Here is a 72089-nt window from a genome sequence, read left to right as displayed (position 1 = left end):
TAAAATTCATTCATGGGATGTGGGCGACGCTGGCCAGGCCAACATTTATTGCCCATCCCTAATTGCCCTTGAGAAGGTGGTGGTGAGCTGCCTTCTTGAACCGCTGCAGTCCATGCGGGGTAGGTACACTCACAGTGCTGTTAGGAAGGGAGTTTCAGGATTTTGACCCAGTGACAGCGAAGGAACGGCGATATAGTTCCAAGTCAGGATGGTGTGTGACTTGGAGGGGAACTTGCAGATGGTGGTGTTCCCATGTATGTGCTGCCCTCGTCCTTCTAGTTGGTAGAGGTCACGGGTTTCGAAGGTGCTGTCTAAGGAGCCTTGCTGCATTGCTGCAGTGCATCTTGTAGATGGTACACACTGCTGAAACTGTGCGGCGGTGATGGAAGGAGTGAATGTTTGTAGATGGGGTGCCAATCAAGCGGGCTGCTTTGTACTGGATGGTGTCGAGCTTCTTGAATGGCACAGCCAGTTGCACAACATACAGAGTCAAAAACTCAGCAATATAGAGTCTGGAATCTATAGTCAGACAAATAGAGGTATAGAGTCAGACACACCATAACACACAGCCAAATACAGAGATTTGTGGACTCGGTCACACAAAGATACAGAAACTGGCAAAAGTATGGAAGAGACAAGCAGAGATACAGAGTCATATACACGTGTACATAGTTATACACGTGGGTATATAGTCAGACATACAGGGTTAGAAACGCATGTAAAGTGTCAGAAAAATTGGGACACGGTTAGACACAGGGATACAGATTCAGGCACACACGGGTACATAGTCAGATGCACTGGGATACAGAGTCAGAGGACATCGATACAGAGTCAAGAATACATTGGTACAATTAGTCAGACATACAGTTACCCAGAGTCAGACACATGGGTATGCAGAGATAGATACACACACAGACAGAGTCAGACAGTCAGGCACATAGAGAGACCCACAAGAACACAATCAGATACATGGGGTATATAGTTGAACACATAAGATGCCAGGTCACACACAGAGGGGTCCAGAGTCATACATGCTGATACCGTCTCACACATAGAGACACAGGGTCAGATACACAATACCTGAATGGTCAAGGGCGTATTGGATGACATCCTCAGAGGTCACCTCTTCATCCCAAATTTCCGTATCAAAATTAGCTTTGATATTGTTTGACAATTCACTAAAGAGCATTTTCTTAAGGTCTCCCTCTTCTAATTCGGGGTGAATTCTTTGAAATGTTGTTCACAGCTGTTTCACAGCGATTGGGCTGTCTCCGTCCTAAGTGGACACCAATTCTCCAGCTAAGCACTCTGCATCCGAATGAGTCAGAGGTCTTGACTCCGTCATGGTGTTTCCTCCGAGCGAGCCCTCGTCTTGCCTTTTCACAACCATTGTCAATGCAACAGCCTGTGACGCCTGAAAGTTACTTGTTCCTCTTTCCTCAATCTGATACCACTCCCTTCCCCAGTCTTCCCTGATGTTCCAAATCTTATTTTTTAAACATTCATTCTCCTCCTTCTGTTGTTTCAACTGACTTTTATTTTATTGAGGTCAATCACGGCAGTGTCAGCGTTCAGGTTGCGTTCAGATTTGCCGCTGCTGTAATAGAGCGGTCGAACACTTGTCGCACAGCGGAAAATCTCGAACCCGCTGGTTCAGTCGCTCAACCTCTTTATCTTTCTGAGTAGCGGTCTCCTGCATCCACTTCTTCTGGCCTATCTTATCTTGAATGAACTCTATAACTTCCTTGCATTTTTGCTCGAAGATCCATTGAATATCTTTAGACAGCAGGACTTTATTTATATAAAAGCGAAATACTGCAGATGCTGGAAATCTGAAATAAAATCAGAAAGTGCTAGAAATACACAGCAGGTATGGTGGCATCTGTGGAGAGAGGAGCAGAGTTAGCGCTTCTGGTCTGTCACTCTTCATCAGAACTGGCAAAGGTTAGAAAAGAATTAGGTTTTAAGCATGTGAGGTAGGGGGCGGGAGCTGGTGGGAAAGAGAACAAAGGGGAAGGTGTGTGATAAGGCAGAGGGGAGGAGAGATTAAATAAGAAAGCTGTCATGGAACAAAGGCAAAGAGCGAGTTAATGATTGTGTTGAAATACAAAGCATTAGTCCAGAGATAGTGTTAACAACAGAATAATGAACAACTCTGTCTACATGAAATACAGGCACATGGTTAAAAAATAAAATGAAATATATACAAAAAAGGCCAGCCGTACCCTAAAATTATTGAACACAATGCTCAGTCCACAAGGCTGTAGAGTGCCTAATCTAAAGATCAGGTGCTGCTCTTCGAGTTTGTGTTGATGTTCACTGGAACACTGGAGCAGTCCAAGGACAGAAATGTGGGCATGAGAGCAGGGCATGTGTGTTGAAATGACAAGCAACCGGAAGCTTGGGGTCATGCTTGGCATTTCAACATCTTTGTTCGCAACATACGTGGAAAGTGTTAGAATTCAACAGTTCAGAGAAGGGTAGATTTAGGGATGAGTTGATCATCTCTGACAGGATGATGAAGGAAATATATTGTGTTCCAGCTGAGTTTGTCCCAAATAAATAGGTTCAAGCGGACGCTGGGTCAGAATTTGAAATTGTACAAGGCCAGGCCTAGGTTCGATGTCAGGAGATGTCAGGAGATGGTTCATCTCACCGAGAATATTGGACCTTTGCACCAGGCTGCTTTCTCATGCGGCGGATAGTGATTTACTGAATTCTCTCAAGTGAGAGTTGAACCTGCTTCTGGTTGAGACAGATATCACCTCTGACAAAAGGAAAGTGAACAGGGGATAACATGTGGAAGGTGGGGGTCTGCAAGCAATATTTTAATCCTGTCCCATTTCAAAGTTTATTTGTTGAAATCATTTTTTTGTCTTTTCCCTTCACAAAGATGGCGGTCTCTGAGGGGCGACGATGCTGGCCATGGCCACCATTGTTGACGAGGAGGATTTGAGAGGGCACAAGAGTGAACCTAATCTATCCATCTATTCAATAGCGCCATCGGGAGCTTGTGGTCATCAAGCAGCAACCATCAGATTGCTTTGTTTGATTAAAATATATATTGAACAAAATATGTTACTTTTCTTACAGGCAATTTCTTCCTTAGCTTCCCTCATTCAAGTGCCCAATCATACTCTGTGAAAGCAGACAGGGAGTTTTGACAGACTATGCGGCCAAGGAAGGCTGCAGAACTAGGCCAGGTCCTGGAACTCCCTCAATAACCAACAACTGTGGGAGCTCCTTCGCCAGAAGGAGCAGCAGCTGGTTTAAGAGAGAACACCATCTCCTCAAGGGGCATGTAAGGATGGTCAATTATTGCCGGCATTGCAAGGAATGCCCACATCCCGCAAATCAAACTATACAGTGAAAGAAATGCTTCCACAGACGAATATTATTTATTTAATGTTTTTCACAGACCCTGCTGAGTGGAGAATTATTCTGCAGTATGTAATCAAGGTCTGTGAGTCTGTACATACGGTTAAGGAATGGATTCATGTGTGGTCTAAATATCACAGTGCCACTCAGTGTTTGCTGGTGGGTGAATATTGCCCGTCACCTCCTTTGCCTCAGCTCACTTGCTGCTGAAATCCTCATCTCTGCCTTTGTTACCTCCAAACTTGTCAAATCCAACGTTCTCCTGATGGGCCCCCCATTTTCCACCTTTCTGCTTCCCCCATGTCCTACCTCACAGCAGCTCATGTTCACCCATCTCCCCGCCTTCACTAACCAACATTCACGCCTGGTCCAGCAACATCTCAATTTTAAAATATTCATCCTTGTTTTCAAATCGCTCTGAGGCCTCGCCCACCTTACCCCCACCCCCATGCTTTTAACCTCTTCAAGCCCTACAATATCCTCCAGTCGATATATTAGTCCCTATCTGTGTGACCTCCCCCAGACCCTGCATTTCGCCCTATCTCTGTAACCTCCTCCAACCTATCCAACGTGCACTTTTTCTGTAACCATCTCCAGCCACTACCACCTTGCCTATCTTTTTAACCTTCCCCATTCATATCTCTGTAACCTTCTCCAGACCAGATAATCCTCCATGTCTCAGTAACCTCTTCCAGCCCCACAATCCTCCTTATCTCTGACCTCTTCCAGCCCCACAACCCTCCTGGATCTCTGCACTCCTCTATTTCTTGCACCTTGTGAATCCCCCAAGCCCTCCCACACACACCACTGTTTGACTTGTGGAAAGAGATAGAGTGTGACGGCATTGTCTAGCTTGGAGGAATGAAAGGTCTCAATAAAGAGTCCCCTAAAATAAAGTAATTAATAATAATCAACTGACACGAGAGAATTTCCAGCCTCTGCAGCATTTTATTTTTGTAAGAAAAGATTTTGTTTCCTCAGCAGAAGTGAGGAACTGAGAATGGAATCATGCAGGTGAAGGAGAGTCTGTGTCTGTTGTTGCCCCTGCTGCACTGTAGAGGGCGCGCTGACTCACTTACGACCCCTTTCTGGCCGCTCCTCCAATGGCCAACTCTTGCCTCCTGCCCTACTGCTCTTTGGCATGTGTGACCACCGCACTCCCCGCCCCCCTTCCCCCGCAACACCAATTCCACCCCCCCCCCCACCCCCACCCACATCTGCCCATACCCTCCACCCTCAAGTGTATCCCAGGTCATCCAGCTGTCAGTCACGTGTTGTCTGCAGCCCTGCTCCCCTTTGCCCTTTGTGACGTCCCCCCTCACCCACCCCCACCTCCGCCAGTATATTTTGAGCTGTGGGTCACCTCTTTCCCTCTTCACTGCTGCTCTTTTCCGTGTGTGACGCACCCGGACAATGTATTTAGGATCATCCAGCTGTCAGTCACCACTTGCCCATTGAGGATAAATGTTATATTCATGGACTGGAAACACTGGGATCTGTTTCTGGGTTGCTCTCAGTTATATTGTTTATTCATTCATTGAATAATTGATGTCAGTGGATATTTCACCGCGCTCTGAACCCTCAGCCCCTTACGGATTCGACTGGTCACTAAAATGTGTCTGACTGTCAGAGCGTTCAGGAACACAATTAAAGCGAATGGTAGCAAAGGGGTTATAACTGTAGTAAACCAGTCAAATCCCACCCATCCGGGCTCAGTAAAAAGGCTAGACTTTGCAGTACAGCCCCATGGTACACTTTCTACTATGTCTCCAGGTTCATATGTAAAGTAGAATGGGACATTTTTTAAAGAGAACAGAATGCAGTATGTTGATAGAATCACAGCCGCAGTTTTCTTGGTGCAATAATTTGTTTTCAGCTTCTGGCAACAAATGGCCACATGTCAATCAAAGATGAAAGTAACAGTGAACCAGACAGGGTGGCACAGTGGCGCAGTGGTTAGCACCTCAGCCTCACAGCTCCAGCGACCCGGGTTCAATTCTGGGTACTGCCTGTGTGGAGTTTGCAAGTTCTCCCTGTGTCTGCGTGGGTTTCCTTTGGGTGTTCCGGTTTCCTCCCACATGCCAAAGACTTGCAGGTTGATAGGTTAATTGGCCATTATAAATTGCCACGAGTATAGGTAGGTGGTAGGGAAAATATAGGGGCAGGTGGGGATGTGGTAGGGATATGGGATTAGTGTAGCATTAGTGGAAATGGGTGGTTGATGGTCGGCACAGACTCGGTGGGCCGAAGGGCCTGTTTCAGTGCTGTATCTCTAAACCAAACCAAACAAAGAAGAGTCTGTGGCTGCACGGAGCAGGACAATGATAACAGTACACACAGGGGTGATGCCCAGGAAAGATCCCGGGAAGTAATAAAAACTGATCCTGTACAATATGACCTGAGTGATAATGACCAGTAGATCCGCCGTTGCCATGGCCACCAGGTAGAGAGTGGGACAGGTGGAGAGTCCACATTTTCCCCGGGACAGGATCACAATCGCCAGTAGATTCACTGTCAGAGAGAGAAGGGAGAAAAGACTGGAAATTACTGATCAAATATTCTCCGTGTCAGACCCAAAGCAGGACTTTAGCACCAAAAACAGGTGGGTTGGAGGCGGTTCAGAGGTTGAAATTTAAAAATCTCAAGCTCAGCTCCAATCCACTTCCCACCCGCCCACAACTGGGCTTAACGGAGTTGGGAGAGGGCATGGGCAGACAACCACTACCAGAATGCTTATTGGCACTTTCACCACTTCAATGAGGCTGGAGGTATCTGATTTTAACTGTTTTCCAGGTTTTACTATGACTGGCCATGTTTCCCTGTTATACCCCATTCCACACAAAGGTATTGGCAATCGGAACCATTCCACACCTGGGCCCGACACTCCCCCGGGAGCAACACATCAGATCCCACTACCCACTACCAGGATTGGACCACCCCAGGATTGGACCCTCCTACATCAGATGCCCCCAAAGGATTGGATCACCTTATGGCATTTAAACACCCCCGGGATCAGATCACCACCCCCCCAAAATCGGTCACCCAAAGGATCAAGACTACACATCGAGTCTTGGATCAGACAGTCCCACCACCCCCTCCACCTCCCCGGACTCAGACCACACTCCAGGATTGGAGAACCCTCCCCAAGGTTGTGGATCAAACACTCCCCATTACCCTTCCTGTCTCCAGGCTCAGATCACTCTCCAAGATAGGCTAACCCTCCTGGCGTTGGCAGCTCAACGATTGGAGATGTCTCCACTCTCTTCCCATTGCACTTAGTGATTGGACACCAGCCACACCCTCCCCAATATTAGGCAGATCCCCCATACCCCGGGGTGAGTATTTGGACGGCCCTGGTCCTGGGTCCTGTTCCACTGTCCTCTCTGCCCGGCTGGAAGCCAAGCCTGTCACTCAGGCTCACTTCAGGCGGGGAATTGTCAAGGGTAAAAGAGGCAGTCTGTGGAGTTCAAACTCTGTTCCGACCGATGTCACTCACTCCTGTTAATATCCAGGCCTAAGCATTGGAGAAAAAAATATAAATACTGAAAACCTGATAAAATAGGAGAATGTTGGAAACTCTCAGCATGTCAGGTAGATTCTGTGGAGAGAGAGAAACAGAGTCAACGTTTCAGGCAGATATGCTTTTATCAGCACTGAAAGATATAAGAGATTAACAGTTTTAAAGTTATCACAGAGCCAGGGAAAAGTGAGATAAAGGGGGAGGGAAAATGACAGGTCTGTGATTGGGTGGAGGGCAGGAGTGATTTAATGACAAAAGGGATGATGGTGCAAAGCGTATGGGAAATTTAAAAACAGGATGGATCCAGAGGAGGTGTAAATGGTTCCATCAGAAAAACAGGGCGGGAGGGGGGGGGGCGGAAAATCTGGCAAAGTGGAGAAGGTTCCAGTGTTCCTGAAAAGTGGCAATGTTGCATAGACCAGCCTGGCAGATGTGTACCAACAGGGGATCCTCACCCCAAGCACCAGCCCACAATCCTTCCACTCCCAGTGGCTCTGGTTCAGGCATCTTCCATTGCCAGCACCAGCCATCCAAGAAAGTGAGAGCAATAGTTATAATATGAAGCTTTTAATCTCAGTATTGTGTTCGACAGGCTATAAAATGTGTAATTGAAAGATCCACTGCTGTTCCTCATTGTGTTTCAGTGGAAGAGTGTACGAGGTCGAGGGTAGAGCGGGATATAGAATTAAAGTGAAAAGTCACCGGAACCTCAGGGTTATGCTTGCAGACTGAACAGAAGAGTCAAGCAAAGCAATCACTAATTCTGTATTTCCTCCTCTCCCAATGCCCAGGAGATACCATCGTGACCAGTGAATGCTGCTGCTAAATTGCAGGAAGTAGAAGCAAGTCCCTTTATCACCGAGAAGAATTGTTTGGGGCTTTGGTGAGTGGGAATGGAGGAGGTGAAAGGTCAGGTGTTACATCTCCTGCTCTTGAATGGAAAGCTGCTCTACAACAGGGAGCAGATGTTCTGGATGATTGAGGGGTAGACCAGCGTTTCACAAAGAGCTTGGGGACCGGAGGGAAGCAGTATATATGTTTGGTGATTAACTTAGCTGGTCGTGGCATAAATGTTGTAGGACATTGCATAGCATATGAAAGCTAGAAATCATAGAAAGGCACAGAAAGAGGCCACTTAGTCCATCGTGTCTGTGCCGGCCGAAAAACGATCCACCTATTCTAATCTCACCTTCCAGTAATTGATCCATAGCCCTGCAAATTACAGTATTTGAGCTGCGTATCCTGACTCCTTCTGAATGAATTAAGGGTCGCTGCCTCAACTGCCCTTTCAGGCAGTGAGTTTCGGACCCCTCTGGGTGAAAATGTTCTTCCTCATGTCCCCTCTAATTTTTCTACCAATCACTTTAAATGTACCCCGCCGCTGCACCACTGATGTTAGACTTACCGGACTGTAATTACCTGGTCTGTCCCTGCTACACTTCTTGAATAATGGTACCATATTCACTGTCCTCCAATCCTCTGGCACCTCTCCGATGGTCAGAGAGGATCTGAAAATTTGTGTTCGAGCCCCTGTTATCACCTCCTTTGCCTCACATAACAGCCTGGGATACATCTCATCTGGGCCTGGGGATTTATCCACTTTTAAGCCCGCTAAAACATCTAATACTTCCTCCCTTTCAATGTTAATATGGTCAGGTATATCACAATCCCCCTTCCTGATCTCTCCACCTACATCATCCTTATCCAACGTGATATACTAATTGCTAGGGAAATCTTTACGATTTAGTTCAGTAACTTTACCCTTTGGTACTTTGCTACTCAATTGCTCGCTAACTCTGTTTCCATGTTTTAATGTCTATAAATCACCTCTGTTCCCAGCTTTAACTTTAGTTTGTGATTTGTAAGAGTTCAATTTGGTCAGTGCATGACGTCAGGTTTACATTCTTCCTTGCCGATTTGTAAGAAATAGTTAACTGACTCACTCAGCAGCTTGAGGATAACCAAATCGATGGTTGATAAATGAAATTCATTTTGATCCGAACTGGGTTAAATGCAAACCAAGTCAGACATCAAACATCCCTATATCTGCACTGGGATGTAAGCACCACGCCTCCCTCACCCCACCCCAGGTAATTGCTTAGTCAGGAGATAAAGGAGGGAATGAAAGATTTGTCCGATTTCACAGCCTTTATCTTTCAGGACAACAAAAAACACCTTTCTTGCAACAGAATCTCCATGTTTTAGGAGAATACTTGGATTTAGTGCACAGGAAATTCCGTGTTCCTGATACTATGTATGGATTCTATGCAACAACAAAAACTAATTTTTCTGCTTGTATTTCAATAAGGTGCAGATATCTGGGTTGACAGGTTTTGATTTGTTAAAGTAGGAACAGGTGCTGCAAACTATCCCACTCACAACTGTCAAGATAAATGTGTAACTTTCTACAACAATGTTAAATACCGGCTTTTCCTTGTTAAATAGCATCAGAATCTGGGAAAGTCTGTTCCTGCCATGGCTGAAGGTTCAAGCAGAGGGCAAGATTCAAAGTGAACAGGACAGAGGATGAGTAGAAAGAGGGACTTAGTGACCGCCTATAGGGGTATTGCAGTCACAGGTGGAGGGAGTCCTTGAGTACTGGAACTGTCTGATAGATACCTGGCATTTGGGACTGAAAGCTGGATAGAGATGGATCTTCCTGAGCGACAGCGTAGCACCATGGGTCAAGGGACCATTTCGAGTGGCGTGGGGTGAGAAGCGAAGCAAAAGGGACACAAGAATAGCAGAGCAATAGAGCTGGTAAATTCTCTCCCGGGGGGATAGAGAAACAGATTTGCAGACAGCAGCAGGACCTGAATGGAAAACGGTCTCACTGGTGCCAGAGGAAAGAATATCCTGGAACGGGTGGCATCATCTGTTTGATGAAAATGAGAGCAGACTCTTGTTATGGTCAGAACCAATAATACAGATAGAAATACATTTATAAGGGGAATATTAGGGCCTGAGCTGTAAACTAAAACAAGACATCATGGTGGTGATTTCGAGATTGTTTCCCACTGCGCTGTCTATGGTTGGAAATATAAGGCAGGTGTGGTAGCAGTGCTGGTGCAGGAGGAAAGGCACGTTGTTCAGGCACGAAAGTGAGTTGAGGGGGAAGGGAAGGGAAGGGATGGCTGCGATCTGAACTGATCACCAAAAATGGTTTTACAGGAAAAGTACATGAAGCCATTGAAGGACCATCAGCCTTTATGACTGGATGGGAGAGCGGGAATATCCGGATCCGAGACTAGAGAGCGGAATTAATAGTATTGTTGGAACAGAAACATAAAAAAATATAAAATGGTGAAAATGTATTAGCAGGAGTAAGGAATGTGGCTTTGAAATTGTGAGAGGGAAATGCTGGGTACTTTTAAAATTAAAAAGTCAAAATGACTGAAAATTGGAGTGATTGTTGAATGTTTTGTCTGTGAATGTCCAAATCATTCAAACATATTTGGAAAGCCAGAAGTATGAGAGATGTTATCTACTATCTATTCGATAGAGCCTGGGTTTTTTCAGGATTCAGAGAGAAATGTTTCTGTTTTCCAGCACATTTTGAGGGGATAGAAAAAAAATGTGGCCCTGTCAGAACTTTCCATTGCTCCTTCTTTGGCCTCTACAGCATCTCCCACTTCTTCCTGCCGCTATTGGCAGCTATTCCTTCAGTGTTTTAGGCCCAAACCTCGCTGCCTCTTTCGCATACTTTAAGACGCTCCTTAAAGCCTATCTCATTGACCAATCTGTTGGTCATCTGTCCTCATATCCCCATAAGTGGAATGAAGGCAGTTTCCTCTGAACAATGTTTACAAGAAGTTCTGCACTAAACTCTCAACATCAAGATTGGCTGGATGGAAGCTCTCAATTTCTTCAAAGAGGCCCACTTTCTCCGGATCAAACCGCTCTCCCTGAAAATTGTGGTGAATTCAGGAGAAATCTCCCAGCTAATCCCATATCTCCATCAGTCTGAGAGATCAACCTCTACACTGAATATCACTTTGATGTCACTATCAGCAAAAGAAAAGTCGTTATCTCAAATATTTTGTCTGAAAAATCTGGTCACAGCTGATTCAGTCGGAACTTTCAAAAGGGAACAGGATATATACTTCTAGCGGAAAACATTGCAGCAATGTCGGGGAAGAGCAGGAGAGAGGGACTCATTGGCAGTGAGTCAAAACCTCCTTAAAAAGTGTTCAAAGCCACAGGTTGCCAGAAAGGGAGTCAACGTTTTAAGAACTATATAACAACAAATTAACTTATAGAAATAAGACCTCCATGAATCTGTAGCCCAGTCTGCGGTGCACAAAGGAGAGAAATAGAGAAAACAAATTGTGTACAAGTTACATGACCAGATGCCATGCACGGACCACAAAGTTTGCTCTACATCACAGATCATTTTTTGAAAGAGTCAGCACAGACAGTGATGGGTGGAATGCTGTTCTGATTGATTCTCTGGCCCCTATTTTGCAGTCAGCAGTGAAGTTACTGTGCTTGCCGCTGACCTCGACCAAAAATGTCAACTTCCCGAACTTTATGATCCAGGTGAAAATTTTAATGGGATTCCCAGATGATTTCCTCAGGATGTGGGTCCCACCAGATCTCTCCAGCATAGTTCAATGTAATTGTAAATGTTAGAGCACGTACAGGAGTGAAGAGGAGACAGGCTCACGGAATCAGCCAAAACTAACAGCAGCATAAGGCATGTCCCAAAAGTTACCTGGAGCTTACAGGAAGGTCAGTAGTGTTTACCTAACCTATTAAGTCCTTTTTCCCCTAAAACTGGTGAGTAAAACTTTTATAAACGTTGATTTTTTTAAATTTTCCAAAACATTTTAAAAACGTTTAAATAAATGGCAAAGTGTATTGGACTGTTTGTAAAAAAAACATTGAGCTAACATAAATAACAGTTTTTCGAGGTGTGCGAAATAATTAACAGTCATTCAAAGACATGGACGGAAACAAGAAATAGAGGGAACCAGAAAAAGTAATATGTTGACTTGGAAGGAGGTGGCATGGAGAGTCGACGAATGGCAGAGGAGTTTGATTCATGAAACATGATCTATTAGAGCCGAGGAGCGCCAGGAGCCAGAGAGCAGCAATGGCCGAGGAGTGGCGGAGCCAGGAAACATCGAGGGCTGGGGAGTAGCTGGAGCCAGCAAGCAGCGATACCCGAGGAGCAGTGGAAGCAAGGGTGTGGCGATGACAGAGGAGTGGAAAGGGCTGGTGAGTGGCAGGAGCTGGGACAGGGCCCAGGACCGGAGTTGAATGTTGAGGCGGGCTTTACTGGGAGGGTCCGATGTTAAGGCTGGGTTTCACTGAGGGAATTTGATGTTGAGGTGACTTTTTATTTCTCAGCGGGTTGAATGTTGAGGTGGGCAGTACTGGAGGTGTTAATGTTGAGGTACTCTCAAACCCAGACAAGAAGTTTTGAACAGCGAAAAATGGAATGTGAGGACACCCGACCAGAGTGGTAAAATAGACATCTGCATGAAAGAGTTGTTTAGACTCAACATCAATAATTTAGAAGAAGGGTCAGTGACCCGAACGTTAACTCTGCTTCTCTTTCCACAGATGCTGCCAGACCTGCTGAGTGGTTCCAGCATTTCTTGTTTTTATTTCAGATTTCCAGCATCCGCAGTATTTTGCTTTTCGATTTTCTGATGATCAGTGAAAGAAACAAGAACAACATCAAGAAAGCCTTCACTTGCCCAAGTACAGCCATTAATTCAGATCATTGCCTGCTTGTAATGACGATGAAGAGGGACAGAAGCTGCAGTGAGACAAGAACACCAGGAGATGGAGATGGTGAGAGGGGGCAGTAACTGCAGTGAGACAAGGACACCAGGAGATGGAGATGGTGAGAGGGGGCAGTAACTGCAGTGAGACGGGTACACCAGCAGATGGAGATGGTGAGAGGGGGCAGTAACTGCAGTGAGACAAGGACACCAGTAGATGGAGATGGTGAGAGGGGGCAGTAACTGCAGTGAGACAAGGACACTGGGAGATGGAGATGGTGAGAGGGGGCAGTAACTGCAGTGAGACAAGGACACCGGGAGATGGAGATGGTGAGAGGGGGCAGTAACTGCAGTGAGACGGGGACACCGGGAGATGGAGATGGTGAGAGGGAGCAGTAACTGCAGTGAGACGGGGACACCCGCAGATGGAAATGGTGAGAGGGGGCAGTAACTGCAGTGAGACGGGGACACCAGCAGATGGAGATGGTGAGAGGGAGCAGTAACTGCAGTGAGACGGGGACACCAGCAGATGGAGATGGTGAGAGGGGGCAGTAACTGCAGTGAGACAGGGACACCAGCAGATGGAGATGGTGAGAGGGGGCAGTAACTGCAGTGAGATGGGGACACCAGCAGATGGAGATGGTGAGAGGGGGCAGTAACTGCAGTGAGATGGGGACACCAGCAGATGGAGATGGTGAGAGGGGGCAGTAACTGCAGTGAGATGGGGACACCAGCAGATGGAGATGGTGAGAGGGGGCAGTAACTGCAGTGAGATGGGGACACCAGCAGATGGAGATGGTGAGAGGGGGCAGTAACTGCAGTGAGATGGGGACACCAGCAGATGGAGATGGTGAGAGGGGGCAGTAACTGCAGTGAGGCAGGGACACCAGCAGATGGAGATGGTGAGAGGGGGCAGTAACTGCAGTGAGATGGGGACACCAGCAGATGGAGATGGTGAGAGGGGGCAGTAACTGCAGTGAGACGGGGACACCAGCAGATGGAGATGGTGAGAGGGGGCAGTAACTGCAGTGAGATGGGGACACCAGCAGATGGAGATGGTGAGAGGGGGCAGTAACTGCAGTGAGATGGGGACACCAGCAGATGGAGATGGTGAGAGGGGGCAGTAACTGCAGTGAGACGGGGACACCAGCAGATGGAGATGGTGAGAGGGGGCAGTAACTGCAGTGAGATGGGGACACCAGCAGATGGAGATGGTGAGAGGGGGCAGTAACTGCAGTGAGATGGGGACACCAGCAGATGGAGATGGTGAGAGGGGGCAGTAACTGCAGTGAGATGGGGACACCAGCAGATGGAGATGGTGAGAGGGGGCAGTAACTGCAGTGAGATGGGGACACCAGCAGATGGAGATGGTGAGAGGGGGCAGTAACTGCAGTGAGACAGGGACACCAGCAGATGGAGATGGTGAGAGGGGGCAGTAACTGCAGTGAGATGGGGACACCAGCAGATGGAGATGGTGAGAGGGGGCAGTAACTGCAGTGAGACGGGGACACCAGCAGATGGAAATGGTGAGAGGGGGCAGTAACTGCAGTGAGATGGGGACACCAGCAGATGGAGATGGTGAGAGGGGGCAGTAACTGCAGTGAGATGGGGACACCAGCAGATGGAGATGGTGAGAGGGGGCAGTAACTGCAGTGAGACGGGGACACCAGCAGATGGAGATGGTGAGAGGGGGCAGTAACTGCAGTGAGATGGGGACACCAGCAGATGGAGATGGTGAGAGGGGGCAGTAACTGCAGTGAGATGGGGTCACCATTCCCACTGACCGAGAGAGAGAGAGAAACCCACACAGAGACACATATATTCACATTGACCAACTTAGACAGGTAAACACAAACACTTCCCTCTGTGTAAATAATGTTTTTACAAACATCAAAATCTCTCTTTTTATCCTTTCATATTTCACTCTTGGGGTTTAAATTTGTTGTCAATCTGATTTCACAGGGACCAGAAGTTTTGCTTTCCTTTTCCTTGGGGTTAGGGGGTTATGGGTCAATGCCAGTGTCTGTGCAGTCTGTGACCCCTGACCCAGTGTTGTGACCCCGAGGGGGAACAGGGAGAGGGTTAGTCCCAACCTCTTAAAGGGACCCCGCACCGCCAGAACTGCTCCTCAGATTTAAACCTTCGAGTGAGTCAGTAGGAATTTGAACAAGGATGGGAACAAAGTGACATTGAATGTTCAAATATTTATTTATTCAGTGATGTTAATAAACAGCAAATTATCTGTCAAGCCCAAATTTACACATGTAAAATTGTGAATTCGGATTAATAATTTTAAAGGAGAAACTATTGTTAGTTAATTCCATTTAATTTGCTAAAAATGATCATCACTACCTTGTTTAGTTCAGTATGTAATACTAATAAAGCCCTTAGGAAGAGAGGAGGAGGCCATTTGGCCCCTCGAGCCCGTCCTATCTCTTTGAGATATTTTATTCCTCACCCTCTCCCTTACTGTGTGTGTCTCTCTCTGTCCCTCAAACAGTCTCTCTCTCTCCTCCTTACCTGTCTCTCTCCCTCCCTCACCCTGTCTCTGTCTGTCTCTCTCTCACCCCGTCTCTCTCTCTGTCACCCCATCTCTGTATCTTTCTTTCTCTCTCTCTCCCAAACCCATCTCTCTCTCTGTCTCTCCCTCACCCCATCTCTCTCTCTCTCTCTCTCTTACCCTATCTCATTTTCTCTCTCTCTCAGAACAGGACCATCGAATCATAGAGTACTATAGCACATTAGGAGGTGATAGGATCAGTAATCTTAAAGGAGAAACTATTGTCAATTAATTCCATTTTATTTATTCAAAATTATCATCGCAACCTTGTATATTAGTAAAGCCCTGAGGAAGATAGGAGGAGGCCGTTCGGCCCCTCAAACTTGTTCCATCCCTTTGGGATATTTTATTCTTCACCCTCTCCTTCACCCGGTCTCTCTCTCTGTCCCTCAGCCAGTCTCTCTCTCTCTCTCTCTCCCCCACCCCCACCCCCCTCAGTCCGTCTCTCTCTCTCTCTCTCCACCAGTCTCCCTCTCCCCGTTTCTCTCTCCCTCCCTCCCACTCTCTCACTTGCCCTCCCTCTCTCCCTCCCACTCGCTCTCTCTTTCTCCCCCTCCCGCCCCCTCTCTATCTCTATCTCTCTCTCTCTGTCCCTCTTTCTCTCTCTCTCTGTCTTTATTTCAGTTCTTTCAGATATATGGATAGATTGGAGAGCTTGGGTTGTTCTCCATAGGCCCTTCCTATCCACTGTATCTAGGCTCTTCACAATTTTATACACCTCCATTAAATCTCCCCTCAGCCTCCTCTGTTCCAAAAAAAATAACTCCAGCCTGTCCAATCTTTCCTCACAGCTAAAATTCTTAATTCCTGACAACATCCTCTATAAATCTCCTCTGTATCCTCTCTCCTACAATCACATCCTTCCTGTAATGTGCTGACCAGAACTGTATGCAGTACTCTAGCTGTGGTCTAACTAGTGTTTTATGCAGTTCCAGCATAACCTCCCTGCTCTTATATTCTATACATCGGCCAATAAAGGAAAATACAATCGAAAATCCTGTGAGTAAAACAATCTTTATTGTTAAAAAAAAACTGCTAACAATTGTCACAGTGCAACACAAGTGTGAGTTATTAAACTTTAACACAACAGAGTTTGTTACTCAGTCGTGTAAAATGCATTGCACTGTTACTGACCTTTACTCCAGTCCCTCAATCCCACTTCATCTCTGGGAGATTGTTATAAGATTCACCCCATCCTTTCAAACATAAATATTACCCACATCAAACCAGAGCAATTAGAAATTGTATACAGCGGCTGATAGCTAGTAACAAGACTGAAGATATTCTAACAACCAGAAATGATTACATCTCCAACCGAGACAAATATATATCTTTATTTATATTAATATCCATCCATCCATCTGAATGGAGTCAAATGGAGGCCAGGCCTCTCCCATAACAACATTGTTTAACCATTTCACTTTTTATGACAGACTGAAAGCTTTCACCGATCTGGTCTCTATTTTACTCCAATTCTCTGTCTGATATTAATGAGTTGTTTATTTCTGTAGGATCTGCGATGACCTCTCCCATGACAGAGAATCCTGTGACAAGAACATCAGGTGAAACCTTTCTCTCCTGAAATCCCTGTTTCCTGTTTGTTTCTTGCTGTCTTGTTGCCAATTCCGTCTGGAGGGAGCTGAGTGAAAAGGCTGAGGGGATTTACGGGGAAGGAGGTTTTTTTAAATCTCAAACTGTACCGGAGCAAGTGGAACTCTCTTCCATAAACAGCAATTGATGCTGAGCCACTTGTTAATGTTTAAATCTGAGTTTGATAAGATTATTGTTAACCAAAAGTATTAAGTGATAAGGGACCAAGACTGGTATATGGTCTTAGATCACAGATCAGCCATGAGCTTGTTTAATGACAGAACAGGGTTGAAGGGCTAAATGGCCTCCTTCTCTTCCTATGTTTTTTTTAGAATTAGAATATTACAGCGCAGTACAGGCCCTTCGGCCCTCGATGTTGCGCCGAGCTGTGAAACCATCTGACCTACACTATTCCATTTTCATCCATGTGTCTATCCAATGTCCACTTAAATGCCCTTAAAGTTGGCGAATCTACTACTGCTGCAGGCAGGGCATTCCACGCCCTTACTACTCTCTGAGTAAAGAAACTACCTCTCACATCTGTCCTATATCTATCACCCCTCAACTTGAAGCTATGTCCCCTCGTGTTTGCCATCACCATCCGAGGAAAAAGACGCTCACTATCCACCCGATCTAACCCTCTGATTATCTTATATGTCTCTATTAAGTCACCTCTCCTCCTCCTTCTCTCCAACGAAAACAACCTCAAGTCCCTCAGCCTTTCCTCGTAAGACCTTCCCTCCATACCAGGCAACATCCTAGTAAATCTCCTCTGCACCCTTTCCATAGCTTCCACATCCTTTCTATAATGCGGTGACCAGAACTGCACGCAATACTCCAGGTGCGGTCTCACCAGAGTCTTGTACAGCTGCAGCATGACCTCGTGGCTCCGAAACTCGACCCCCCTACTAATAAAAGCTAACACACCATATGCCTTCTTGACAGCCCTATTAACCTGGTTAGCAACCTTCAGGGATTTATGCACCTGGACACCAAGATCTCTCTGCTCATCTACACTAACAAGAATCTTCCCATTAGCCCAGTACTCTGCATTCCTGTTACTCCTTCCAAAGTGAATCACCTCACACTTTTCCGCATTAAACTCCATTTGCCATCTCTCAGCCCAGCTCTGCAGCCTATCTATGTCTCTCTGTACCCTACAACATCCTTCGGCACTATCCACAACTCCACCGACCTTAGTGTCATCTGCAAATTTACTAACCCACCCTTCTACACCCTCTTCCAGGTCATTTATAAAAATGACAAACAGCAATGGCCCCAAAACAGATCCTTGCGGTACACCACTAGTAACTAAACTCCAGGATGAACATTTGCCATCAACCACCACCCTCTGTCTTCTTTCAGCTAGCCAATTTCTGATCCAAAGCTCTAAATCACCTTCAACCCCATACTTCCGTATTTTCTGCAATAGCCTACCGTGGGGAACCTTGTCAAACGCCTTACTGAAATCCATATACACCACATCCACTGCTTTACCCTCATCCACCTGTTTGGTCACCTTCTCCAAAAACTCAATAAGGTTTGTGAGGCACGACCTACCCATCACAAAACCGTGCTGACTATCTCTAATGTACTTATTCTTTTCAAGATGATTATAAATCCTGTCTCTTATAACCTTTTCCAACATTTTACCCACAACCGAAGTGAGGCTCACAGGTCAATAATTACCAGGGCTGTCTCTACTCCCCTTCTTGAACAAGGGGACAACATTTGCAATCCTCCAGTCTTCCGGCACTATTCCTGTCGACAATGACGACATAAAGATCAAGGACAAAGGCTCTGCAATCTCCTCCCTAGCTTCCCAGAGAATCCTAGGATAAATCCCATCTGGCCCAGGGGACTTATCTATTTTCACACTTTCCAAAATTGCTAACACCTCCTCCTTGTGAACCTCAATCCCATCTAGCCTCGTAGCCTGAATCTCAGTATTCTCAACAACATTTTCTTTCTCTACTGTAAATACTGACGCAAAATATTCATTTAACACTTCCCCTATCTCCTCTGATTCCACACACAACTTCCCACTACTATCCTTGATTGGCCCTAATCTAACTCTCTCTGTTCTGTGACAAAATTACTGCTATCACTCTCTGTGTGTCACTCACCCTCTCGGTCTGTGTTTTCTCTCTATCTGCCTGTCTGACTCTCTCTCCTCTCTCAGAACGTAAAGACCAGACATCAGTCAGACATTTTAGGTTTGTTCTGTGTTCTCTGTTCTGAGGGGTCCAGACAGGTTAAAAGTTTGGGACAGTTCTGGCAGTGCAGGGTCCCTTTATCTGAGGCAAAATTTTGTGGATGCTGGAAATCTGGAAACCATCTCTCTGTCTCTCTCCCTCCCTTTCGCTTTCTCTCTCTCTCCCTCCCTCTCTCTGTTTCTGTCACTCTCTCACTCCATGCCTCTGTCTGCCCTCTCTTACTCTCTCTGTCTCCCTTGCTCTGTCTCTGCCTCTCTCTCTGTCTCGCTCTCTTCTCCCTCTCTGCCTTTCTTTCACTCCCCTCCCTCTATTTCTCTCTCTCTCTCTCCCTACATGTCTCTCCCTCCCTCTCTTTCTTGCTCCCTCTCTCTGTATGTCTGTCTCTCTACCCCTCCCTCACTTCATCTCCCATTCCCTCCCTCTCTGTCTCTCTCTCTCCCTCCCTCCCACTCTATGTCTCTCTCTCACCCTCCCTCTCTCTGTCTCTCTATGCCTCCCTCACTTCGTCTCCCGCTCTCTGTCTCTCTGTTTATCTCTCCCTCCCTCTCTCTGTCTCGATGTCTCCTTCTCTTTGTCTCTCCCTCCATCCCTCCCTCTTTCTCTCTCTCCCTCCCTCTCTGTCTCTCTCTCCATCTCACTCTGTCTCCTTATCTCCGTCTCTCTCTCTCTCTTTCCCTCCCTCTCTCTGTTTCTGTCACTCTCTCACTCCATGCCTGCCTGTCTCCCTGCTCTGTCTCTCTCTCTCCCTGTTCTGTCTCTCTCTCCCTCTCTTTTCCCTCTCGCTCGCCCTCTATCTCGCTCTCCCTCTCTCTGTTTCTGTCACTCTCTCACTCCATGCCTGTCTGTCCCTCTTGCTCTGTCTCTCTCTCCCTCTCTTCCTCTCTCACATCCTCTTTCTGTCTCTCTCTCTCTCTCTCCCTCTCCCTCTGTCTATCTCGCTCTCCCTCTCTCTGTTTCTGTCACTCTATCACTCCATGCTTCTGTCTCGCTCCCTCTCTACCTCTATCTGTCTCCCTTGCTGTGTCTCTCTCTCACTCTGTCTCACTCTCTTTGATGTCTCACCTCTCTCTCTATCCCACCCTCTCTCTGTCTCTCTATACCTCCCTCTCTCTCTATCTCTCCCTCCCTCGCTCTCTCTAGCTCTCCCTCCCTCGCTCTCTCTAGCTCTCCCTCCCTTGCTCTCTCTTTCTCTCCCTCCCTCTCTCTGTATCTCTCCCACCCTCTCTCTGTCAATCTATGCCTCCCTCTCTCTATCTCTCCCACGACTTGCTCTTTCTCTCTTCTCTCCCTCCCTCTCTCTGTCTCTCTCCCATCCTCTCTCTCACTCTCTCTGCCTCCCTCTCTGTTTCTCTCCCTCCCTCTCTCTGTCTCTATGTCTCTCCCCCACCCTCTCTCTGTCTCTCTCTATGCCTCCCTCACTTCTGTATCTAACATTGACCAAGAGACAGAACACAGAGAGTAGTGGTGAACGGTTGTTTCAGACTGGAGGGAGGTATAGAGTGATGTCCCCCAGAGGTTTGTATGGAACCACTGCTCTTGCTGATGTATATTAATGACCTGACTTGGGTTCACAGGGCAGAACATCAAAGGAGTGTGAGCTGTGAGGAGGATGCAGAGAAACTCCAGTGTGATTTGGACAGGTTGAGTGAGTGGGCAAATACATGGCAGATGTGGATAAATGTGAGGTTATCCACTTTGGTGGCAAAAACAGAAAGGCAGATTATTATCTGAACAGCGATAAATTGGGAAAGGGGGAGGTGCAGCGAGACCTGTGTGTCCTTGTGCACCATCGCTGAAAGTAAGCATGCAGGTGCAGCAGGCAGTTAAGAAGGCAAATGGTCTGTTGGCCTTCATAGTGAGAGAATTCGAGTACAGGAGCGAGGATGTCTTGCTGCAATTATACAAGGCCTTGGTGAGACCACATCTGGAGGATTGTGTGCAGTTTTGGTCTCCTTATCTGAGGAAGGATGTTCTTGCTCTGGAGGGAGTGTAAAGAAGGTTTACTAGACTGATTCCTGGGACTGACGTATGAAGAGAGATTGGGTTGATTAGGCTTGTATTCGTTAAAGTTTAGAAGAATGAGAGGGGATCTCATAGAAACCTGCAAAATTCTAACAGGACTGGACAGACTAGATACAGGAAGGATGTTCCCGATGGCGGGGAGTCCATGACAAGGGGTCACAGTCTAAGGATAAGGTGTAAGCCATTTAGGACTGAGATACAGAGAGATATCTTCACCCAGAGAGTGGTGAACCTGTAGAATTCTCTACCACGGAAAGCAGTTGAGGCCAAATCATTAAATATATTCAAGAAAGAGTTAGATATAGATCTCAGGGCTAATGAGATCAAGGGATACGGGGAGAAAGTGGGAAGAGGTTACTGAGTTTGGATGATAAGCCATGATGATATTGAATGGCGGAGCAGTTTTGAAGGGCCGAATGGCCTACTCCTGCTCTTATTTTTCACTGTTTCGATAACACAAAACTTTGGAAATGTAGTAAAGCGAGAAGAGAATAGTAGCAGACTTCAGGAAACTATTGGCAGTCTGGTGAATTGGACAGACACACGGCTGGTTAACTTCAATGCTGAGAAATGTGAAGTGATGGATTTTAGAAGGAAGACTGTGGGACAGGCAATATAAACTAAATGGAACAATGTTAAAACGGGTACAGGAACAGAGAGACTTGACGTTCTACCCACAGTACGTTACACATACAGGAGCAGGCAGTCTCTCTGTCTCTCTCTGTCTTTCCATTTCGCTCACTCTCTTTCTCTTTCAATACCTATCCTGACTTTTCTCTGAATACTTCTTGGTTGAGTAGGCTCCTGAAATATTTCAGTCTCAATGTTTAAAATACAGCTGACGTTTCTTTCTTTCAATTCAGACATTCCTGCATTGTGGAACTGTCAGTTATCTGTGCAGAGACAGGATATCAGGGTGTTTGAATGAAGTTGAAGATTTTGTTTGATTGAATATGCTGTGAATTCGATTGTGGATTGCGTCCCTTGCAGATACACACAACTGAAGGTCTTTACAGTAGATGTCCTGAGAGATTGAAGTGGTTCACAATGTCTGACTAACATTAGACACATGAAAGAAAAAGATTGGGGACAATATACGATAGCGACGTTTAAGAGGCATCTTGACAAACACATGAATAGGATGGGAATAGAGGGATATGGTCCCCGGAAGTGCAGAAGGTTTTAGTTTAGGCAGGCATCAAGATCAGCGCAGGCTTGGAGGGCCGAATGGCCTGTTCCTGTGCTGTACTGTTCTTTGTTCTTTGTTCTAATATGCAAAAGCTGAGACAGTCAGTCAACAGTAGGAAGGTGAATGTCTTTTGTGAACTTGAATTTCTCTGAAAATAAAAAATAAATCTGGAATAATAAATCCTCCAAGATGAAATGATTCCCTCTCACTATCTGACACTGATTTACCTTCAAGTAGGTTTTTCCAGTCCACTTTTTCTAACTTGCCTTCCAGCGGCCCAGCTTCATTCCCGAAAACTAAGTGTAGAACTGACCCATCTCTTGTTGGCCTTGCTACGTACTGGCCTAAAATAGTTTCCCTGAATGCATTTGAAGAATTCTGCATCCTCGCTACCTTTTACACTAGCCTCAGTTATCAATGCACTAGTTAGGATTGCACTAGACCCCATCTTACACATGGCCTTGTCTCTGTTATAAAAATTGGGTTAAAATGTGAGAGGTGTATGTGGCCCCGCCCTCCATTTTACACATCTGGTGAGAACACCCTCCATTTTATACACAAGATCATAAGAAATAGGAGTAGGAGGAGGCCATTCAGCCCCTCGGGCCTGCTCTGCCATTCAATAAGATCATGACTGATCTGGTAGAGGTCTTAACTTCACTTTCCTGCCTGCCCCCCATAACCTTTGACTCCCTTGTTGCTCATAAATCTGTCTAACTGAGCATTGAATATATTCAATGACACAACCTCCACTGCTCTCTGGGGAAGAGAATTCCAGAGTCTAAACAACCGCTGAGAGAGAAAAATTCCTCCTCATCTTTGTCATAAATGGGAGACTCTTTATTTTTAAACTGTGCCCCCTAGTTCCAGACTCCCCCACAAGTGGAACACCCACCCAGCATCCGCCCTGTAAAGTCCCCTCAGAATCTTGTATGTTTCAATAAGATTACCTCTCATTCTTCTAAACTCCAATGTGTACAGGCCCAACCTGGACAACCCCTTCATCCCAGGAATCAGCCCAGTGAACCTTCTCTGAACTGACTCCAGTACATCCAGGCCTGACCATTTATTTACTTTCAAAACTGCCAAACACCTTAATATTTCCCTCTCACTCTGTTTATCCCATCCAATATTTCACACCCTCCTCTTTAACTACACTGTCTGCATCGTTCCCCCTCTTTTATGAAGACAGAGACATGGTATTCATTAAGAACCATGCCCACATCATCCACCTCCACAGGTAGGAAGAAGGAGGAGAGGCAATCTAAACTAAAGGATACAGTTATAAAGGGGCTAACGTTATATGCCTCTTCCTTTGCTCTGATATAATCCTTGATTTCTATCGTTATCAACGGTTGGAACAATTTACTGAGGTTCTGTCAAGGTCCATTCACATTCTTTATCTGTGTCTCTCTGTCTCAGAGAGATGGTGAAAAAACTATTGATGTGTTTCGTTCAGTTAAGTTTGATGTCAATGTTTCCCCAGGATGTTGATGCTGGTGGATTCAGCGATGGGATAATGCTTTGAATGCCATGGGGAGGTGGTTGGATTCTCTCGTATTGCAGATGGTCATTGCCTGGCACTTGGGTGATGTGAATGTTAATTGCCACTGGTCGGCCCAAGCCTGAATGTTGTCCGGATCTTGGTGCATGTGGCTCTGGATTGCTACATTATCAGAGGCAAATACTGTGGATGCTGGAAATCTGGAAACCATTGAGCTGAATCGCTAACTCTATTTTTCTCTCCACAGATGCTGCTTGCCCTGCTCAGTATATCCAGCATTTTCTGCTGGGATCTCAGCTGAAGATGGTTGGGCTGAGGACATTACCCTGAGGAACTCCTGCAGTGGTGGCCAGGGACCGAGATGATTGACTTCCAACAAGCACAACAATCTTCCTTAGTGCTCGGTATGATTCAAACCAGCAAAGTGTTTTCCCCCTGATTCCCACTGACTTCAATTTTACTCAGGCTCCTCGATGCCACACTCAGTCAAACGCTGCCTTGATGTCAAGGTCAGTCTTTCTTCCCAGTATCAGGCAGGTGTGAATCATTCCCTTTGACCCGTTGTGTACTGAACATGCTCTGCTTCCTCACAGCCTGATACAGGACTGTATGTGGCCGATTAATGTAGCCCATCAAACACTCCATTGAATGCTGGAACAGGGTTGTGGAGTTAAATTGCATCCTCCTCTTCCAATATCCGCTGTTAAATATCCTTCTTTCACTCTCAGTCACCCTGTCAGTCTATGTCTCTCTGTTTCTCACTTTCTGTCTCTCACTGTGTCTGTTTCTGACAGTGTAGAGTGAGATTCTTTCTGTATCCACCCCATGATCTTCCTGCCCTGGGAATGTTGGATGGGACAGTGTAGAGGGAGCATTACTCTGCATCTAATCCATGCTGTACCTGTCTGGGGAATGTTGATGGGAGAGTAGAAACAGAGAGATCCGGGACCAGGGTCCTCATGGGGAGGACTTAACGGTGCCTCATAATAGACCCGTTAGCAATATTAGTGCTCCATGGATGAAAGGGGCAGTGGCTGATTGGATACGATATTGGCTGAGAGAGTGGACAATGGTTGTTTCAGACTGAAGGGAGGTATACAGTGGAGGTTTATATTAGAACCACTGATCTTTTTGATATATACTAATGACTTGGACTTGGGGTTACAGGGCATAACTTCAATGTTTGCCAATGTTTGTGTCATCTGCAATGTAATAAACAGGGAAGGGAGTAGTAGCAGACTTCAGGAGGATAGAGGCAGTCTGGTGAAATGGAACACACAAGAACAAATGAATTAGGAGCAGGAGTAGGCCATTCGGCCCCTCGAGCCTGCTCTGCCATTCAATGGCTGATCTGATTGTGACCTCAACTCCACTTTCCTGTCTGACCCCCATAACCCTTGACTCCCTAATTGATCAAAAATCTATCTAACTCAGCCTTGAATATATTCAATGATCCAACCTCCACTGCTCTCTGGGGAAGAGAATTCCACAGACTAACCACCCTCTGAGAGAAAAACATTTCTCCTGATCTCACTTTTAAATGAGACGCCCCTAATTTTTAAACTGTGTCCCCTAGTTCTAGTCTCCCCAACAAGTGGAAACATCCTCTCAGAATCCTCCCTGTCCAGTTCCCTCAGGACCTGAGATGTTTCAATAAGATCACCTCTCATTCTTCTAAACTCCAGTGGGTATAGACCCAACCTGTTCAACCATTCCTCATAAGATAACCCCTTCATCCAGGAATCAGCTCAGTGAACCTTCTCTGAACTACTTCTGATGCAATTATATAATTTCTTAAGTAAGGAGACCAAAACAGTCCACAGTACTCCAGATGTACTCTAACTTATGCCCTGTGCAGCTGTACCAACACTTCCCTACTTTTATATTCTATTCCCCTTGCAATAAACAACAACATTCCATTTGCCTTCCTAATCACTCGCTGTACCTGCATAGTAACAGTTTGTGATTCATGTACCAGGACACCCAGATCCCTCTGTACTGTACAGTTCTGCAGTCTCTCTCCATTTAAATAATATACTGCTTTTTATTCTTCCTGCTAAAGTGGACAAGCTCACATTTTCCCAGATTGTACTCCATCTTTTTTGCTCACTCACTTAACCTATCGAAATCTCTTTGTAGACTCTTTATGTCCTCTTGACAGCTTACTATCCAACCTATCATTGGACAGACACATAGCAGGTTAACTTCAATGCTGAGAAATGTGAAATGATGCATTTTGGAAGGAAGGCTGAGTGATATAAACTAAATAGTACAATGTTAGAATTGGTGCCAGGACAGAGAGACCTGGGATTTCATCTATGTTACCTTTTCTACCATAAAGCTCAATTTGGGGCTTGGAATCTGTGAGTTGTAACTAGCTCCTCATCCTAAAATGTGTAGGGAAATGTGTCAAAAGCTGTTTCCATTCAGACATTCCTGCATTGTAGAAATGTGAGATATCTTTACAGAGACAGGAATTAGGGGTGTTTGAATGGACTTGCAGGTTTTGGTTGATGAGATAAGGTGAGAATTTGATTTGTATCCCTTGCAAATACACAGAATTGAAGGTGTTTACAATTCACCACATGAAGGGAACAATATACAAAACCTGAGACAGTCAGACAATAGCAGTAGGAAAGTGAATCTCTTTTTAATGGTTTTAATTTGAAGGCCTGAGTTGATGATTGAAAAAAGCAGGATTTCAAATCCCACACTAACTGCTGGGAACTTGAATTCTGATTTTTTCTTTGAAAAAACATAAATCTGGAATTAAAAACCTCTAGGATGGAATGATTCCCTCCTGTCTGCTGGTACAAAGCCTGTGTGTGTCTCAGTTTTACTGTATTTATTAATGATTGAAGATGATGGGGTAGAATGACACATTCCCAGGTTTGCCATTGACACAGAAATAGGCAGCATTGTCAGCAGTGTAGCTAGAAGCATAAATTTACTAAGAGATATTAATGTCTCACGTGAATGAGCAAAACTGTGGCGGATGGATTTCAATGTCAGCAAAAAAGAACAGAACAGAAACTTTATAGATATGAAAAACTAGAAACACTGGAGGTGCAAAGAGACTTGGCGGGGGGTGGGGGTGGGGGGGGGGGTGTTCATTTGAGTGCAGTGTAGATTTACCAGAATGATAACTGGACTCCAAGGGTTAATTACGAGGTGATATTACACAAGCTCGGTATGTATTCCCTCGAATTTAGGTGGGTCAGGGCTGATTTGATCAATGTTGTTGAGATATTAAAGGGAATTGATGGGGTAGTTTGGGTAAAACTATTTCGGTAGGTTGGGGAGTCTGGGACAAGTGAGCATAGTCTAAAAATGAGAGGCAGACATTTCAGGAGTGAAGTTAGGAAACACTTCTCCACACAAAAGGTGGTATTAGTTTGGAAATGTCTTCTGCAAATACTCATTGATGCAAAATCAATTGTTTATTTTTAAATCAAAGATTGACTTTATTGAATTCCTTCTGGAAATTTAAAAATACTTCTGTCGCTCTCTGTCCCTCAGTCACTCTGTCTGTGTGTGTGTGTTTCTGTCTGTCTGTGTGTGTTTCTGTGTCTGTGTCTGTGTGTGTGTCTCCAACAGTTGCTCTCTGCTCTCTCAGAACCTCAGTAAAACTATACATACATCTGTTTACCATTTTAAGTCATAGATTGTGCATAGATCTTTGAATGTGGCAGGGCATATTGAGAGAGTGGTTAGTAAAGTATGTGGGATCTTGGGATACAAAAGCAGGGAAGTTTTGGTGAAACTTTATAAAGCTCTGGTTAGGCCCCAACTGGAGAAAACTGTGTCCAGTTCTGGTCACCACACTTCAGGAAGGATGTGAGGGTCCTTGAGAGGGTGCAGAGGAAATTTACCAGACTGGTTCCAGGGATGGAGAATTTAGTTACAAGGTTAAGGTGGAAAAGCTGGGTTAGTTTTCTTTAGAACAAAGGAGATTGAGGGGAGATTTAATAGAAGTGTATAAGATTATAACAGGCTTCGATAAGTTAAACAAGGAAAAGCTGTTCCCATCAACAAATGTTACAAGGACTTGGGGACACAGATTGAAAGTTTTGTGCAAAAGATGCCGGGGGGAATATGAGGAAACACTTTTTTACACAGGGTGGTAATGACCTGGAACTCACTGCCCACAAGGGTAGTGGAAGTGGAGACGATCAATGACTTCAAGAGGAAGTTGGATGGTCACCTGAGAGAAATAGACTTGCAGGGCTACGGGGATCGAGCCAGGGAGTGGGACTGACAGCATAGCTCTGTGGAGAGCTGGCATGGACTCGATGGGCTGAATGTCCTCCTTCTGTGTTGGAAATGACTAAATCACTGTAAGACTCAGTGGTAATGAATGGAGTGGACGGAGAACCACAGTCTGATATTTTAAGCAGCGACTTACGGACACAAGGTGTATTGTATTAACTTACAATGCTTACTGTTATAACCTTGTAATGTATCACCATAACTGCTAGACTAACCTTTTTACATGTGTGAAATTCAGTGGTTCACTCCATATCATATTTTAGTTGAATTATTTGAAGTAACACAAAACCCTGAAATGTAAATACTGAACTCAGTAAGTGTAAGGTGCGGTGCCCAAGAGATCAGAAAGATTACTCACCCTTGGCTGAATGTTTTCAGAGTAATTTAAATAAAGCAGCCAGTTTCACAAGTAATAAAAGCAGAAAATACAGGTAACATTCCCCGGTTTAGGTAATATCTGGGATTTCACACTTTGCCTTAGTTTATCCAGTAAACCGTTTTCAGGGCTGACTAAAGGTCTCTGTACGAATAGACCAGCTTTAACAATAATAAGAGGCCAATCAACCTGCCGTCTCTTAATTCAATTTACTTACATTTGTTTCCTAACCCTTTCTGCCTTTTTACTCACACATATTCTCCCTCTCGCTAAGAGAGAATAAATGTGTCTGAAATCAACAATTCTAAAAGGCCTGAAACCTTCCGTTGTATAAATCCTCCTGGGGCATAAATGAACAGTATATTAATCTCATCTCTGTGATTATAACAACTCAAACATGACCACTAGGAGGTCATTCAATCACTCTGTGTGTTAAACCCATTGACCAGCCTTTACACATTGTCTAACTCATCAGTCAGGTCCATCAATATGTTTTCACTTTTCAAATACACCCTCAGCATCCACAGTCGTTTCGGTGAGGATCCAGATTTCCACTTTTCTTATTGGGGGAAGTGCTTCCTGACATCACCCTGATCAGCCTAGATCTGATTGTAACTTTATAACCCTGGTCAATAGTAAACTTCAACAGAGATGCAGTAGAGTGTGAAAACAGGTGACCTGCTGTGTGAGAAGTAAAAGATAAACACCTTAGCAGAATCTCAGAGGCTCAGATATAGGTAGTGCCGAGGCAAATTAACTGGATGTTAAGGCCACATCATTTCTACTTGCTTTTACCAGGCGTTCACATTCGAGCTGATAGGAGTCCGAGTGTGGGAAGTCAGAGATTTTGAGATTCTGACCTGGTTTGGGTGGACAGATCGTTTCCTAATTGGACAATTCAAACAATAGTGAGGTCACGATTGAATGAACTCAGTCTCCAGAGGCTTTTCTATGACCAGAAAATATAAGAAGGGATTCCATGGTCAAAACTCTCTGAAACTGTTCTCAAATTTGAAGTTGGTAAGAAGTCCTGAGATGTACTTGTTAAGATAATACATCATTTAATTCAACATCACACAATAACAATTCTCATCAGTACTGTTACATCATCCAGGAGGCAGTGATACAGAGGTGAAGTTTAATAAAACATTTCCAAGTGGAAGTCATTATACAAATCCAGGTGAGTACAGGTAACAAGTCCGTTCATCGACCCCTCAGTTTCCTCAGGATGTTTCACAGGGTCATTGCACCTTTTCACAATCTCATGGTTTACAGTCTCAGGTGATTCCGTTTGAAAATTCAGTCCACAGTAAGTACACAATGTTTAATTTCCATGGTAACACCAGTACCTGCTCCCATGTTGGTACCAGAAACACGTTAAGTTCAGGATCCTTAAACACTACAAATGCTCACGATCACCCAGACAGAACAGTGGGATTCCCGACTGGCACTTTCCCCATTTCTCCTCTCGCAGTGCTGACCCATCCTGGGTGCACCAGGTTCAGGAACCTCCCCAACAGGATACTCCCTCTGGGTGACCCCAGACACTGGGTATTGGTATCTATTGGACGGTGGGATCAATCCAAGCTGAACAGAGCCTGTCTCCATCCTGAACACACACAGGTTCACTTCCCAGTAGGGTCACTGGGTACTGATACTGAGTGTGAACCCTGGATAATGTAATTGCCAAACCCAGGGATATTGAGTGTAATTACCAGTGTCCCACTGCAGCCCAGACTGAGCCCCACCCTGGACCCTTCCTGTCTGTACATTTCCCCAGTGCCCCATTGGGGAACATTCAGTCCCGGATATCCTGCAGAAACAGCGCTGTGGGGCCGGGCGGCTGAGTCACGTGACCCTGTTGCTGGGCCTCTGATGTCACAATGGGAGATGACACTCGCTCAGCTCGAACTAGAAACAGTGAAACAGCCAATAGGATTTAAACCTGGAGCGCGGCCAATTTAAGGGGAAGGACAGAAAATTGGCCAAAAATGTTCAGAGAGAGAGACCAGTGATGTTTACAAATTGAAATGTTCACACACCCACTGTCAGTCCGGGTCTTGTATCCTGCAGCGACTTCAGCTGATTCTTTCCATTTGAACTGAACCGATTCTCCCACAACCTGAAACAGATTAAAGATTAAACAGGGAAATAAACAGATTGAACAATAGTGTAAATAACAGGGAGACTGGGATTAATATTTTAATAATAATTAGAGATATTACTGATAAGAGTGACTGAATCACATTTATATTTTATTTATTACATTAAACATGAACACAAACACTCACACGAGCCACTCCAGACTCCTGCAGTTCAGAATGAGGCGACGGAGAGCGGGGACAGATCGATCTGTGAAGGAGTTTGATCTCAGGTTCAGATACTTCAGTGACTGGTTTGAACTGAGAACAGAGGCACAAGAATCTGTGAGACCGACATCCAATAGACTGGGGATCAGAGAGAGAAATAACAGGAATCAGTGTAAATCTCCAGTGTTCATTAATAACACTGTTACTGATATTAATAAATAATAATTATATAATAATTAATAATATGAATTAGTAAAGATATTGAAAGGTTCTTCACCATTTCCACAAAGTAGATGGGATTTGAACAAACTAAACAGGAAAGACTGGACTAAGAGCTGCAGCCAGGGAGAGCAGGTGAGAGAGAAATTCAGGCTGGAATACACAAGAATGTACAAGAGCAGCTTTAATGCTCAGCTATTTCAGTGAACCCTTCATTCATCTACTGGGAGCTCGATGGGGAGGAGCAGGTGGCCCGAGTGCCCATGAGGTGGTCGTCGAGGCTCAGGACCTCAATCCGGCCTCGGTCGCCCTTCCACCGTCACAGCTGGGAGCCGGGAAAGAAGTTCCACCGTGAGCTGGATGGTGACCAGGAGGACAGAGTCAGCCTGGAGGACGGTGACATCGAGGAGGCCGTGCAGGCTGTGGGCTGGCCCGCTCGCCAGGGTTGCGACCCCCGCCAGACACCTCCCCCCCGCACCCCCTCGCACCCCTTTCCCCTTCGCACCCCCTTCCTGCTCACCTCCCCCTTCCCCCCACACACCCACTCCCCCTCCCCCCTCGCATCCCCTTCCCCACTCCCCCTTCTCCCCACACTCCCCTCGCATCCCCTTCCCCCAGACCCCCTTCCCCCCACTTCCCCCTCGCACCCCCTTCCCACTCCCCTCCCCCCTCGCACCCCCTTCCCACTCCCCTCCCCCTCGCAACCCCTTCCCCCACCCCTCCCTCCTCTTACCCCACCCCACTCCCCCCTCGCACCCCTTCCCCCACCCCCTCACCCCCCTGCCCCCGCCCCCTTACCCCCTCGCACCCCATCCCCCACCCCCTTCCCCCTTCCCCCACCCCCCCTCACACCTACTCCCCCTCGCACCCCCTTCCCCTCCCCTTGCACCCCTCGCGCCCCCTTCTGCCCGCCTCAAACCACACAGCCCCCGGTCACTAAGGTTCTGTCCTGCCACAGTCCACTTGCTTCAATAGGTGCTTGGAGCTCAGGGTCATTGCCCGACAAGTGGACTGTTATACCGCACCAAACAGCACGACCAAAAAAGGAAAGAAGGTACCAGCCCTTCGTTTTGCAAACTGGAACGTCAGAACTATATGTCCTGGCCTGTCGGAAAACCTTACACAAATCAACGATTCTCGGAAGACCGCCATCATTAACAAACGAGCTCAGTAGACTCAATGTAGACATTGCAGCACTTCAGGAGACACGCCTGCCTGTGAGCGGATCTCTAAGAGAGCAAGACTACACCTTCTACTGGCAGGGTAGGGATCCTGAAGAACCAAGACAGCATGGAGTGGGCTTCGCCATCAGAAACTCTTTGCTCAGCATGATCGAGCCACCTTCAAATGGCTCGGAACGCATACTGTCCATCCGACTGCTCACCGCCTCTGGTCCAGTACACCTACTCAGCATCTAAGCTCTAACACTCTGCTCCCCACCTGAAGTTAAAGACCAGTTCTACGAGGAACTCCATAATATCATTAGTAGCATTTCTAATACCGACCATTTGTTCCTGCTGGGGGACTTTAACGCCAGGGTTGGGGCCGACCATGACTCATGGCCCTCCTGCCTCGGGTGCTATGGCATTGGAAGGATGAATGAGAATGGACAGAGACTGCTGGAGTTGTGTATCTATCATAACCTCTGCATCACAAACTCGTTCTTTCAGACTAAACCGGCATTTCTTTCAAGCCAGCAAGGTCGATCTGGAACCTTTTCTGACACTTTTAGTAGAATGTGCATCAGCCAACAATGAACAATTATCTACATAACATTCAATGAGTATGTGATCTTCAGTAAACCCCTTGTATAGAATCTCACTTACAATATTTGACAAATAGAATCCCATATCCACTGTCTCCACAAGGGCCAGTGTGTCAATCAGCTGAAGTACTTTTAACAACCCTTTTTATTTTCTGAGCTTCCCAAGCTGAAGGACGGTATCTCCCATTTTCACCCATCAGTAATATTATGAAACCAGCTGCACTAGAATACCCATCAGGAAGATTAGCATGTGAACCATCGCTAAAAATGACTAGTTTCATGTTCTTTGGGTCACCGAGGGATGGGAACTTAAACACACATTTCTCCAGATTTCTCATCGGGACACAACCCATGTCCACATCTCCACTTCATGCTTCCACTGGTTATTTTTTATACTTATTTGTTTTGTGGGATACAGCGAGGGGGCAAGCGGGAAGAGAGCGAGGGGGGGGAAGCGTGGGTGAGCAAGGGAGGGAAGTGGGAAGAGAGCAAGGGGGGTAGCGGGTTAGAACGAGGGGGGAAGCGGGAAGAGAGCGAGGGGGGGAAGCAGGGGAGAGCAAGGGAGGGAAGCGGGAAGAGAGCGGTGGGGTTAGCAGGAAGAGAGCGAAGGGGGTAGCGGGAAGAGAGCGAAGGGGGGAAGCGGGAAGAGAGCGAGGGGGGGGAAGCGTGGGTGAGCAAGGGAGGGAAGTGGGAAGAGAGCGAGGGGGGGGTAGCGGGTTAGAACGAGGGGGGGAAGCGGGAAGAGAGCGAGGGGGGGAAGCGGGGGAGAGCAAGGGAGGGAAGCGGGAAGAGAGCGGGGGGGTTAGCAGGAAGAGAGCGAAGGGGGTAGCGGGAAGAGAGCGAAGGGGGGAAGCGGGAAGAGAGCGAAGGGGGGAAGCGGGAAGAGAGCGAAGGGGGGAAGCGGGAAGAGAGCGAAGGGGGGAAGCGGGAAGAGAGCGAAGGGGGGAAGCGGGAAGAGAGCGAAGGGGGGAAGCGGGAAGAGAGCGAGGGGTGAAGCGGGAAGAGAGCGATGGAGAGAGTGGCGGAGAAGGGGTAGGGGAAGTGGGGAGAGGGCGATGGAGAGAGCAGGGGGAAGTGGGGAAAAGGGAGGAAGAGGGGAGAAGCGGGCAGAGTGCGGGCGGCGGAAGTGCGGGGGAGGAGAAGTGCGCGGAGAGAAGTGTGCGGTGTGAAGTGCGGGGGGGAAGTGTAGAAGTGCGGGGGGGGAGAAGAGTGGGGGAGCAAGTGCGGGGGGGAGAAGTGCAGGGGGGAGAAGTGCGGAGGGGGAGAAGTGCGGAGGGGGAGAAGTGCGGGGGTGGCAAGTGCGGAGAGCGCAGTGGGGTGAAGTGCGGAGATTGCGGGGGGGGTGTGAACATAGAACATAGAACATAGAACATAGAACATACAGCACAGAACAGGCCCTTCGGCCCACAATGTTGTGCCGATCCTTTGTCCTCTGTCAAGGACAATTTAATCTATACCCCATCATTCTCCTTTATCCATATACCTATCCAAAAGCCTTTTGAAAGTCCCTAAAGTTTCTGACTCAACAACTTCCCCGGGCAAGGCATTCCATGCCTCGACCACTCTCTGGGTAAAGAACCTTCCCCTGACATCCCCCTTATATCTCCCACCCTTCACCTTAAATTTATGACCCCTTGTAACGCTTTGCTCCACCCGGGGAAAAAGTTTCTGACTGTCTACCCTATCTATTCCCCTGATCATCTTATAAACCTCTATCATGTCACCCCTCATCCTTCTCCTTTCTAATGAGAAGAGGCCTAGAATGTTCAGCCTTTCCTCGTAAGACTTATTCTCCATTCCAGGCAACATCCTGGTAAATCTCCTCTGCACCCTCTCCAAGGCTTCCACATCCTTCCTAAAATGAGGCGACCAGAACTGCACACAGTACTCCAAATGAGGCCTTACCAAGGTCCTGTACAGCTGCATCATCACCTCACGGCTCTTAAATTCAATCCCTCTGCTAATGAACGCTAACACCCCATATGCCTTCTTCACAGCCCTATCCACTTGAGTTGCAACTTTCAATGATCTATGCACATAGACCCCAAGGTCTCTCTGCTCCTCCACATGCCCAAGAACCCTACCGTTAACCCAGTATTTTGCATTCATGTTTGTCCTTCCAAAATGGACGACCTCACACTTTTCAGGGTTAAACTCCATCTGCCACTTTTCAGCCCAGCACTGCAACCTATCCAAGTCCCTTTGCAGACGACAATAGCCCTCCTCGGTATCCACAACTCCACCAACCTTTGTATCATCTGCAAATTTACTGACCCACCCTTCGACTTCCTCATCCAAGTCGTTAATAAAAATCACAAACAGGAGAGGACCCAGAACTGATCCCTGCGGCACGCCACTGGTAACTGGGCTCCAGGCTGAGTATTTACAGGGAGTATTTGCAGGGAGTGGGCAGTGCGGAGAGTGTGGGGGAGGGAAGTGCGGAAAGTGTGGGGGGGTGAATTGCGGAGAGTGTGTGGGGGTGAATTGCGGAGAGTGTGGGGGGGGGAATTGCGGAGAGTGTGGGGGGGTGAATTGCGGAGAGTGTGGGGGGGGAATTGCGGAGAGTGTGGGGGGGAATTGCGGAGAGTGTGGGGGGGTGAATTGCGGAGAGTGTGGGGGGGGAATTGCGGAGAGTGTGGGGGGGGTGAATTGCGGAGAGTGTGGGGGGGTGAAATGCGGAGAGTGTGGGGGGGTGAATTGCGGAGAGTGTGGGGGGGTGAATTGCAGAGAGTGTGGGGGGGGGAATTGCGGAGAGTGTGGGGGGGGGGAATTGCGGAGAGTGTGGGGGGGTGAATTGCGGAGAGTGTGGGGGGGTGAATTGCGGAGAGTGTGGGGGGGGGAATTGCGGAGAGTGTTGGGGGGGGGACGTGCAGAGAGTGCGGGGGGGGAGTGGGGAGAGTGAGTGGGGGGGGGAATGCAGAGAGTGTGGGGGGGTGTGGAGTGTGGAGAGTGTGGACAGAGCAAGGTGAAGGCGGGCAAAGAGCGAGGGGAGAAGCAGGGAGAGAGCGGGGGTAGTGGGGAGAAAGGGAGGGAGAAGCAGGGAGAGTGCGAAGAAGGTGGGGGCGAGCAGCCCGAAGAACTTGGTGGCGGCGGGTCCGACTGCGCTCTCCTCCTCCCCACCCCCCGGCCACTAACTGCAGGCAGCTCACACCCCGCGCTACCCCCATCCTCCCACTCACTCCCTGCTTCCCCCCCCCACTCTCCCTCCTTCACTCCCTGCTCCCCATGCGCCACCCCCCCTCCTGGCTCCCTACGCGCCCCCACCCCTCGTTCCCGGCTCCCCACCCCACACTCACTCCCCACTCCCCATCCCTCTTTGTTCTCCGCTCCCCACCCTCTTTGTTCCCCGCTCCCCACCCTGCCTTTGTTCCCGACCCCCACTCTCCCCCTTTCCCCACCCCGAATCTCCCCACTCCCCACCCCCCTTGCTCGCCGCTCCCCACCCCCCCCTTCATTCCCCCCTCCCCACTGCTCCTCGTTCCCCTCTCCCACCACACCCCCCCCATCCTCACTCCGGCCACCCGCTTCCCCACCCCTCCCTCTCTCTGCTTCCCCCCCCACCCACTCCTCTCTTCGCCCCACCACCCCACTCCCTGTCTAGCGATTGTGTGCTGCCATGGGTTTAGGTTGCCTTTCTGTGATTATTTGAGCAGCGCCATCTTTAGTCCTGGCAGTTACCCGAACACCGCAGACAGTGATATTTCAGTGCAGCAGGCTGTATTTACACATGTGCCAGTGCAGCGCCACCTAGTGGTTAGTTTGTCAGCAAACGCAGCCTTTTTTCATAACCTTTGACCTTCACTATGAGGCGACCATTCTCTGTTACCATATTCTACTCTGGAAAGCCAGTTGGTGAAGAATATTACTGGAGCTAATCTTTACTCAGTCTTACATTAATTTTGAGTTTAGCATTACAAACATACATCTCCTCACTCAACCACACCACAGTATCAATAAGTGCCTCTTTATATGTGCTCAAGTGAAACCCCAGTTACTGCCCACTATCTGCACACTATTAATATACAATTAATATACGATTAGAACTTACCACAATTTCTGTATTTTACAGTCCGGGTTCCTCAGAGCCTCAAACGGTAGTTTCACTCCTGAATCTCCCAGTTTATTTTCACTCAGGTCCAGATCCGTCAATGACCGGTTTGTACTGAGAGCGGATGAGAGATCTTTGAAACAAGAATCTGTGAGATTGTTTCTTTCCAGCCTGGCATCAAAGATGGAGAAATAACATGAATCAGATGAGAGGGGGGGAGGAAGTGCAGAGAGTGCGGGGGGGTTAATTAATAACATTATTACTGATGGTGTTATTTTAGTTTTAGTTTTAGTGATACAGCACTGAAATAGGCCCTTCGGCCCACCGAGTCAGTGCCGACCATCAACCACCCATTTATACTAATCCTACACTAATTCTATATTTCTACCACATCCCCACCTGTCCCTATATTTCCCTACCACCTACCTCTCCCAGGGGCAATTTATAATGGCCAATTTACCTATCAACCTGCAAGTCTTTGGCACGTGGGAGGAAACCGGAGCACCCGGAGGAAACCCACGCAGACACAGGGAGAACTTGCAAACTCCACACAAGCAGTACCCAGAATTGAACCCGGGTCGCTGGAGCTGTGAGGCTGCGGTGCTAACCACTGCGCCGCCCCACAGTAGAGTAATATGTAGTGCTTAGCAACAACACTATTGCTGATACTAATAATAATGCACAGTGTTTATTGATAACACCATTACTGATATTAATAGTTTTGTACAGTGTCAGATACCCAGTTATTATAAACACAATCTCACACAGTCTGGTACTTACTCCAGTTTCTGTATTTTACAGTCCGGGTTCCTCAAAGCCACAGACAGTAGTTTCATTCCTGAATCTCCCAGATTATTGGAATCCAGTCTAAACACAAACAGACAGAGAGTGAGAAACAAACTGAATCAAACCCTGGACCGGATACAATTCACTTTCTGTTGAATGTTACAGGAAACACTGAAAAAGACTTGAGGAAATTAACAACCAGATTTTCCCATCACTGACAATGAATCTCACACTGTAGAACTCCTCATATATTCAGGAGCTGTCAATAAACATCAAAGAGGGAAGTAACAGGACAGAAGGTAGGTGATTGGTTGGTGAGTATTACAGTGTGTTTTGTCTCTCCAAGTGACAGCATTTGAATAAAGTATTGCTTGGGGAAATAAATCTATTATTTTATTAAATTAATCAGATAAATCAATTAATTAATACATTTATTATGAATTGTTTTAAAAGACCTAATTCAAGTTATCAATAAGCAAATTAATTATAAAAGACTAGAGAACTACGTGTTGGGACTGTAGGATGTGGGAGTTTGAGGATAGCGAGACTGTCCCACATTCCCACACCAGCAGGAAATGTCTCCATCTTCAGTCATTCCAGCTCAGAGTCAATGGGCTGGAATGTGAGTTGGAGACACTCCCAAACATAAGGGAGGGGGAGGAATTTCTTCAGTTTTATCCAGAACACAGTCACAGCTCAGAGAAAATCACAGGTTCAAGAAGAGGGTGTAACCATTAGGGAGCAGCATGGTGAGGACTGAGGAGAGATTGAGAAGGAGGTTCCTCAAACACAGGTCCTGTCCAAAAGGTACAATGTACTTGTTACCTGTGAGGACAAGGAGAAAGACTGTGGGGAGGACAGTCACAATGTAGACCAAGACACTGTGGCTCAGAAGACTGTCCAAGGGGGAAAAGAACAGAAGAGAATGTTGTAGTGATATCTTCTTTGGCCTCCTTATCTCGAGAGACAATGGGTAAGCGCCTGGAGGTGGTCAGTGATTTGTGAAGCAGCTCCTGGAGTGGCTATAAAGGAAAATTCTAGAGTGTCAGACTCTTCCACTGGTGCCGCAGATAAAATGGTTGTCGGGGCTATTACACAGTTGGCTCTCCCCTTGCACGTCTGTCTTTTTTCCTGCCAACTGCGAAGTCTCTTCGACTCACCACACTTTAGCCCCGCCTTTATGGCTGTCCGCCAGCTCTGGCGATCGCTGGCAACTGACTCCCCGACTTGTGATCAATGTCACAGGACTTCATGTCGCATTTGCAGATATCTTTAAAGCGGAGACATGGACGGCCAGTGGGTCTGATACCAGTGACGAGCTGAATGTACAATGTGTCCTTGGGGATCCTCCCATCTTCCATGCCGCTCATATGGCCAAGCCATCTCAGGCGCCGCTGGCTCAGTAGGGTGTATAAGCTGGGGATGTTGGCCACCTCGAGGACTTCTGTGTTGGAGATACGGTCCTGCCACCTGATGCCAAGGATTCTCCGGAGGCAGCGAAGATGGAATGAATTGAGACATTGCTCTTGGCTGACATACGTTGTCCAGGCCTCGCTGCCGTAGAGCAAGGTACTGAGGACACAGGCTTGATATACTCGGACTTTTGTGTTCTGTGTCAGTGCGCCATTTTCCCACACTCTCTTGGTAGTGATAAGGGTTTCTATAATTAGAGGGATGGATAGCGTCCTCTGCAGACATGAATGAGAATCCTGTCGGACGCGTTGTCTACAAGGTGCCAGGGTAAGGGATATCTTATGGTGGCAGGAGAGCAATTTGGAAGGGGAGGGAATAATCCAGTTGTCGTGGTCGATGTTGGAACAAACAACATATGTCGGAACCGGGAGGAGATCCTGCTGAGGGAATATCAGGTGTTAGGAGCTAAATTAAATAGCAGAACCTCAAGGGCAATAATCACTGGATTATTTCCCAAGCCACATGCAAATTGGCAAAGAAACAGTCAGATCAGGAGAATTAAAGTGTGGCTAAAGAGCTGGTGTGGGAAAGAGGGGTTCCTTTAAAGGAAACACTGGCACCGGTACTGGCACAGGAAGGAGTTATACTGAGTTTACAGACTCCACCTGAACCGGGATGGGTAAATAGGGAGGTGGTAAAGGCTTTAAACTAATAAGATGGGACAGGGTGGGGGTGTGGGGGAGATGGGGAGGGATGAACAGAAATTGAAATCAGCCTGAATATAAACAAATCAGGAAAGTGGAGCATTGGCAAGAAAAAAAAAAGTGAGGACTTCGATGGAAAGGAGGTAAATAGAATTATGGAGCATGAGTGTAAAAAGATGGTTAAAAAAAAGTAAGAGGAACTGCTATTACAAATGATTTAAACTTTTCATACAGCAATACACACAGTGTCTGTAATAAAACAGGGGAACTGGAGGCAATACTACATTGTGAGGATCCATATTAGGGATTACTGAGACATAGCTATGGAAAAATCTGGACTGAGCATTAAACATTGCAGGATATAAACTACTTAGAAAAGAGAGAGAGGAAATTGGGGAGGTGGAGTAGCTGTACTTAATACTGAAAACAATGGCAGTAGCAAAAAGTGACATGGACATCAGCAAGACAGAATTAGAATCCACATGGATAAAGATAAAAGATAATAAACGATCAACCACATTAACAGGGATAGTCTACGGATCACCTAATAGTGGAAGGAAAGTGAGGAAGAAGTATACAAAGAAATCAGGGAAATTAATAAAAAAACATGGAATAATAATCATGGGGAATTTCAACTAACATGAGATTAATTGGCCAGAAGAGGTATGTAAAGGAAATAGGGAATGGAGTTCCAACAATGTGTACAAGACTCCTTTCTAACCCAATATGGAAGAAGCTCAACAAGGGAGGATTCCCTACTGGATCGAGTAATGGGGGAATGAGCCAGAGTAGATAAAAGAAGTAAAAGTAGGGGAACATCGAGACAATAGTGAACATTAATATTATATACTTTAAGACAATAATTGAGAAGGACGTATGACGAAGACCAGGGAATAGATTGGAGAAAAGTGGATTTTGAGGGTCTGAGAATAGAGCCGAGGAAAATAAAACTGACAACAATATTGTCAAACAGTGATGTAGAACAGCAATGGGAAACATTTAAAATCATGTTCGACATAGTCCAGGAAAAATATATTCTGTGTAAAAGACAAGAACAAATGAAACACTAATGAGTTACCATGGATGAATAAAGACATCAGATAAAGAAAACTGAGGTCTTGGAAAAAGACAGACACTAAGTACATGAGCAGCAGGGGAGAGCATGACAAAGAGATCAGAAGAAAAAAAAAGGACAAAAAGGAACAATTACATTTTCAAGGAATAAATAGTAAAATATTTTATAGGTACATAAATAAAAAAAGGAAAATCATGATAGAAATAGGGCCAATTATTGATGGTCAGGATTATATCACAACAGGAAACGATAGAGAAATGGCAGAAATATTAAATAATGACCTTGCTTCAATATTTACCAGGAAAACAGGATAGGTGGACAGATTAGAAATCAGATAACAGCATTGAAAATAAAAAGGTGAAGTTTTAAATAAATTAATCAAACTCAGAGGATAAAAACCCCTGGTCCAAATGGATTACATCCACACATTTTTAAAGAATCTAGGGAAGAGATAGCAGAGACATTACTGCACATTTTTAATCATTCTTTAGAGAAAGGTGTAGTGTCAGAAGACTGGCCGATAGCTAACATTATACCGATATTTAAGAAAGGAGATAGAACATGTACAGGGAACTATAGACCAGTTGGCTTAACATCAGTGGTAAAAAATAATGGAATCTCTACTAAAGGTGGGAATAGAAGAATATCTCGAAAACAAAGATATAATAATGAAAGGTCAGCATGAATTTAAAGAGAAAGTCTTGCTTAACCAACCTTGTTGAATTCTTTGAAGAGGTGACAGAGAAAGTAGACAATGCTAATGCAGTAGATGCAATTTATCCAGATTTTCAAAAAGTCTTTGATAAGATATCACACAACAGACTAATGAATAAGGTCAGAGATTGCAGGATCAGGGATCAAGCAGAATGGACAGCTAGCTGGCTTCAAAACAGAAAGCAGAGAATAGGGATAAAGAGTAGTTACTCAGAATGGCAGAAGGTGGAAAGTGATGTTCCACAAGGATCAGTGCTGGGATCACTGTTTTACAATTTATATTAATGATTTAGACTTTGGAATCAAAAACCCAATTTCTAAATCTTCAGATGGCATCAAACTTGGGGTTGGGGGGATAGTTAATCTGAGGAGGATAGCAACAAAGTACATGAAGATATTCACAAACTTGCAGAATGGACATGTAATTGACAAATTAATATCAACATAGATAAATGTGAGGTATTACATTTTGGAAAGAAAAGTAAAGAGGTTACATATTACTTACAAAATAAGAATCTAAATGGGGCAGAGGAGGTAAGGGATCTGGGAGTACAAATACACAAATCACTAAAAGTAGTTACACAGGTTAACAGTAAACCAAGCACTAAGGTTTATTCCTAGGGGGTAGAATTGAAAAGTATAGAAGTTATGCTAAACTTGTGTCAAACCCTGGTTGGACCACACCTGGAATACTGCATATAATTCTGTTCACCATATTATAAAAAAGATATGGAGGCACTGGAGAGGGTGAAAAATATTTACAAGGATGATACCAGAAATGTAGGGAATACCGATCAGGAGGGAATGAACAGGCTGGCCTCTTTTCTCTAAAAAGAGAGCAGGCTGAGGGGTGACCTAATAGAGGTGTTTAAAAGTATGAAAGGTTTCAATAGAGGAGACACAGAGAGAATGTTTCCACTTGTGGGGGAAAGCAAAACTAGAGGCCATCAATGTAAGATAGTCACCCACAAATCAAACAGTGAATTCAGATTGGTCAGTCCTGTATGATGTGTTACCTCCCTGGTGCTGGGGTAAAGGACATCACGGAGAATGGGCTAAGTACATTCCAACAAGCTGGAAAGGTCGGAGAATCAAAGCCAGGGCTCCTTGGATAATGAGGGAGATAGAGAATATGACAAAATTTAAAAACAGTGGATGGAGCATGTCAGGTGAATTCTTCAAGCACGAACCAGGCCAAACACAATGGGCTGGATTTTACCGAGCACCTGATTTCAGGCTCCGTGGTGGGGGAGGTGGAAGATGCTTCTGGCAGAGGCTCACCATGGAGCCCGACTCCGGGAGGGCCCGGCCTGATCCTCTTGGAGGTGACAAGGCTCTGTGACGGCACCCCTGTCGCTGGGCAACGGGACCTGCATTTAAATATTTTAATGAATCGATTGAAATAAACTTACCTCGAATCTTCCGGGCCCACCACGGTCTCCAGTGCAGCAGCCGGCACTCCCACACCTTCACTTCCCCGTCTGGGAAAAGCAGGCAGGACACTGGTGCGGGGTGGGGGGGGAATTAAGATTTTTCGTGTGGGGGGGGAGCGGTGATGGGGAGACGGGGTCAAATAATCATCATTAGTACAGGGGATTGTGGGAAGGGATGAACTTTAGACATTGTACAGTCTGGGGGCATGGGTGAAAGGTCACTTTCAAAGGTAAGTGTTGTGTGCAGGGAAAGGGCAAATAGTTAATGTAATTCTTATTGGGGGTGGGAAAGGGGCGTTACAATTTTATTTGGTTAATTTTGGGGGCGGGGATACTTCTTTAAAAATTCAAATTGGCGGCAGAACTGGCTGCCCTTGAAAGATGGCGGCAGTGCCTGTGCACAGACATCTGACACCATTGCCGATGTCAGACAGCTCACCCTCTCCACGTTGTCGGGGGAGGCCGCGCCGGCTATTTAAATGAGCTGCCGTGCGGGAGATTGCTGTGGCTCTGATGCGTGTGGTCATCTGAGAATGGAATGGCAGTTAACATAAAAGGGAACCCAAAAATCATCTAATGGTTTGTAAATGGTAAGAAACATAGAAACACAGAAAAAGTACAGCACTGAAGGAGACCATTCAGCCCATTGTGTCCGTGCTGGCCAAACAAGCTATCCACCCAAACTAATCCCATCTCCCAGCACCTGGTCCACAGCCCCGCAGGTTACAGCACCCTCGGTACATGTCCAGGTACCATTTAAAAGAATTGAGAGTTTCTGCCTCCACCACCATTCCTGACAGTGAATTCCAGACACCCACCACCCTCTGGGTGAAAACGTTTCCCCTCATGTGCCCTGTAATCCTTCTGGCAATCACCTTAAGGGCTTAAGGGGGTAGTAAGATGTGGGGTGAGGCCTCTTAGGGTCAAAGAGGGTGATATATGCTTGGAGGTGCAGGGCAAGGCGAGAACATGAAATGAGTAATTCGTATCGGTGTTTACTAAGGAAGCGGAATGTGACAAAATACCGGTTGAAGTGGAGATGGTAGGGGTAATGGATGGGGTGAAAATTGATAGGCAGGATGTACTGGAAAGGCCGGCACTGCTTAGAGTGTATATGTCACCTGGTCCGGATGTCTTGCACCCAGGTTGCTTCAGGAAGTGAGGGTGGAGATATGGAAGGGCTTTCCATAAACTTCCAATCTTCACCAAGATACGGGGAATGTGCTAGAGGATTGGAGAGTGGCAGATGTGACACCCTTGTTCAAGAAAGTTTGTAAGAACATGTGTAGTAACTACAGACCAGTCGGTTTAACTGTGTTGGGTAAGATTTTGGAACCAATGATCAGGGAAAAAATTCACAGGTGTTTGGAGAGGTTTGAGTTAATTAAGGAGAGTCAGTACGGATTTGTAAAAGGCAGATCATGTTTGACTAATCTAACTGAATTTTTTCAATGATGTAAGAGAGAAGGTTGATGAGGGGAATTCGGTGGACGTTCTCGATATGGATTTTAAAATACCTTTTGACAAAGTTCCACATAAAAGGCTGGTTTAAAAAAAATCAAGGTGCCTGGAATAGAAAGGTCAGTGTCAGCTTAGACAAAAAAACTGGTTTAAGGATGGAAACCAGCGAGTGGTGGTAAATGGTTGTTTATCAGACGACTGGATGGGAGACATTGATGTTCCCCAAGGGTCAGTGCTGGTGCACTGATTTTATTTGTGACATATATAAATGACTTGGATGTTGGAACGGAGTAAAATTTCAAAATTTACTGATGATACCAAACTCGGAGATGTAGCAGACTGTGAGGATGTCACCAATCGACTGTAACAGGGCAGAGATAGACTAGTAATATAGGCAGACAAGTGGAAGATGGAATTTAATACAGTGAAGTGTGAGGTGATGCATTTTGGCAGAATGGGGAGGGAGAGGCAATATAGACTTAATGTCATAGTTCTAAAGAGTGTGGAGGGACAGAGGGACAATGTCTTCCCTAATCAGTACTGTCAGCACACTTCCCTTTTATCCTTCCCTATCTTTACATCAGTTCTGATGAAAGGTCACAGACCTGAAACGTTAACTCTGCTTCTCTCTCCACAGATGCTGCCTGACCTGCTGAGTATTTACTGCACTTTGTTTTTATTTCATATTCCCACATGCTGTTTGTATTTGTAGTTCAACAAACTTATTCACCACACTTTGTGCTTATACACACATGTCTAAACATGTTTTTGTAATCCATGTAATCCTTCTTAATCTCTCTATCTCTGTAATCTCCTCCACAACTCTCCAAGATATCTGCGCTCCTCTAATTCTGGCCTCTTGTACATCCCTGATTTTAATCGCTCCACCGTTGGTGACCTTCAGTTTTCTAGGCCCCAAGCTCTGGAATACCCTCCCCAGACCACTTTCTTCCAATAAGAAACTCCTTAAAACCTACTTTTAACCAAGCTTTTGGTCACCTGATCTAATATCTCCATATAAAGAAAAAGACTTGCATTTCCATAGCGCTTTTCACAACCACCGGATGTCTCAAAACACTTTACAGTCAATGAAGTAAATAAAGAGTCCACAAAGAGATATAGATAGGTTAAGTGAGTGGGCAAAACTTTGGCAGATGGAGCATAATGTGGGAAAATGTGTACTTGTCTACTTTGGCAGGAAGAATTGAAAAGCAGTATATTATTTCAATGGAGAGAAATTGCAGAACTGCAGTACAGAGGGATTTGGGTGTCCAGGTTTCATGGAGACACCCAAGATCACGTCGTTGGCACCAGCTGGACCTCATCGTCACAAGGCGAGCCTCTATAAGCAGTGTCCAAATCACATGCAGCTTCCACAGTGCGGACTGCGACACCGACCACTCCCTGGTATGCAGCAAAGTTAGACTCAAACCAAAGAAGCTGCATCACTCCAAGCAGAAGGGCCACCCACGCATCAACATTAACAGAATTTCTTATCCACAGCTGTTACATAAGTTTCAAAATTCACTTGAGAAAGCCCTTCAAAACACTCCGACAGGGGATGCAGAGACCAAGTGGGCCCACATCAGAGACGCCATCGTTGACTCAGCAATGACTACCTTTGGCAAACATGAGAAGCAGAATGCAGACTGGTTTCAATCTCACTTTGAAGAGCTGGAACTTGTCATAGCCGCTAAGCGCATTGCACTGCTGAACTATAAGAACGCCCCGAGTGAATTAACATCCGTAGCAGTTGAAGTAGCCAGAAGCACTGCACAAAGAACAGCCAGGCGCTGTGCAAATTACTACTGGCAACACCTATGCAGTCGTATTCAGCTGGCCTCCGACACCGGAAACATCAGAGGAATGTATAATGACATTAAGAGAGCTTTTGGACCAACCATCAAGAAGATCGCCCCCCTCAAATCTAAATCAGGGGTTACGATCACTGACCAACGCAAGCAAATGGACCGCTGGGTGGAGCACTACCTAGAACTGTACTCCAGGGAAAATGTTGTCATTGATTCTGCCCTCAATGCAGCCCAGTCTCTGTCAGTCATGGATGAGCTGACAAACAGCCAACAAAATCGGAACTCAGTGATGCCATTGATTCTCTAGCCAGTGGAAAAGCCCCTGGGAGGATGGCATTTCCCCTGAAATAATCAAGAGTGCCAAGCCTGCCATACTCTCAGCGCTCCATGAACTGCTTTGCCTGTGCTGGGATGAGAGAGCAGTACCACAGGATATGCGCGATGCCAATATCATCACCCTCTGCAAGAACAAGGGTGACCGCGGTGACTGCAACAACTACCGTGGAATCTCCCTGCTTGGCATAGTGGGCAAAGTCATTTTAAACAGCCTCCAGAAGCTGGCTGAGCGTGTCTATCCTGAGGAACAGTGTGGCTTTCGAGCATAGAGATCCACCATTGACATGCTGTTCTCCCTTCGCCAGATACAGGAGAAATGCCGCAAACAACAGATGCCCCTCTATGTTGCTTTCATAGATCTCACCAAAGCCTTTGACCTCACCAGCAGACGTGGTCTCTTCAGACTACTAGAAAAGATCAGATGTTCACCAAAGCTACTAAGTATCAACACCTCATTCCATGACAATATGAAAGGCACAATTCAGCATAGCGTCGCCTCATCAGACCCCTTTCCTATCCTGAGTGGCGTCAAACAGGGCTGTGTTCTTGCACCTACACTGTTTGGGATCTTCTCACTGCTGCTCTCACATTCCTTCAGAAGAAGGAATTTTCCTCCACACAAGATCAGGTGGCAGGTTGTTCAACCTTGCCCGTCTTGGAGCGAAGACCAAAGTACGGAAGGTCCTCATCAGGGAACTCCTCTTTGCTGACGATGCTGCTTTAACATCTCACAGTGAAGAGTGGCTGCAGAGAATCATCGACAGGATTGCGGCTGCCTGCAACAAATTTGGCCTAATCATCAGCCTCAAGAAAACAAACATCATGGGACAGGACGTCAGAAATGCTCCATCCATCAATATCGGCGACCACGCTCTGGAAGTGGTTCAAGAGTTCACCTACCTCGGCTCAACTGTCACCAGTAACCTGTCTCTCGATGCAGAAATCAACAAGCGCATGGGAAAGGCTTCCACTGCTATGTTCTGACTGGCCAAGAGAGTGTGGGAAAATGGCACACTGACATGGAACACAAAAGCCGAGTGCATCAAGCCTGTGTCCTCAGTACCTTGCTCTACGGCAGCGAGGCCTGGACAACGTATGTCAGCCAAGAGCAACGTCTCAATTCATTCCATCTTCGCTGCCTCCGGAAAATCCTTGGCATCGGGTGACAGGACCGTATCTCCAACACAGAAGTCCTCAAGGCGGCCAACATCCCCAGCATATACGCCCTACTGAGCCAGCGGCGCTTGAGATGCCTTGGCCATGTGAGCCGCATGGAAGATGGCAGGATCCCCAAGGACACATTGTACAGCGAGCTCGCCACTGGTATCAGACCCACCGGCCGTCCATGTCTCCGCTTTAAAGACATCTGCAAATGCGACATGAAGTCCTGTGACATTGATCACAAGTCGTGGGAGTCAGTTGCCAGCAATCGCCAGAGCTGGCGGGCAGCCGTAAAGGCGGGGCTAAAGTGTGGCGAGTCAAACAGACTTAGCAGTTGGCAGGAGAAAAGACAGAACGCAAGGGGAGAGCCAACTGTGTAACAGCCCCGACAACCAATTTTAATTGTAGCACCTGTGGCAGTCTGTCACTCTAGAATTGGCCTTAACTCGCCACTCCAGACGCAGCTTCACAAACCACTGACCACCTCCAGGTGCTTACCCATTGTCTCTCGCGATAAGGAGGCCAAAGAAGGAAAGATTACCTTCGAGGTCTGACTTTTTAACTTTCGCCTGATGTCCTGAAAATCAGACGATAGGACCTCAATACCTGCCCTCTCTAGGTCGTTGGTACTGATGTGTACCACAACTTCTAGCTCGCTTCCTTCCCCCTGCAAACTATTCTACACTCTCTCCTTTACCCCGGCATTAGGGAGGCAACACACCATGTGAGACTCACAATGAGGGTTACAGAAATGCCTGACTATGGGCGGCACAGTGGCGCAGTGGTTAGCACCGCAGCCTCACAGCTCCAGTGACCCGGGTTCAATTCTGGGTACTGCCTGTGTGGAGTTTGCAAGTTCTCCCTGTGTCTGTGTGGGTTTCCTCCGGGTGCTCCGGTTACCTCCCACATGCCAAAGACTTGCAGGTTGATAGGTAAATTGGCCATTAGCAATTGCCCCCAGTATAGGTAGGTGGTAGGGAAATATAGGGACAGGTGGGGATGTGGTCGAAATATGGAATTAGTGTAGGATTAGTATAAATGGGTGGTTGATGGTTGGCACAGACTCGGTGGGCCGAAGGGCCTGTTTCAGTGCTGTATCTCTAAACTAAACTAAACTATGGAATCTCCTATAACCACTCTACACTTTGCTGTTCCCCCCTGTGCAGTCTCTTGCTCATTGGTGCCATGGTCTGGACTGCTCTCCAATGTGTTGTCATTCTCAGCAGTCTCCAATGGGAGGAGATGTTTCAGGTACAGGTTCAGTCCATTCGAACAAGGGTAAAAGTTAGTGGAACCAAAGCCAGGACTCCTGGGATGATGAACGAGATAGAGAATATACTGAAACAAGAAAAGGGTGTATGATTCATGTCAGCTGGATTCTTCATGAGAGAACCAGGACAAATACAATAAGCTGAAAGGGGAAGTGAAGAGAAAAATAAGACTGGCAAAGAGAGAATGTGAGAATAGAATGACAGTTAATATAAAAGGGAATCCAAAAATCTTCTGCAGGCATGTAAATGGTAAGCGGGGAGGCAGGGTGGGGTCTATTAGTAACTAAGAAGGTGATATATGTTTAGAGACACAGGGCAAGGTTAAAATACCTAATCAGTACTTTGTATTGGTGTCTGCTGAGGAAGATGATGCTGACAAAATAGCAGTAGAAGTGGAGATGCTGGAAGTAATGGACGGGTGAAAATTGCTCTGCCGGATGGACTGGAAAGGCTGGCTTTGCTTGGAGTGGATGGGTCGTCTGGTCCGGATGGCTTGCATCCCAGGTTGCTCAGGGAGGTGGGGTGGAGAGAGCAGAAGGGCTTGTCATAATCTTCCAATCTTCCCTAGATACAGGGGAGGTGTCAGAGGATTGGAAAGTGGTAAATATGACACACTGACTCAAAATAGGGTGCAAGGACATTCGTAGTAACTACAGGACGGGCAGTTTAACATCAGTGGTGGGTAAGGTTTTAGAAAGAATAATCAGGGAAAAAACATTGATCAGCACTTGGAGAGGTTTATGTTAATTGAGGAGAGCCAGCATAGATTTGTAAAATCTATGAGTCATGTTGTTTTTCAGAGTGGAGGATGGTAGACAGGAGTCAATACTGGGACCACTGCTTTTTTGATATATACAAATGACTTGGATATTGGAATACAGAGTAGAATTTCAAAATTTGCCAACGATACCAAACTTGGAGATGTGGCAAACAGTGAAAATCAGGAAACAAAAGGGAGGGAGGAATTTAAAACAATCACCCTCACTGGAGAAAAAGTAATGGGAATACTAATGGAACTAAAGGCTGTCAAGTCCCCTGGACCTGATGGCCTGCACCTGAGAGTCTTAAAGGAAGTGGCTGCAGAGATAGTGGATGCACTGGTTTTAATCTTCCAAAATTCCCTCGATTCTGGAAAGCTCCCAGTGGATTGGAAAAAACACAAATATAACACCTCTGTTCAAGAAAGGAGAGAGACAGAAAGCAGGAAACTACAGGCCAGTTAGCCTAACATCTATCGCTAGAATCCATTATTTAAAGAGGTAGTAGCAGGATATCTGGAAAAATCACAATACAATCAGGCAGAGTCAACATGGTTTTGTGAAAGGGAAATCGTGTTTGACAAATTTATGAGAGTTCTTTGAGGATGTAACAAGCAGGGTGGATAAAGGAGAACCAGTAAATGTAGTGTATGTTGATTTCCAAAAGTTATTCGATAAGGTGCCACATAAAAGGTTACTGCACAAGATATGAGCTCCTGGTACTGGGGGCGATATATTAACATGGATAGAGGACTGGCTAACTGACAGGAAACAGAGAGTCAGGATAAATGGGTCATTTTCAGGATGGCAAACTGTAACTAGCAGAGTGCCACAGGGATCAGTGCTGAGGTCTCAACTACTTACAATCTATATTAATGACTTAGATGAGGAGACTGAATGTATTGTAGCCAAATTTGCTCATGATATGAAGATAGGTATGAAAGCAAGTTGTGAGGAGTCTGCAAAGGGATATCGATACGTTAAGTGGGTGGGCAAAAACTGTTTGTGAGTCATGTACAAGGTCACCCAGGTCCCTCTGGACCACAGCATTCTGCAGTCTCTCTCCATGTAAATCATTTTATTCCTGATGGCAGATGGAGTATAATGTGAGAAATGTGAAGTTGTCCACTTTAGCAGGAATACAATTATTTACATAGAGAGAGACTACAGAATGCTGTGGTCCAGAAGGACCTGGGTGACCTTGCACATGACTCACAAACAGTCAGCATGCAGGAACACCAAGTAATTAGGAAAGCAAATGAATGTTGGCCTTCATTGCAAAGGGGATGCCGTATAAAAATAGGTAAGTCTTGCTACAACAGTACAGATCATTGTTGTGTCCGCATCTGCAGTACTCTGTGCAGTTTTGGTCACCTTATTTAAGGGGGGACACACTTGCATTGGAAGTAGTTCAGAGGTCACTAGGCTAATTCCTGAATGAGGGTGTAGGCCCTGAAAAGTTGGTCAAGTAACACTTTATACCCAGCATGCTCTTGGGCAGCTAAAGATAAGTGCAGAACTTGCTGAAGTAAGCTAACAGACATGTCGAAGCTTGTGGTGAGGGATATGTGACCATTAGACTAGAGTGTTGAACAAGAATAGATAAAAGAGGAACAGATATAGGGGAATGAACAGTGGTTATTGTAAACAAGTCTGGACTTCTGTCCAGGTGGCTAAATGGCTAATGCTGTTCAAAGATGAGATAATGCTTCAAGATTTGTGCAAAACAAGATCATGTGAGTCATGGGTTGAACAAGGAGCCTTCAAAGAATATATAAGGGTTAAAACTGGAAGGTATTCTCGGCGGGAAGCCGGGAACAACTCTCGAAGACAGGACCCTGAGTCTGGAGGCTCAGTGATCAACCGTGACAAGAGACTGATCACCTCTGTGTTGACGGGTAGTATCTTGTGCAAGAAGTGAGACTTGTACTTATTTGGTTTCTAAATAAAACTGCTGTAAGCTTTTGTATGCTTTAAGTGATTCGAGTACTAATAAAGTGAAGTTATCCGAGATTTTGGTTTTAGTGTATCTTTGTCTGTCACATCAGTTGATACCCTACAGAGAAAAAGGGTCAACAAGGGGTTTGTCTGATGAGGAAAGGTTGAGCAAGTTGGACGTATACTCATTGGAGTTTAGAAGATTGAGATGTGATCGAATTGAAAAATATAAGATTCTGAGGGGACTTGACAGGGTAGATGCTGAGGGGATGTTTCCCCTAGTGGGGAATGTAGAACTGGGGGGAATGGGGGAGGGGGAGGGGGGGAGCACAGGTTCAAACTAAGGGGCCTCCCATTTCAGACGGAGATGAGGAGGAACTTCTTCTCCGAGGGTTGTTAGTGTTTGGAATTCTCTTCCCCAGAGAGCAGTGGAGGCTGGATCATTGAATATATTCAAGGCTGCGTTAGACAGGTTTTTGATTGACAAGGGAGTCAAGGTTTAGTGGGGGCTGACAGAAAAGCAGAGATAAGGCCACAATTAGATGAGCCATGATCTTATTGAATGACAGAACAGACTCGAGGGGCTGAATGGCCTACTCCTGCTCCTATTTCTAATGTTCTTATGAGGATGATACCAATCGCCTGCATCAGGACATAGATAGGCTATCAGAATGGGCAGACAAATAGCAGATGGAATGTCATACAGAGAAGTGTGAGGTGATGCATTTGACAGAAGGGATAGGGAGAGGCAATACAGACTTAGTGGCACAGTTCCAGACTGTGCAGGAACAGAGGGACCTGGGGATTCATGTGCATGGGTCTTTGAACAAGGTAGGACATATTGGGAGAGTAGTTAACAACGTTTATGGGATTTTTAAAATGTATTTTATTCATTCATGGGATGTGGACATCGCTGGCTGTGCCAGCATTTACTGCCCATCCCTAATTGCCCTTGAGAGGGTGGTGGTGAGCTGCCTTCTTAAACCGCTGCAGTCCATGTGAGGTAGGTACACCCACAGTGCTGTTAGGAAGGCAGTTCCAGCATTTTGACCCAGCGACAGTGAAGGAATAGCGATATAGTTCCAAGTCAGGATGGTGTGTGACTTGGATGGGAACTTGCAGGTGGTGATGTTCCCATGCATCTGCTGCCCTTGTCCTTCGAGGTGGTAGAAGTCGTGGGTTTGGAAGGTGCTGTCTAAGGAGCCTTGGTGCGTTGCTGCAGTGTATCTTGTAGATGGTACACACTGCTGCCACTGTGCGTCGGTGGTGGAGGGAGTCAATGCTTGTGGATGGTGTGCCAATCAAGCTGGCTGCTTCCTTCTGGATGGTGTCGAGCTTCTTGAGTGTTGTTGGAGCTGCACCCATCCAGGCAAGTGGAGAGTATTCCATCACACTCCTGACTTGTGCCTTGTAGATGGTGGACAGGCTTTGGGGAGTCAGGAGGTGAGTTACTCGCTGCAGGATTCCTCGCCTCTGACCTGCTGTTGTAGCCATGGTATTTATATGGCTACTCCAGTTCAGTTTCTGGTCAATGGTAGCCCCTAAGATTTTGATAGTGGGGGATTCTGCGATGGTAATGCCGTTGAATGTCAAGGGGAGATGGTTAGATTCTCTCTTGTTGGAGATAGTCATTGTCTGGCACTTGTGTGGCGCAAATGTTACTTGCCACTTATCAGCCCAAGCCTGGATATTGTCCAGGTCTTGCTGCATTTCTACATGGACTGCTTCAGTATTTGAGGAGTCGCGAATGGTGCTGATATCACGCGGAGTGAATCGAATTGGCTGAAGTCTGGCATCTGTAATGCTGGGGACTTCAGCAAGGGGTCGATATGGATCATCAACTCGGCACTTCTGGGTGAAGATTGTTGCAAATGCTTCAGCCTTATTTTTCACACTGATGTGCTGTGCTCCCCATCATTGAGGATGGGAATATTTGTGGAACCACCTCCTCCAGTTAGTTGTTTATTTGTCCACCACCATTCACAAATGGATGTGGCAGGACTGCAGAGCTTAGATCTGATCCGTTGCTTATGGGATCGCTTAGCTCTGTCTATTGCATGCTGCTTATGTAATTTGGCATGCAGTTAGTCCTGGGTTGTGGCTTCACCAGGTTGACACCCCATTTTGAGGTATGCCTGGTGCTGCTCCTGGCATGCCCTCCTGCACTCTTCATTGAACCAGGGTTGGTCTCCTGGCTTGATGGTAATGGTAGAGTGGGGGATATGCCGGGCCATGAGGTTACAGATTGTGGTTGAGTACAATTCTGCTGCTGCTGATGGCCCACAGCGCCTGTTGGATTCCCAGTTTTGCATTGCTAGATCTGTTCGAAATCTATCCCATTTAGCACAGTGATTGTGCCACACAACACGATGGACGGTATCCTCAATGTGAAGGCGGGACTTCGTCTCCACACGGACTGTGCGGTGGTCACTCCTACCAATACTGTCATGGACAGAAGCATATGCGGCAGGCAGATTGGTGAGGTCAAGTATGTTTTTCCCTCGTGTTGGTTCCCTCACCACCTGCCGGAGACCCAGTCTAGCAGCCATGTCCTTTAGTCCTCGGCCAGCTCAGTCAGTAGTGGTGCTACCGAGCCACTCTTGGTGATGGACATTGAACTCCCCCACCCAGAGTACACTTTGTGCCCTCGTCGCCCCCAGTGCTTCCTCCAAGGGATCTTGGGCTTCATAAATAGAAGTATTGAGTACAAAAGCAGGGAAGTTATGTAGCATCTTTATAAAGCTCTGGTTAGGCCACAATTGGAGTATTACGCCCAGATGTGGTCACCACACATTAGGAAGGATGTGAGGGTCCCTGAGAGGGTGCAGTGGAGATTTAGCAGAACAGTTCCAGGGGTGGGGGATTTTAGCTGCAAGGTTAGATTGGAAAATCTGGGGTTGTTCTCCTTACATAAGAATTAGTCGGCGGAGTAGGCCACTCAGCCCCTCGAGTCTGCTCCATTCAATAGGATCATGGCTGATATCCTGCCTATCCTCAATAACCTTTCACCCCCTTGCATACAAAGAATCTATCTCCCTCTAACTTAAAAACATTCAAAGACTCTGCTTCCACCACCTTTTGAGGAAGGAATTTCCAAAGACTCACGAACCTGAGAGAGAAAAAAATTCTCATCTCTGTCTTAAATGGGCGATCCCTTATTTTTAAACAGTGACCCCTGATTCTAGATTCTCCCACAAAAGGAAGCATCCTTTCCACATCCACCTTGTCAAGACCTATCAGAATCTTATATGTTTCAATCAAGTTACCTCTTACTCTCCTAAACTTCCAGTGAATACAAGTCTAGCCTGTCCAACCTTTCCAATAGGACAACCCACCCATTCCAGATATTACTCTAGTAAACCTTCTTTGAACTGCTTCCAATGCATTTCCATCCTTCCTTAAATAAGGAGACCAATGCTGTACACATTACTCCAGATGTGGTCTCAACAATACCCTGTATAACTGAAGCATAACCTCCCTACTTTTGTATTGAATTCCCCTCACAATAAATGAAAATATTCTATTAGCTTTCCTAATTACCTGCTGTACCTGTATACTAACCTTTTGTGATTCATGCACTAGGACACCCAGATCCCTCTGCATCTCCGAGCTCTGCAATCTCTCACCATTTAGATAATATGTTTCTTTTATTCTTCCTGCCAAAATGGACAATTTCAGGATCACAGAATTGTTACAGTGCAGAACGAGGCCATTCAGCCCATCGTGTCTGCACCAGCCCTCTGAATGAGCAATTCACCCAATGACATCCCCCCGCAAATCTTTCCTTTCAAGTATTCCCTTTTGAAAGTTATGATTGAATCTGCTTCACTGTCATTTCAGGCAGTGCAATCCAGATCACAGCAAATGACTGTGTAAGACTTCTTCAAGACACTACTTCAGCCTCCGCTGGAGTATTGTGTCCAATTCTAGGCACCACACTTGAGGGAAGACGTGAGGGCTTTGGAGAAAGTACAGAAAAGATTAAAAAGAATGGTTCCAGGGATGAGGAACGTCAGTTATGAAGATAGACTGGGGAAGTTAGGACTGTTCCAGAGTCTATAGAATTTTGGAAAATGACCACCAATACATCCACTATTTCCAGGGCCATTAATGAGTAGTAATGACTTGGAACTCACTGCCTATGAGGGTGTTGGAAGTGGAGATGATCAATGATTTCAAAAGAGAGTTGGATCGGCAATTGATGGAAATAAACTCGCAGGGCTATGGGGATAGAGCAGGGGACTGAGTGAACTACAATACAGAGAGCTGGCATGGACTCAATGGGTCAAATGGCCTCCTTCTGTGACATAAAGACTCTCGAATGAGAATGTGGAACCTGCTACCACAGTAGGTATTTGTGGTGAATAGTTTATATACATTGAAGGAGAGGTTAGATAATCAGATGAGAGAGAAGACAATAGAGAGTTATGTTGATAGAATTAGATGAGGAAAGACAGGAGGAGGCTCGAGTGCAGCATAAATGCCTGCATGGACTGGTTGGGCCGAATGGCCTGTTTCTGTGCTGTATATCCTCTGTAATACAGTACTGTCTGTGTGAAGTCTTTAACTGTCCCTCAGTCTGGTCTCATTGCCTGATGATCAGAATTACTCTCCTGGAGATTAGTGACCAGCCTCGTCATGTTTGGGGGAAATGGTCTCATTTCTGTCACTTCTTAAATCCTGGAGTTTATGGGAATGGGGTGATTTCCCCTGAATTAAATGATAAAACGGTGATTTCCTGTACTTTTTACTCTGTACAGTATATCTTCTTCTTTGGCCTCCTTGTCTCGAGAGACAATGCGTAAGCGCCTGGAGGTGGTCAGTGGTTTGTGAAGCAGCGCATGGAGTGGCTATAAAAGCCAATTCTAGAGTGACAGACTCTTCCACAAGTGCTGCAGATAAAATTGGTTGTCGGGGCTGTTACACAGTTGGCTGTCCCTTTGCGCTTCTGCCTTTTTTCCTTCCAACTGCTAAGTCTCTTCGACTTGCCACATGACTGTATTAAATGTATTAAATTAAATCCAGATCCTGAATTAAATGATAAAACGGTGATTTCCTGTACTTTTTACTCTGTCCAGTAGATCAATCTGTATAATACCTGGGGTGAGTTATATTGTGAAATGGTGCTAACTGCTGCTGTAAAATCCATTCCCCCAGGATTTTATATAACAAGGAGAATTGATTCTGTCCCATTGCAAGTTTTAAATGTGCCTGTGCTCCTATTTTACAGGGGAGGGGAGTCTCTCACTTTATTCCCCATTAAACTGGCACTGCATTTATTTCAAAGGTTAACTGGTCCGACAGTTTTGGGGAATTTTTGGAAGTTCCCTCCTAGATTGGTACTTCACACAAGGGGACGGATTATGGGAAATTCCCGGGTTCAGGCCCCTGGCTTACCCAGGAGCTGCTGCTGTGAGACTCCACCACTGACCGGTGTGTGTCTGTACTCCGGGTTTAATACCCCATAACACGTCAGACTGGAGTCTTTTTATCAGCAAGTTGAACCTCCCAAATGTCACTCTTTACTTAATGTTCAGGACTGTGAATAATTCTAAACATTTACAGAAAAAATAATTCCTGTTTTCCCAATACTCCCAATCCAGGAAACGTCTCCCTCGACATACACATCCTGCATGGGATTGGATTAAATATCTAATGTTAATTATTTAAACTCAGGTTTCTGTCCTGTTTCTAGTTAAAATGGTGGATGTGGAAAATATTTGACATTAATTTTCTGTACTACTGGTTTATATTATATATTTACATTCTGCTGTCCAGCCTTATTAATGATGATTTATTGTAATTAAATTATCAGACCCTTTCAGTGACCTGTATTTACTGATTCCATACAGATTGTAAAATCCCTGATGGTTCACAAGGATCCATTTTAGATTTTCCAGTCCTGATGGTAAAACTAAACAATCCTCTTATTATTTGTCATTGTTGTGTTAAATCTGTTTCTCTCTGGTTTAACTGAACTGCAGCCGAAGGTTAACAGCTAAAACTGAGCAAGGCATGAAGGGAAAAGTTGCCAGCTTTACACAAGGAGAAGGAGCTGTGAAGCAGCTGAAGTCATTATTTTCCAGCCTGCTAGGCATTGGGTGATAAAACATTCAATGAGACTGTGGGATGCTGTGGTAACAAGGTTACAGATAAGAAGGAAGGCCAGCAGATGGATTTTGATTTTAAACCTAAGCAGACAGACGACTCCAGGCCCTGAGTGTACGTGACAAAGAACATTTGCGATGCTGGGAGAAACTGGATAAGAAGGGGAGGCTAGGAGCCCCGAAAGGAGAAGACCTGCAGGACCATCACGGAAAGGGAACCCTGAGTCCACTTCAGTGAAGAGAACCCATCAGAGGGAGACTGATCACCTCACCTCACAATGGGTCGTATTGAAGTCCAAGCCGTGAGTCTTGTGATTTATTGCAACAAGTAGTTGAACAAGTGAAATTACAAGTAGCTAAGTGATTTAAGTAACAATAAAGGTGTTTATACGAAGTATCTTGTGCAGGTGTCTTTTGTCTGCCACATCAGTTGACACCCGAGTTTGAGGGTCAACAGAACGGTTTCTTTCCCTTCATTACGGAGCAACAACACAATCTGTGACTGTTCAACATTTCAACAGTTAGAGACAAATAAACAGTTACCTCAACACCTGGATTGTGTGCAATACGGATCCCAGCTGTTGGAGTCCTTCACACTGAATGTTGCAGTTATATAGATCAATGTTTTTTATGGTATCACAGAGACCAATAACGTGAGACAGGACCGCACAGTCAATTGGAGTCAGTCGCAATTCACTAAATGTAAGTGTGTTCACAGATCCCACTGTGTCCTGAACTAGTGCTTTATTCTGAGACTCAGTCAGGTAGTGCAATGTGTTCAGGAGGTTCCTTTTATCATTTTCACGGTTTGTGTTTCTAATCGCTCCTTTAAACTTCTCCTTCACCCAGTCAATCACTCGGCAGGTTGTTTGATGAGGAAATGGACCCAGAAACTCCTCCAGGGGTCGAGCTGCCTGTGGGGAGGAGAGACCAGCAACAAAACGCAGAAATATCTCAAATCTTCCATCCTTCATCCTGCGGGCATCACTGAGGAGTTTCCGGATGTCCCCGGGATTTGGAGACAGGAATTGTGCGAGTGCGGCTACAAACTCTTGGATGGTGAGGTGCGGGAATGTGTAAACCACATTCTGGACAGAATCATCTCTCTCCAAAAGTTCCATCAGGAATCCAGACAGGAACTGGGAAGGTTGCAGATTGTACTCGATCAAATCTCCATCTCTAAACACAATCTTCTTCCTGGAGACTCCTGTGAAGGCCATCTCACCGATCTTCAGTAACACATCACGGGGGTTTTCAATCTCTCGGCTATGGTTTTTCAGAATGTTGTAAATATAGTAGGAATATAGCTGGGTGATGGTCTTGGGAACTTGCTGCTGTTTCCTGTCTCTTTGTGTAAAGAAGGGACCCAGTGACAGACAGAGGATCCAGCAGTAGGAAGGGTTGTAGCACATGGTGTACAGGATCTCATTCTCCTCCACGTGTTTGAAAACAGCTGCTGCCACCATCTGATCTTCAAAAAACTTGTTGAAATATTCCTTCCGTTCATCACCAACAAATCCCAGGATTTCAGTCCAGACACTGATCTCAGCCTTTTCCAATAAATGTAATGCAGTGGGACGACTGGTCACTAACACTGAACATCCTGGGAGCAGCTTGTGTTGTATTAAACAGTACACAATGTCAGACACTTCACACCAGCATTCGGGATCTGTGCACATAGACTGAGGTTCTGTATTTCTCCGATTGTCACCAAAATCGATCGTGTCCTTGAATTCATCCAAACCATCAAATATAAACAGCAATCCCTCTGGATTCTTCCAGAGCTCTCCCAGGATATTCCCAAAGTAGGGATACTGATCCAGTACCAGATTCCTCAGGTTTATTCTACAGTTCATAGTATTCAAATCCCGGAATTTAAAACTGAAAACAAATTGAAAGTTTGGGTATATTTTCCCAGTGGCCCAGTCATAAACAATCTTTTGTACCATTGTTGTTTTTCCAATCCCTGGGACTCCACTCACTGCTGCTGAACTCCCAGATTTGGATTTTCCCCAGGAAAAACTGCTCTGGAATAATTGATCAGGTCGGATTTTTTCCAGTTCTCTCCGGAGATGTTTCTCTCTCCACTCTTCATGGTCTCGGCCTCTTATCAGCAGTTCATGTTCTACAAGTGTCCGATCTCGAACAGTAGAAATGACCGTTAGCTCAGCGTATCGATCAACCAGCTGGAAAATCTTAACCTTCTCCTTTATTAGGATAGTGTTCACTCTCAGTGTTTCAGTTTGTACCCGGAGTGTTTCCTTGTGTTTCTGTTGAACATCTTCAATTAGAACAGACAGAAAGTGTTTTTCAATGTTAGCTGTATTGATATAAAAACAACTTCTGAAAACATTTTATTATTCAATAAATGTTGCAAGATTTAACTAAAAGCTTCAACAGAGGTGTGTGTATAAATTAAAACTCAGTTAATTAAAACTTCACCTGAAAATGAACAATGGTGAAAAGAAGTTTTAAATCCTGATTTGATTCTAACATTTACTGAACATGGAGATGCCTACACAGGTGATATTTTCCCTCTGATGGTTAACATGATCTGTCCTGCCCTGTATGATAAGAAATCTCATTACAAATCCACACGTGATCTGGGATATACAACAGTAGAGGTTCCATTGGATTAATTTTTAAAACTATCAGCAGTAAAAATGGGAAATATGACATCGGACACAAGTGGGTTATACTGTGAATTGTCAGTAATCCCACTGTTATTGTATCAGACAATGAGCAGTTCATCTGGCTGGACATTGGCTCCCAGTTCGGCAACATATCAATTTAAAAATTCTCACTGTTTTCAAATCCCTCCATAGCCTGGACCCTCCCTATCGCTGTAACCACCTCCAGCCTGTCAAAACTCTGAGGTCTCTGTTTTTCACCAAGGGTAAAGTAACACACTTATGTCACTGGACTAGTAAGCCAGAGGCCTGGACCACTGATCCGGAGATATGAGTTTCTATACAACCATGGCAGCTGGGGAATGTTAATTCTGTTCAGTAAATAAATGTGGAATAAAGCTGGTATCTATTTATTTTATTTATTTCGAGATACAGCACTGAAACAGGCCCTTCGGCCCACCAAAGTCTGTGCCAACCAACAACCACCCATTTTATACTAACCCTGCAGTAATCCCATATTCCCTATCACCTACCTACACTAGGGGCAATTTACAATGGCCAATTTACCTATCAACCTGCAAGTCTTTTGGCTGTGGGGGGAAACTGGAGCACCCGGCGAAAACCCACGCGGTCATAGGGAGAACTTGCAAACTTCGCACAGGCAGTACCCAGAATCGAACCCAGGTCCCTGGAGCTGTGAGGCTGCAGCGCTAACCACTGCGCCACTGTATCAAGAATGTTGTCCATGAAAACTACGAGATTGTCATGAAAACCCACTTGGTTCACTAATGTCATTTAGGGAAAGAAATCTGCCAACCTTATCCAGTCTGGTTCCAGGTGACTCCAGACACACAACAATGTGGTTGACTGCGAACTGCTGGCTGAAATGGCCTGGCAAGTTACTCAATTCTATCAGATCAGTATTTAAAAAGGTATTTAAAACCAGACAAACCACTGGCATCGACTGAGGCCTCAATGACACAACCAGCCCAGTCAACCCTGTAAACTTCTCCTCACTAACATATGGGTTCTTGTGCCAAAATTGGGAGAGCTGTCCCACACTCAAGCAACAGCCTGAGATATTCATAATCACAGAATCATAACTTTCAGCCAATGTCCCAAACGACTCGATCACCATCGCTAGTTACATCCTGTCAGACTGGCAGGTCATACCCACCTGAAGTGGCAGCACAGTCGTACAGAGTCAGGAGGGAGTGGCCATCACAGTCCCCAAAAATGACTCCAGACCCTATGAAGTTTTATGGTATCAGATCAACCATGGACAAGGAAACATTCTGCTGATTATTACCGACTGCCCTCAAATCATTACTCCTCCATATTGAACATCATATGGGAGAAGCACTGAGGGTAGGAAGGGCACAGAATGTTTGCTGGGTGGGGAATTTCAATGTCCATCATCCAGACCGTCTCTCTTGCTCCACTACTGACTGAGCTGGCCGTGTCCTGAAAGACATAGCTGCCAGACTGAGCTTGCGGCAGGTAGTGACAGAACCAACAAGAGGGGAAAATCTACTTGGCCTTCTCCTCACCATTCTACCTATCGCAGATGCATCTGCCCATGATAATATTGGTAACAGCGACCACCACACAGTCCTTGTGGAGACAAAGTACTGTCTTCACACTGAGGGCACCTTCCATTATATTGTGTGGCACAACCACCATGTTAAATGGGACAGATTCAGAACTGATCTAGTAACTCAAAACTGAGCATCCATGAGACACTACAGGCCATCAGCAGCAGCAGTGGTGTCTTCCACCACAATCTCCAACCTCATATCCTTCATTCTACCAAGACCATCAAGCCAGGGTATCAATAAAAGCAAAACACTGCAGATGCTGGAAATCTGAAATAAAAACAAGAAATGCTGGAAATACTCAGCAGGTCTGGCAGCATCTGTGGAGAGAGAAGCAGAGTTAACGTTTCAGGTCAGTGACCCTTCTTTAGAACTGGCAAATATTAGAAATGTGAAAGGTTATAAGCAAGTAAAGCAGGGGTGAGGCAAGAGATAACAAAGGAGAGGGTGTAGATAGGACAATGTCACAGAATAGCTGACCAGAAGGTCATGCAACAAAGGCAAACAATATGTTACTGGTGTGTTGAAAGACAAAGCATTAGTACAGATAGGGTGTTAATGGACTGAAAATTGAACAGCTGCAAGTACAAACATGAAAAAAAATCAGTGGGTAAGCAAACTGAACAAACTAAGATGAAATAAAATAAAATAAACACAAAAAAAATCAAAAAGAAAAAAATTACTAAAAATATAAGTAAAATGGGGGGCCCCGTCATGTTCTGAAATTATTGAACTCAGTGTTCAGTCCGGCAGTCTATAGTGTGCCGAATCGGTAAATGAGATCTGTTCCTTGAGCTTGTATTGATGTTCACTGGAACACTGCAGCAATCCCAGGACAGAGATGTGAGCATGAGAGCAAGGGGGAGTGTTGAAAGGACAAGCAACCGGAAGCTCAGTGTCATGTTTTCAGACTGAGCGGAGGTGTTCTGCAAAGCGGTCACCTAGTCTGCGTTTGGTCTCCCCAGTGTAGAGGAGACCACATTGTGAGCAGCGAATACAGTATACTACATTGAAAGAAGTACAAGTAAATCGCTGCTTCACCTGAAAGGAGTATTTGGGGCCTGGGATAGTGAGGAGAGAGGAGGTAAATGGGCAGGTATTACACCTCCTGCGATTGCAGGGGAAGGTGCCGTGGGAAGTGGACGAGGTGGTGGGGGTAATGGAGGAGTGGACCAGGGTGTCGCGGAGGGAACGATCCCTTCGGAATGCTGACAGGGGAAGGGAGGGGAAGATGCGTTTGGCAGTGGCATCATGCAGCGTTTGGTCTCCCCAGTGTCGAGGAGATCACATTGTGAGCAGCGAATACAGTGTACTATATTGAAAGAAGTACAAGTAAATCTTCTTCACACTTCTTCACACCCTGCCTCCTGTAAGAACTCCATTCCACTCTCCCAGTTTCTCCGGCTCCGACATATCTGCTCTGATGATGCTACCTTCCATGACAGCGCTTCTGATATGTCTTCTTTTTTCCTCATATGAGGATTCCCCTCCACTGGACACAGAGCCCTCAACTGTGTCCGGCCAATCTCCCGCACCTCTACCCTCACCCCTTCCCCTCCCTCCCAGAACCGCAAGAGGGTTCCCCTTGTCCTCACTTTCCACCCCATCAGCCTCCACATCCAAAGGATCATCCTCTGCCATTTCCGCCACCTCCAGGGTGATGTCACTACCAAACGCATCTTCCCCTCCCTTCCCCTATCAGCATTCTGAATGGATCGTTCCCTCCGCGACACCCTGGTCCACTCCACCATTATCCCCACCACCTCATCCCCTTCCCACGGCACCTTCCCCTGCAATCGCAGGTGGTGTAATACCTGCCCATTTACCTCCTCTGTCCTCATTATCTCAGGCCCCAAACACTCTTTTCAGGTGAAGCAGCGATTTACTTGTACCTCTTTCAACGTAGTATACTGTATTTGCTGCTCACAGTGTGGTCTCCTCTACATTGGGGAGACCAAACGTAGACTGGGTAACCGCTTTGCGGAACACCTCCCCTCAGTCCGAAAGCATGACCCTGAGCTTCCGGTTTCTTGCCATTTCAACACTCCCCACTGCTCTCATGCTCACATCTCTGTCCACGGATTGCTGCAGTGTTCCAGTGAACATCAACACAAGCTCAAGGAACAGCATCTCATTTATCGATTCGGCACACGACAGCCTGCTGGACTGATCATTGAGTTCAATAATTTCAGAGCATGACGGGCCCTCCAATTTACTTATATTTTTAGTAATTTTTTCCTTTTTGATTTTTTTTGTGTTTATTTTATTTTATTTTAGTTTGTTCAGTTTGCTTACCCACTGATTTTTTTTCATGTTTATATTTGCGGCTGTTCAATTTTCAGTCCATTAACACCCTATCTGTACTAATGCTTTGTCTTTCAATACACCAGTAACATATTGTTTGCCTTTGCTGCATGACCTTCTGGTCAGCTATTCTGTGACCTTGACCTATCTACACCCTCTCCTTTGTTATCTCTTGCCCCACCCCTGCTTTACTTGCTTATAACCTTTCACATTTCTAATATTTGCCAATTCTAAAGAAGGGTCACTGACCTGAAACGTTGGCCGGAATTTTACGCTGGGCGGATGGGAGTCAGACTCCAACGTAAATGTCGGCGCCGATCCCACTCCCGCTCAGCCTGGGGATCTGTCCTGTATTTTATGGATCCCCAGGCTGTCACTGGCCCGAGGCGGGACTTCCACCCGCTTGAGAGAGGAGATCCTGCCTCAGTGAGCTGCCGGCCAATCAGCGGGTCGGCAGCTCTTAGTCTCAGCAGCGTCACCGGGAGCAGTGGCCACTGCTGAGACTGCAGGCCAGCTGACCGAGGAGGACACAATGGAACCAGGACAGAAGGTAAGTTCGGGCAGCCTCACCAGGGGAATCGGTCGTGCCCTGGTGAGGCTCGGGTGGTCCTCTGGGGGGAGGTGGGCATCTTGGATCCCAGGGTTGGGTTGGGAGGCGGGGGCGGCCCTCAATCGGGTACCCTGTGCCCGATTGCCAGGCCACCTCCCCAGGGTGCGGAAAAGCTGGCAGCTATAGCTGGGCGGTCATTCACGTCCCCGGCACACCTGCTTGCCACAGGTAAAATACCCGTGGAGGCGGGCGAGGGCCGTTGAGTGGCCATTAAGTGGTGAGGCTGCCCGAACTTACCTTCTGTCCCAGTCTCACACCCCCGCCCCCTCTACTGGACCTCCGTAAACTTGGTCGGCGGCAGAATCGGGGTGTTTAAGCCTCCCGGAGCCTGCTGCTCAATTTTACGCCGCACCCGCGCCACCATCCGACCCGCTGGGGCGGCGTAAAATTCCGGCCGTTAACTCTGCTTCTCTCTCCACAGATGCTGCCAGACCTGCTGAGTATTTCCAGTATTTCTTGTTTTTAAGCCAGGGTATCAACCCTGATTCAATGAGGAGTGGGGAAGAACATGCCAAGAGCAGCAGAAGGCATATATAAAAATGAGGTGACAACCTGGTAAGGCGACAACACAGAACTATATGCATGTTAAACAGAGGGTTGAGGGCACTGCCCTGAAGAACTCCTGCAGTGATGTCCTGGGTCTGAGATTAGTTTTTATTCTTTCACGAGATGTGGGCATCACTGGTTGGGACAGCATTTATTGCGCATCCCTAATTGCCCTTGAGAAGGTGTTGATGAGCTGCCTCCTTGAACCACTGCAGTCCATGTGGGTTAGTTACACCCACCGATGCTCAGTTTGGTTTCCATTAGCGTCACTTGGCTTCTGAACTCATTACGGCATTGGTCCAAACATGAACAAAAGAGCTGAATTCAAGAGGTGGGGTGAAAGTGACCAAGTGACTGCCCTCGATATCAATGCAGCATTTTACCCAATATGGCATCAAGGAGCCCTGGCAAAATTGAAGTCAATGGGAATCGTGGGGGGGGGGGGGGGGGGGGGTGAGCTCTCCACTCGTTGGTGTCATACCGAATACAAAGGAAGATGATTGGGGTTGTTGGAGGCCAAACATTTAAGCTCTGGGACATCACTGCAGGGGTTCCTCAGGGTAGTTTCCTACCATCTTCAGCTGCTTCATCAATGACCTTCCTTTCATCATATCAGAAGTGAGGATGTTCATTGATGATTGTAGTCTTCAGTACCATTTGCAACTCCTCAGATACTGAGACTGTCCCCATCCACATGCAGCAAGTCCTGGGCAAAATTCAGCCTTCTGCAAATAAATAGAAAGTAATATTCGTGCCACACAAGTGCCAGGCACTGACCATCTCCAACAAAAGAGAATCGAACCATTTTGCCTTGACATTCAATGGTATTACCATCACTGAGCATCCCACTAAGCCTCCCCCACCCCACCTCAGCATCAATATCCTGGGGGTTGTCACTGACCTGAAAGCTAACTTGACCAACCACACAAATACTGTGACTACAGTATTGAGGCTGGGAATTCTGCAGCGAGTAACCTACTTCCTAACTCTCCAAAGCCTGTTCACCATCCACAAGTCAGGGGCGTGATCGAATACTCTCCACTTGGCTGGATGAGTGCAGCTCCAACAACACTCAAGAAGCTCGACACCATCCAAGACAAAGCAGTCTACTTGATCGGCAGCCCATCCACCAACTTAAACATTCACTCCTCCACCAGCAGCACACAGTGGCAGCAGTGTGTACCAGATACAAGATGCAGTACAGCAACTTGCCAAGCCTCTGCCGACAGTACCTTCCAAACCCACAACCTCTACCAACCAGAGAACAAGGGCAGCAGCTGCATGGTGTCACACTCACGAGAAGTGCAATGGTGGAAATACAGAAGCAAACTGACAATTTATAAAAACTGACCGTCCCTTTGAAAAGTGGACAGTGTGCTGCAAAATGGCTGCCGAAGGTTGGGCTGACTTGGCCTGTATATTCAAACTGTCTCACGATCTGTTAAGAACAAAAGGATACATTCCAGGCTCGGAGGTGTCAATTACACCCATCCTGAAAACATCAAGAGACATTCCTGAATTGAATGGTTTCTTCTGAAACAAAGGATGTGCGACGTAGCCACATTCTGGGCCACTTTGTGGTCACAACAGGGAGGGAGCAGGCATCTTCTAACAGTGACTAATGTGAGTGGTTTTTTTTTAACCTTAAAAAGGTCTCTCTGGAGAGCGAAAGAGAGACAGAGAGAGAGAGAGAGAGAGAGAGAGATAACAGGAATATCTCCAAAAAGAAGTCCAACCAAGGGCTATGAAAAGTAGCCCAGCAAAAACCAAAGAAGGAGCCCTGCTGCAAATTCTCCACTTCAACTTGGTACAGCAGAGAACTGAAAGTGACCAGCGCCTCCTCCAGTCTGAAGTCTTAACTACCAGAAAATGGCAAACACCCAGGCCTGCAACTTTAAAGAAACTGTCCTCGGAGAAGATTCAACAGGTTTACCATGAACCCCTAACACCTACCTAATTTCAAACTATTTACCCTTTTCCTCTCTATCTATCGATTCTTTTGTCAGTGTGTGAGTGAAAACGTGCATGGATGCAGTTACGACCATTTCAGAAATGAAAACTGTTCAATAAATAGTTAATCTTCTGTTTTAAACCTCCAAGAAAACCTGTCACTGTCTGTTTATTTGACAAATAAAACACAAGGGGTTAAAACCTGAACAACAAAATCACTTGCTGTGGTCAGTTGGGAAGTGAACAGTGGGAACAAGCCAGGCCTCACCCACCTGGCCATAACAATGGGAACACCACCACCTACAAGTTCCCCTCTAAGTCACACATCATCCTGACTTGGATCGGTTTTGCTGTTCCTTCACTGTCACTGGGTCAGAAACCTGGAACTCCCTTCCTAACTGCAGTGTGGGTGTACCTACACCAGATAGTCTGCAGCAGTTCAAGACAGCTCCCCATCACCTTCTCAACAGCAATTAGGATGGGCAACAAATGTGGGCCTTGCCAGCGATGCTCAAATCCCATGAACGTATAACAAAAATGTACAGGACTGCTAAGCATTGATCTGATACGTTGGTTGTGGGATCGCTTAGCTCTGTCTACAGCATGCTGCTTCTGCTGTTTATAATGCATGTAGTCCTGTGTCATTACATTATCAGGTTGGTGCCTAATGTTTAAGTATGCCCAGTGCTGATCCTGCAATGCTCTCCTACACTCACCATTGAACCAGGTTGAACCCCTGGCTCCACAGTAACTGTAGAGTGAGAGATATGCCATGCCACGAGGTTACTGGTCACGATGGAATACAATTCTGCTGCTCCTGATGGTTCACAGTGCCTCATGGATTCCCAGATTTGTGTTGTTAGATCTGTTCTGAAACTATTACATTCAACACTATGGCAGTTGCCCCTCAGCACGATGGAGGGGGTCCTCAGTGTGAAGATGGGATTTACTCCACAAGCATTGTGTGGTTGTCACTCCTACCAATACTGTCATGGACAGATGCATCTGCAATAGGTAGATTGGGGAAAATGATGCCAAGCAGGTTTTTACCACGTGTTGGTTCTCCCATCTGTCGCAGGCTCCGTCTGGCAGTTATGTCCTCACGACTTAGCCAGTTCGGTCAGCAGTGGTGCTGCACTGAAGTGCCCCATTCAGAGTACATTCTGTGACATCTCTTCTCAGTGTGTCTTCTGTGTGGTGTTCAACATGAACAAATAATATTTTATCAGCTGAGGGAGTGCTGTAGGTGGTAATCAACAGGATATTTCCTTGTCTATATGTGACCTGATGCCATGAGAATTCAAGGGATCTGGAGTCAATGTTGAGAGCTCCCAGGGCCACTCTCTCCTGACTGTGTAACACTGTGCCACCACCTGTGATGGGTCTGTCCTGTCAGTGGGACTGGACATATCCAGTGATTGTGATGGAGGAATCTGGGCCATTGGCTGAGATATATGATGATGTAACTATGACTATTTCAGGCTGTAGTTTGACGAGCCTGTGGGACAGCTCTCCCAATTTTGGCACAATTCCCCAGATGTCAGTGAGAAGCACTTTGCAGGGTCGACTGGGCTGGTTATATCTGGTGCCCAGGTCAATACTGAATGGTGTCAGCAGTGGCTCAGTTGGTAGCACATTTACTGTGAGTCAGAAGGTTACGGGTTTAAGTCCCACTCCAGAAACCGGAGAATAAAAATCAAGGCTGATACTCCAGTGCAGTACTGAAGGAGTGCTGCACTGCCAGAGGTGCTGTTTTTATGCTGAGACATTAAACCAAAACTCCTTTTCCCTCTGACGTGAATGTACAACTTCCCATGGCACTATTTCGAAGACGACCAGGGGAGTTATGCCAAGGGAGTTATTGCCTGTGTCTTGGTCAACATTTACCCCTCAATCAACATCACAAAAGCAGATTATCTGGTTATTTTTATTGCAAAGTATGACAGATCCTGGATTCATCAATAGAGATACTGAATACAAAAGCAGGGATGTTATGCTGAACCTTTAAAAAGCTCTGGTTAGGCTACAACTTGAGTATTGCAGCCAGTCCTGGTCACCCACACCTTAGGAAGGACGCGAGGGTCCTTGTAATAGAAACATAGGAGGAGTAGGCCATTCAGCCCATTGAGCCTGCTCCATCATTCAATTAGATCATGGTTGATCATCGACCTCAATGCCACTTTCCCACGTTATCTCCATATCCCTTGGTGTCATTAGTACCCAGATATCCATCAATATCTGTCTTGAACATGCTCAATGACTGAGCTTCCACAGCCCTCTGGGGTAGAGAATTCCAAAGATTCATCACCACTCTGAGTGAAGAAATTCTTCATGATCTCAGTCTTAAATAGCCTACCCCTTATTCTGAGACGATGTCCCCTTGTTTAGACTCAAAGCCATGAGAAACATCCCATCTACATCCACCCTGTCACACCCTGTAAGAATTTTGAACGTTTCAATGAAATCAGCTCTCATTCTTCAAAATTCGAGAGAATACAGGCCCAGTTTCCTCGATCTCTCCACATAAGACAATCCCGCCACCCCAGGGTGATGCAGCAGAGATTTACCACAGTTGTTCCAGGGATGAGGGATTTTAGCTACAAGGTCAGGTTGGAGAAGCTGGGGTTGTTCTCCTTGGAGCAAAGGAGATTGAGGGGAGATTTGACAGACAGGTTTGGACAGAGTAGACAGAGAAAAGCTATTCCCATTAGCTGACTGTTCCCAAGACCGTGTACTCAGCTTTAATGTATTCGGCAAGAGAAGCAGGGGGAATGTGAGGAAAAACTTTTACACTCAGCGAGTGGTAATGACCTGGAACTCACTGCCTACGAAGATGGAGGAAGCAGAAACGATCAATGATTTCAAAAGGAAATTGGATGGGCACTTGAGGGAAATAAACTATGGGGAAAGGGCCGGCAAACGGGGCTGATTGGATTCCTCTGCAAAGAGCTGACGTGGACTCAATGGGCCAAATGGCCTCACTCTCTGTGTGGTTATGACTCTATGATGTTTATGGGAGTTTTGTGTGTGCAAGTTGGCTGCTGAGTTTCCCACATTACAACAGTGACTGCATTTCAAAAGTACCTCATGGGCGAGAAAGCGCTTTGGGACGTCTGGGGGTCAAGAAAGGCCCTATATAAATGCAAGGTTTTTATAGTTTACAGCAACTATACATTCCTTCAAGACACAAAAACCACAAAAGCAAAGGCAGTCAACCATGGATAACAAAGGAAGTTAAGGATTGCATAAGATCAAAAGAAAAGGCCAAAAATGAGCCTGAAATAGTAGCAAACCTGAGAATTGGGAGGATTTTGAAATACAGCAAAGCAGAACCAAGAAACTGATAAAGAAAGGAAGAATAGATTATGAATGTAAGCTGGCAGAAAATATAAAAACAAGCTGTAAAAGCTTCTACAGGTATGTAAAAAGGAAACGTTTGGCTGAGACAAATGTGGGTCCATCACAGGCAGAGTCAGGAGAATTTATAATGGGGAATACAGAAAGGGCAGAGAAGCTAAATGATGACTTTGTGTCTGTCTTCACTGAGGAAGATACAAGAAATCTCCCAGAATTAGAGATCCAAATGATTGGGGGGCGGGGGGGGGAAGAGGAACTGAAGGAAATTAGTATTAGTGAGAAGGTTGTATTGGAGAAATTAATGGGGCTGAAGGTTGATAAGTTCCCAGGACCTGATATTCGACATCCCAGAGTGTTGAAAGAGTTAGCTATGGAGATAGTAGATGCATTGATCATTTTCCAAAATTCTATAGATTCTGGAGTGGTTCCTGCAGATTGGAACATCACAAATGTCACCCACAATTTAAGAAGGAAGGGAGGGAGAAAACAGGGAATTACAGACCTGTTAGCCTTACATCAGTCATTGGGAAAATGCTAGAATCTATTCGAAAGGATTTGATAAATGGTCACTTGAATAATAATGATCTAATTGGGCATAGGCAACATGAATTTATGAATGGGAAATCCTGTTTGACGAATCTATTGGAATTTTTTGAGGATGCTACTAACAGAATTGATAAACGGGAGTCAGTGGACGTGGTATCCTTGGATTTTCAGAAGGCTTTGGATGACGTCCCCCACAGGAGATTGGTTAGCAAAATTAAAGCACATGGGATTGGAGGTAAGATACTGGCATGGATTAAGGATTGGTGAACAGGCAGAAAGCAGAGAGTAGGAATAAACGGGTCACTCCCGCGTTGGCAGGCTGTGACTAGTAGGGTACTGCAGGGGTCAGTACTTGGGCCCCAGCTGTTCACAATATATATCAATGATTTGGATGTGGGGACCAAATGTAGCACTTACAAGTTCGCGGATGAGACAAAACTAGGTGGGAATGTGTGTTTTGATGAAGATGCAAAGCTGCTTCAAGGGTATTTGGCCAGACTTAGTGAGTGGGCAAGAACGTGGCAGATGAAATATAATGTGGAAAAATGTGAGGTTATCTCACTTTGGTAGGAAGAATAGATGTGCAGAGGATCTCTTAAATGGTAAGAGATTAGAAAGTGTAGATGTACAAAAGGACCTGGGTGTCCTTGTCAATAAGTCACTGAAAGCTAACATGCAGGTGCAGCAAGCAATTAAGAAGGCTAATGGTATGTTAGCCTTAATCACAAGAGGATTTGCGTACAGGAGTAGTGAAGTCTTGCTTCAATTGTATAGAACCTTGGTTAAATCACACCTGGAGTACTGTGTGCAGTTTTGCTCCCCTTACCTTAGGAAGGATATTATTGCCATAGAGGGAGTGCAATGAAGATTCACCAGACTTGTTCCC

General features: G+C 46.0%; 1 protein-coding gene across 1 annotated transcript; it reads right to left on the bottom strand.

The window, feature by feature from the left end:
• Nucleotides 1-30154: 30154 nt before the first annotated feature.
• Nucleotides 30155-61433, bottom strand: LOC137361438 (NACHT, LRR and PYD domains-containing protein 3-like). The gene is made up of 8 exons (XM_068026299.1): nt 61073-61433; nt 60254-60313; nt 58209-59985; nt 37478-37564; nt 36698-36868; nt 30648-30803; nt 30399-30478; nt 30155-30267 (listed from the first exon to the last, which is right to left on the bottom strand). Exons 1-8 carry the CDS (start codon nt 61431-61433, stop codon nt 30155-30157), a joined length of 2805 nt encoding a protein of 934 aa, XP_067882400.1.
• Nucleotides 61434-72089: the final 10656 nt, after the last annotated feature.

This window comes from Heterodontus francisci, unplaced genomic scaffold (assembly GCF_036365525.1).
Source record: "Heterodontus francisci isolate sHetFra1 unplaced genomic scaffold, sHetFra1.hap1 HAP1_SCAFFOLD_106, whole genome shotgun sequence".
NCBI classification, from domain to species: Eukaryota; Metazoa; Chordata; class Chondrichthyes; order Heterodontiformes; family Heterodontidae; genus Heterodontus; species Heterodontus francisci.
This window is presented reverse-complemented; position numbering and strand designations above follow the sequence as displayed.

What these genes read in the sequence shown, in the direction of transcription:
- LOC137361438 (XM_068026299.1), bottom strand. Translation starts at nt 61,433, where the DNA reads ATGGTGATCGAGTCGTTTGGGACATTGGCTGAAAGTTATGATTCTGTG. An exon ending in TGTAAAATACAGAAATTGTG is followed by an intron (nt 30,804 to 36,697) that starts GTAAGTTCTAAT and finishes TCTGATCCCCAG; the next exon opens with TCTATTGGATGTCGGTCTCA. An exon ending in AAGACCCGGACTGACAGTGG is followed by an intron (nt 30,268 to 30,398) that starts GTGTGTGAACAT and finishes CACTGTTTCTAG; the next exon opens with TTCGAGCTGAGCGAGTGTCA.